The 72089-nt window shown below is 37.9% G+C and overlaps 1 protein-coding gene across 1 annotated transcript; it reads right to left on the reverse strand.

Moving 5' to 3' along the window:
* Positions 1–29467: 29467 nt before the first annotated feature.
* Positions 29468–38791, reverse strand: LOC124245292 (odorant-binding protein-like). The gene is made up of 7 exons (XM_046672550.1): positions 38644–38791; positions 37848–37987; positions 34192–34262; positions 31976–32086; positions 30906–31007; positions 30644–30693; positions 29468–29679 (listed from the first exon to the last, which is right to left on the reverse strand). Exons 1-6 carry the CDS (start codon positions 38785–38787, stop codon positions 30674–30676), a joined length of 588 nt encoding a protein of 195 aa, XP_046528506.1. The 5' UTR covers positions 38788–38791; the 3' UTR covers positions 29468–29679; positions 30644–30673.
* Positions 38792–72089: the final 33298 nt, after the last annotated feature.

Here is a 72089-nt window from a genome sequence, read left to right on the forward strand (position 1 = left end):
GCTAGCATCAGTGCCAATCTTCCTCTATTTTGTATGTGGCATGCCACCACAGCATGGCTTGATGAGTGGTATGTAGGTCCCCACCTAGGATATGAACCTGTGAACCCCGGGCCACTGAAGCAGAGTATGTGAATATAAACACTATGCCACTGGGCCATCCCCTAATTTCTTTTTGGATTGGGCAAATTTGGGCAATGCTGCCATATCATAGCAATATTTCTTGGTGAAAAGAAATAACAAAGTAACAGTTAAGAACCTAGAATCCAGGGCCATGTCCAAGAGACATTCAATTTAACTCACTGGAGTATGACTGAAATATAAGGAATTTGTGTCAGCACAGTCAGTTGGGTAATGTAGCCAGGCTCTAGAAGGTAGGGGTGGGTTGATGCAGGGGTGTTTAGAATGAAGTAGGAGTCAAGCAGCATCCCATCTGTATGACTAGTTTTACCTGAGACACATGAAGATAGGGAAAGAGAGTCATCAGGGGTTCAATAGGACAAAAGGGAATGTTGTATAAAGAAGGAAGGAAGATATGCAAATTGGTATTTAGGGAAGTTCCCCTCTGGGGACAGATTAACAGAAAATAGGGATGCGTTTATTAAATACTTACCCACATTGTACATTTTTCTATCTTCCAAGGGTGCCTCATGAGTTGGACTCAGGAAAGGATGGCCATTTTCACACTAAATGTCATGTTGTTTGGAAATATTTTGAGGTGGCAAACAGCCCAGACAAAGAAAAGATAAACATAAAATGCTAATATAAGAACCCACATTGGCACCTTATCTCAAATTTTCTCACTAGAAATCCTCACTCCTTGGAGCTTTTTCAGTCCATGCTGGCCACTGAGATTCCCTTAAACCCAACCAAGTTGAGAGAAAAAGGAACAAATACAAAAATCTGACCTATTCCCTGACCTTCCTAACTTTTTTGGAAAGCTTTAGGCATACAAAGAGTCATGGACCGGAATAGGTATGACATCCTACAAATGTCAGAGAGGGCAGCTTCCAGAAATAAAGGTCCATTGTCTCTAGCCAATGTTTACGTTTGGTTTTATGTTCTTGTGTTGCTGTTTTTCAGTTGATTTATGTTTGATCTTTGTTTTAATTTCAGTGTCCATTTGTTTTACTAAGTGATGAGCCTTCTATTCCTGTGGTGGTATTTTCTTTTCTTTTTTTTATATTTTATTTTTTAAATTTTTAATTGCAGTAACATTGGATTATAACATTATATAGCTTTTGGATGTACATCGTAATATATTTCAAATTCTGTGTAGATTACATCATGTTCACCATCCATAAACTAATTATAGTCCATCCCCTCACATGTGAGCCTAAGAACCCCTTTTGCCCTCCCCCACCTTCCCCTGTGGTAACCACCAATCCAATCTCCATTGCTATGTCTTTGTTTGTCATTGTTTTTATGTTCTACTTATGAATGAGATCATACGGTATTTGACTTTCTTCCTCTGATTTATTTCACTCAGCATGATACCCTCAAGGACCATCTGTGTTGTCACAAATGGCCAGATTTCATCATTTCTCATGGCTGCGTAGTATTCCATTGTGTAGATATACCACATCTTCTTTATCCATTTGTCCCTTGATGGGCACCTAGGTTGCTTCCAAGTATTGGCTACTGTGTATAATGCTGCAATGAACATAGGAGTGCATGTATCTTTATTCCTTTGCAGTTTAAAGTTCTTTGGATAAATACCCAGCAGTGGGATAGCTGGAGGATATGGTAGATCTATCCTTAATATTCTGAGGATACTCCATACTGCTTTCCACATTGGCTGCACCAGTTTGCACTCCTACCAGCAGTGTACAAGGGTTCCCTTCTCTCCACATCCTCTCCAACATTTGTTGTTTCCTGTCTTGTTAATTATAGCCATTCTGAAGGGAGTGAGGTGATACCTCATTATAGTTTTGATTTGCCTTTCCCTGATAGCTAATGATATTGAGCATCTCTTCATATGCCTGTTGGCCATCTGTATATCTCCTTTGGAGAAATCTCTGTTGAGATCCTTTGTCCACTTTTTAATTGGATTGCTGGTGTTTTTGTTGTGGAGCTGTATGAGTTCTTTGTATATTTTGGATATTAACCCCTTATCTGATATAGGGTTTGCAAATATCTTTTCCCAATTGTTAGGTTGTCTTTTCGTTTTCTTGATGGTTTCCTTTGCTGTGCAGAAGGTTTTTGTTTGATGTAGTCCCATTTGTTCATTTTTTTCTGTTGTTTCCCTTGCCTGGTCAGACAAGGTAGTTGAAAATATGCTGCTAAGACTGATGTCAAAGAGCGTACTACCTATGTTTTTTTCTAGAAGTTTCATGGTTTCGGGTCTTACATTCGTCTTTAATCCATTTTGAGTTGATTTTTGTGCATGGTGTAAAGGAATGGTCTACTTTCATTCTTTTGCACGTGGCTGTCCAGTTTTCCCAACACCATTTATTGAAGAGACTCTCCTTTCTCCATCATATGCTGTTGGCCCCCTTGTCGAATATTAGCTGTCCATAAACGTGTGGGTTTACTTCTGGGCTCTCAATTCTGTTCCACTGATCTGTGTGTCTGTTTTTGTGTCAGTAGCATGCTGTTTTGGTTACTATGGCTTTGTAGTATAATTTGAAATCAGGGAGTGTGATACCTCCAGCTTTGTTCTTTTTTCTCAGGAATCCTTTGGCTATTCGGGGTCTTTTGTTGTTCCATATAAATTTTAGGATTCTTTGTTCTATTTCTGTGAAAAATGTTGTTGGAACTTTGATAGAGATTGTGTTGAATTGGTAGATGGCTTTGGGAAGTGTGGACATTTTAACAATGTTAATTTTTCCAATCCAAGAGCATGGACTATCTTTCCATTTCTTTGTGTCTCCTTTGATTTCTTTTAACAATGTTTTATAGTTTTTTGTGTACAGATTTTTCACGTCTGTGGTTAAATTTATTCCTAGGTATTTTGTTCTTTTTGTTGCCATTGTAAATGGGAGTGTATTCTTAATTTCTCTTTCTGCTACTTTATTGTTAGTGTATAGAAACGCAGCCAATTTTTGTACATTGATTTTGTATCCCACGACTTGACTGTATTCCTTTATTGTTTCTAAAAGTTTTTTAGTGGATTTTTTTAGGGTTTATAGATATAAAATCATGTCATCTGCAAAGAGTGACAGTTTCACTTCTTTTTTTCCAATGTGGATCCCTTTTATTTCTTTTTCTTGCCTGATTGCTCTGGCTAGGACTTCCAATACTATGTTAAATAGGAGTGGTGACAGTGGACATCCTTGTCTGGTTCCTGTTCTTAGAGGGAGAGCTTTCAGTTTTTCCCCACTGAGAATGATATTTGTGTGAGTTTGTCATATATGGCCATTATTATGTTGAGGTATTTTCCTTCTATACACATTTTATTTAGAGTTTTAATCATAACTGGATGCTGTATCTTGTCAAATGCTTTCTCTGCATCTATTGAGATCATCATGTGATTTTTATTCTTCATTTTGTTCATGTGGTTGATAGATTTGCAGATGTTGAGCCATCCCTGCATCCCCGGAATGAAACTCACTTGATCATGATGTATGATCTTTTTAAGGTACTGTTATATTCAATTTGCTAGTATTTTGCTGAGGACTTTTGCATCAATGTTCATCAGTAATATTGGCCTGTAATTTTCTCTTTTTGTGTTGTCCTTGTCTGGTTTCGGTGTCAGGATAATGTTGGCTTCGTAGAATGAGTTAGGAAGCCTCCCCTCCTCTTCAATTTTTTGGAAGAGTTTAAGAAGGATAAGTATTAAGTCTTGTTTGAATGTTTGGTAGAATTCACCAGGGAAGCCACCTGGTCCTGGACTTTTAATTTTGGGAGATTTTTGATTGCTGTTTCGATCTCCTTACTGGTGATGGGTCTATTCAAATTCTCTACTTCTTGGTCCAGTTTTGGAACGTTGTATGTTTCTAATAATTTATCCATTTCTTTTAGATTATCCAATTTGTTGGTGGATAGCTTTTCATCGTATTCTCTTATCTTTTGTATTTCTGAGGTGTCCATTGTAATCTCTCCTCTTTCATTTCTGGTTTTATTTATTTGAACATTCTCTCTTTTTCTTTGTGAGTCTAGCTAAGGGTTTGTCAATTTTGTTTATCTTTTCAAAGAACCAGCTCTTGGTTTCATTAATTTTTTTCTGTTGTTTTTCTAGTCTCTATTTCATTTATTTCTGCTCTAATTTTTATTATTTCCTTCCTTCTGCTGATTTTGGGCTTTGTTTGTTGTTGTTTTTCCAGTACCTTTAGATGCGCTTTTAGATTGTCTATTTGAGATTTTTCTTCTTTGTTGAGGTAGGCCTGAATTGCTATAAACTTCCCTCTTAGAACTGCCTTTGCTGTATCCCAGAGATTTTGGCATGTCGTGTTTTCATTTTCATTTGTCTCCAGGAATTTTTTGATTTCTCCTTTGATTTCTTTATTGACCAAATCGTTGTTCAGTAGCATTTTGTTTAATCTCCACATTTTTGTGGCTTTTCTGGTTTTCTTCCTGTAGTTAATTTCTAGTTTCATACCTTTGTGGTCAGGTAAGACACATGGTATTATTTCAGTCTTCTTAAATTTATTGCGACTTGTTTTGTGGCCTAATATATGATCACTCCTGGAGAATGTTCCATGTGCATTTGAAAAGAATGTGTATTCTGTGGTTTTTGGATGGAATGTTCTAGATATATCTACTAAGTCCATCTGGTCGAATGTGTCATTTAAGGCCAGTGTTTCCTTATTGATCTTTTTGGAAGATCTCTCCCTTGGTGTAAGTGGAGTGTTAAAGTCCCCTACTATTATTGTGTTACTGTCTATTTCTCCTTTTATGTCTGTTAATAATTGCTTTATGTATTTAGGTGCTCCTATGTTGAGTGCATAGATATTTACAAGTGTTATAGTTTCTTGTTGGATTGTTCACTTTATCATTATGTGGTGCCTGTGTTTGTCTCTTGTTATGGTTTTTGTTTTAAAGTCTATCTTGTCTGTTATAAGTATTGCTACCCCTGCTTTGTTTTTCTTTGCCATTTGCATGGAATATCTTTTTCCATCCTTTCACTTTCAGTTTGTGTCTTTAGGTCTGAAGTGTGTCTCTTGTATGCAGCATATACATGGGTCTTGTTTTTTTTTATCCAATTGGCCACCCTATGGCATTTGATTGGAGCATTTAGTCCATTGACGTTTAAAGTAGCTATTGATAAATATGTATTTATTGCCATTTGGTTACCTATTTTTTCTGGCTGTTTTAGTATTTCTTCTCTGTTCCTTTATTTTTCTCTTTCTCTCTTCCCTTGTGGTTTGATGGCTTTCTTTAGTGATATGTTTGATTTCTTTTGTCTTATTTATTTTCTTACTTATTAGAGGTTTCTGATTTGTGATTACCATGAGGATCCTATTTAATATTCTATGTATATAACAGTTCATATCGAGTTGATAGACTCTTTACCTCTTTCTGAAAGCTCTACCTTTTCACTCCCCTCCTCCCACAGTTTATGTTTTTGAAATCATATATAGTCTCTTGTTTAGTGTGTGTATATCCAATACGCTCTTATCATTGAAATAGGTGATTTTAGTACATTTGTCTTTTAACCTTCATATTATCTTCACAGGTAGTTGACCTGCTACCTTTACTAGATTTTTAACTTAAAATTGATTTTATTGCCTGTCTTTTTGGTTTTTTAAAATTTTTTTAAATTTTTTTATTGAGTTAATGATAGGTTACAATCTTGTGTGATTTCAGTTGTACATTAATGTTTGTCATTCGTGTTGTAGGTGCACCACTTCACCCTTTGTGCCCAGCCCCCACCCCACCTTTGCCCTGGTAGCCACTAATCTGTTCTCTTTGTCCACATTTTTAAATTGCTCATATGAGTGGAGTCATTCAGAGATTATCCTTCTCTAACTGGCTTATTTCACTTAACATAATTCCCTCAAGGTCCATCCATGTTGTTGCAAATGGGATGATTTTGTTCTGTTTTGCAGCTGAGTAGTATTCCATTGTATATATATATACCACAACTTCTTTATCCATTCATCTGTTGATGGGCACTTACGTTGCTTCCATGTCTTGGCTATTGTAAATGATGCTGCAATGAACATTGGGGTGCATAGGACTTTTGGAATTGCTGACTTCAAGCTCTTTGGATAGATACCCAGTAGTGGAATGGCTGGATCATATGGTAGTTCTATTTTTAATTTTTTGAGGAATCTCCATACTGTTTTCCATAGTGGCTGCACTAGTTTGCATTCCCACCAGCAGTGTATGAGGGTTCCATTCTCTCCACAACCACTCCAACATTTGTTACTATTAGATTTAGATATTTTTGTCATTCTAATGGGTGTAAGGTGATATCTTAGTGTAGTTTTGATTTGCATTTCCCTGAAGATCAGCGATGATGAGCATCTTTTCATGTGCCTATTGGCCATCCATATATCTTCTTTGGAGAAACGTCTGTTCATGTCTCCAGCCCATTTTTTGATCGGGTTGTTTGATTTTTCGTTGTTGAGTTGTGAGAGTTCTTTATATATTATGGATATTAAGCCTTTGTCAGATATATGATTGCAAATATTTTTTCCCAGTTAGTGGGTTGTTTTTCTGTTTCAGTCCTGTTTTCATTTGCCTTGAAGAAGCTCTTTAGTCTGATGAAGTCCCATTTGTTTATTCTTTCTATTGTCTCCCTTCTCTGAGAAGACATGGTGTCCGAAAAGGTCCTTTTAATACTGATGTCAAAGAGGGTACTGCCTACGTTTTCTTCTAGAAGCCTTATGGTTTCAGGTCTCAACTTTAGGTCTTTGATCCATTTTGAGTTTATTTTGGTGGATGGTGAAAAAGAATGGTCAATTTTCATTCTTTTACATATGGCTTTCCAGTTTTCCCAGCACCATTTGTTGAAAAGACTTTCTTTTCTCCAATGTATGCCCTCAGCTCCTTTGTCAAAGATAAGCTGTCCATAGATGTGTGGTTTTATTTCTGGGCTTTCAATTCTGTTCCATTGATCTGTGCACCTGTTTTTATACCAGTGCCATGCTGTTTGATTACTTTAGCTTTGTAGTAAGTTTTGAAGTCAGGGATTGTAATGCCTCCCGTTTTGTTCTTTTTTCTCAGGATTGCTTGAGCAATTTGGGTTCTTTTGTTGCCCCATATAAATTTTAGGATTCTTTGTTCTAATTCTGTAAAGAATGTCATTGGGATTCTGATTGGAATAACGTTAAATCTGTAAATTGCTTTAGGTAGAAAAGACATTTTAACTATGTTTATTCTTCCAATCCATGTACATGGAATGTCTTTCCATCTCCTTATGTCGTCATCCAATTCTCTCAGAAAGGCCTTGTAATTTTCATTATATAGGTCCTTCACTTCCTTAGTTAAATTTACCCTGAGGTATTTTATTCTTTTTGTTGCTATTGAGAATGCTATTGTGTTCTTGAGTTCTTTTTCTGTTAGTTTGTTGTTAGAATATAGAAATGCTACTGATTTATGCAAATTGATTTTATACCCTGCAACTTTGCTGTAGTTGTTGATTACTTCTAAGAGTTTTCCAATGGATTCTTTGGGATTTTCTATATATAAGATCATGTCGTCTGCACACAGTGCGAGTTTCACTTCTTCCCTCCCTATTTGGATTCCTTTTATTCCTTTTTCTTGTCTGATTGCTCTGGCCAGGACCTCCAGTACTATGTTAAATAAGAGTGGTGATAGAGGGCATCCTTGTCTCGTTCCTGTTTTCAGGGGGATGGCACTCAGTTTTTGCCCATTGAGTATGATGTTGGCTGTGGGCTTGTCATATATGGCCTTTATTATGTTGAGGTATTTCCCTTCTATGCCCATTTTGTTCAGAGTTTTTATCATAAATGGCTGTTGGATCTTGTCAAATGCTTTCTCTGCATCTATTGAGATGATGTGTTTTTTATTCCTCAGTTTGTTGATGTGGTGTATCACGGTGATTGATTTGTGGATGTTGTACCATCCCTGTGTCCCTGGTATGAATCCCACTTGATCATGATGTATGATCCTTTTGATGACTTGCTGAATTCTGGTGGCCAAAATTTTGTTTAGAATTTTTGCATCTATGTTCATCAGTGATATTGGCCTGTAGTTCTCTTTTTTTGTGGCATCCTTGTCTGGCTTTGGTATCAGCGTGATGTTGGCCTCATAGAATGTGTTAGGAAGTGTTCCATCCTCCCTAATTTTTTGGTATAGCTTGAAAAGGATAGGTGTTAAATCCTCTCTGAAAGTTTGGTAGAATTCCCCAGGGAAGCCATCTGGTCCTGGGGTTTTATTCTTTGGGATGTTTTTGATTGCGGTTTCAATCTCTTTCCATGTGATTGGTCTGTTCAAATTGTCTGCTTCTTCTTGAGTGAGCTTTGGGAGATTGTAAGAGTCCAAGAATTTATCCATTTCCTCTAGGTTATCCATTCTGTTAGCATAGAGTTTTTCGTAGTATTCTCTTATAATCCATTGTATTTTTGCAGAGTCTGTTGTTATTTCTCCTCGTTCATTTCTGATTTTGCTTATTTGAGCTTTCTCCCTTTTTTCCTTTGTAAGTCTGGCTCAGGGTTTGTCAATTTTATTTATCTTCTCAAAGAACCAGCTCTTTGTCTCATTGATCCTTTCTACCGCCTTTTTCATTTCAATAGTATTTATTTCTGCTCTGATTTTTATTATTTCTCTCCTTCTGCTGACTTTGGGCTTTATTTTTTCTTCTTTCTCTAGTTCTGTTTGGTGTAGTTTAAGATTGCTTATTTGGGATTTTTCTTGTTTGTTAAGATGTGCCTGTATTGTGACGAATTTTCCTCTTAATACAGCTTTTGCTGTATCCCATATGAGTTGGTATGGTGTGTTATCATTTTCATTAGTTTCCAGGTATTTTTTGATTTCTTCTTTAATTTCCTCAATGATCCATTGCTTGTTCAGTAGTGTATTGTTTAATCTCCACATCTTTGTGCCTTTCTCAGCTTCTTTCTTGTAATTAATTTCTAGCCTTATAGCATTATGATCAGAGCAGATGTTTGTTATTATTTCAATTTTTTTAAATTTGTAGAGGCTTGCCTTGTTTCCCAACCTATGGTCTATCCTTGAGAATGTTCCGTGTGCACTTGAGAAAAATGTGTATTCTGCTTTTTTTAGGGTGAAGTTATCTATATATGTCTATTAAGTCCAATTGTTTTAGTTTTTCATTTAGCTCCACTAATTCTTTGTTGATTTTTCTGTCTGGATGAACTGTCCATTGATGTGAGTGGGGTGTTGAGGTCCCCTACTATTATTGTGTTGTTTTTAACATCTTCCTTTAGGTCTGTTAATAGTTGCTTTATGAACCTTGGTGCTCCTATGCTGGGTGCATAGATATTTATAAGCGTTATTTCTTCTTGATGAAGTGTCCGTTTGATCATTATATATTGTCCCTGTGTGTCTCTCTTTACCTGTCTTATTTTGAAATCCACTTTGTCTGATGTAAGAATTGAAACACCTGCTTTTTTTCCTTGCTATTAGCTTGAAGTATGGTCCTCCACCCCTTCGCTCTAAGCCTGTGCTTGTCCTTGGGGCTGAGGTGTGTTTCCTGGAGGCAACAAATTGTTGGATCTTGTTCTTTAATCCATGTTGCCACTCTGTGTCTTTTTATTGGAGAGTTCAGTCCGTTTACATTGAGAGTGATTATTGATGCATGTGGACTTAAAGCTGTCAATCTGTTGCTCATTATCTGGCTTTCCTGCTTTTCTCTTCCTGTGTGCTTTATCCTACCCATTTGATACTGCAATTTCTTATGCTGGTTTCTTAGATTTTTCCTTATTTATGTTTTGTGGCTCTGTTCTGTTTCTTAGTTTAGTGGCTACCCTGAAGTTTGTATTTCGAATCTCGTGTATAATATAGTCTATTCTCTGGTGGTCTCTTACTTACTTGGCCTAGACTAGTTTAGTCCCTTTGCTCTTCCCCTCCTAAATTATTATTTTCACTTCTTGTTCCAACTTGTGTTATGAGTTTGTAGTTAGAGTGATAAGATCGTCTTTGCTTTGGTAGTTTCCTTCCCTTTATCCTAATGCTATAGTTGAATATTTGCTATCCTATTCTGGTTCTATTTATCTGTCTCCCTACCTGTGATTTGTGACCCCTTTCTCCCTTTTTTTCTTTTTTCAGGTATGAGAGCCTTCTTGAGGATTTCTTGTAGTGGAGGACTTTTGGTTACAAATTCCCTTAACTTTTGTTTGTCTGGAAAAGATTTAATTTCTCCCTCATATCTGAAGGATATTCTTTCTGGATAGAGTATTCTTGGCTGATGATTTTTATCTTTTAAAGCTTTGAATATGTCACTCCATTCTCTCCTAGCTTGTAAGGTTTCTGCAGAGAAATCCGCTGAAAGTCTGATAGGGGCTCCCTTGTAGGTAATTCTCTTATTTCGTGCAGCCCTGAGTATTCTTTCTTTGTCTTTCATTTTTGCCATTTGTACTACTATATGCCTTGCAGTAGGTCTTTTTACATTGACAAATCTAGGAGATCTGAATTCTTCCTCTACACACATTTCTCCCTCAATCCCTAGATTTGGGAAGTTCTCTTCTATAATTTCATTAAGCACACTTTCTGCTCCATTTTCCTTTTCCATGTTCTCGGGAATTCCTATGATCCTTAAATTCTTTCTCATCATTGAATCTGCTATCTCTCTAATACTTTCCTCATTCCTTTTAATCCTTAGTTCTCTTTCTTCCTCTGTCTGGAGCAATTCAGCCTGCCTATCTTCGGTTATGCTAATTTTCTCTTCTATGGAGTCTACCCAGGCATTCAGGGAATCCGTATTCTGTTTTATCTGGTCCATTGTGTTTTTTATCGCTAGTAATTCTGTTTGATTCTTCTTTATAATTTCAATCTCTTTTGTGAAGTAACTACAGAACTCAGCTTGTTTCTCTATCTTTCTCTCTACCTCATTGAGTTTTTTGATTATAGCTGCTCTGAACTCATTTTCCTTTAGTTTACCTATTCCCAAGTCCTCAGGACTTAATTCCATGTTTTTATTGTTTTCCTTCTGGTCTGGGGCTTTTATAAATTGCTGGATGGTAGAGGAGCAGTTTTTTCGCATGGTGGTAGAATTGGGTTGCAGTTACAGCCTGTCACCACTAGGTGGGGCTCGAGAGCCAGGTGTTCTGAGCTCTCCGCCTTTGGGCAAGATGTCAGTGCCCAGTGCGCTTTGCCGGGGTGGGGGCGGGGGCAGTTTCTCTCGCACACTGATCTGGATTTGATCAGTTCTCTTCTCTGGTCTCCCGCCCTGCGTTTATGGGGTCCCCATGCACGGAAGCTTTCCCGCGTAAGCGGGTTTCCACTGTACTGGTGGCAGGAGTCCTAGACGATGCCCTGGTCTCGCGGCCCCTCCCCCACTCCTTCCCGGACCCGCACATCGATCCTGGTTTCTAGGGGATGGAGCGATGTTCTCTCTTACCCCATTCCAGCTCCTCCGAGGCGGGCGGTAGGGGCTCCGTCTTCTGTCTTTTGATACTGCAGATCTCTGAGTCCTGGCATTAGCTTCATTAGCTGAAATTCAGGTTTTTTGGTTTTTTTTTTTTCAGTCCTTTGTTGTACTTTGGAGGGGAGAGAGTCCCAGGTCAGCTCACCCCGCCATTTTGCCTTTTTGTTTTTTTTGATAATTTTTTTTATCTCTATTTGTGGTCATCGTTTTCCCACTTAATTAAGTCCCTTCAGCATTTCTTGTAGAACTGGTTTCTTGGTGATAAACTCCTTTAATTTTTGCTTGTCTGGGAAGTTCTTTGTCTCTCCTTCCATTCTGAATGACAACCTTGATGGATAGAGTATTCTTGGCTGTAGGTTTTTTCCTTTTAGCACTTTAAATATGTCATGCCATTCTCTTCTCACCTGTAGGGTCTTGGCTGAGAAGTCCGCTGATAGCCTTATGGGCTTCCCTTTGTATGTCACTTGTGGCTTTTCTCTTGCTGCTTTTAGGCTTCTGTCTTTATCTTTAATTTTGAACATTTTAATTATAATATGTGTTGGTATGGGCCCCTTTGGGCTTATCTTGTTTGGAGCTCTCTGTGCTTCCTGTACTTGCATGTCTGTTTCCTTCCTCAGGTTAGGAAAATTTTAGGCTGTCATTTCTTCAAATAAATTTTCTGCCCCTTTGTCTCTCTCTTCTCCTTCTGGGACACCTATAATCCAAATGTTAGCATGCTTGATGTTGTCCCAGAGTTCCCTTAGACTGTTCTCATTCTGTCTAATTGTTTTTTTCTTTTTTCTGTTCAGCTTCGGTGATTTCCTCTAGTCTTTCATCTAGCTCACTGATCCGTTCTTCTGCATCCTCTATTCTGCTATTGAGTCCCTCTAGTGAATTTTTCATTTCCAGTATTGTATTCTTCATTTCTGATTTTTTTTTATATCTTCCAGCTCTTTGCTGATGTGCTCACTGTGTTCATCCATTCTTCTCCCCATATCTGTGAGCATCCTTATGATATTTTATTTGAACTCTTTGTCGAGTAGGTCACTTGTTTCTGTTTCATTTAGTCCTTTTTCTGGGGTTTTGTACTTTTCCCCTGTTTGGAAAGTATTCCTTTGTCTCCTCATTATGCCTCTTTGTCTGTGCTTATTTCTATGTATTAGGTGAGTCAGCTATGTCTCCTGATCCTGGAGAAGTGGCCTTATACATGAGATGCCTTATGAGGCCCAGCACTGTGCTTCCCTCTCGTCACCAGTCCACATGATCCAGGAGTGTCCCGTTTGTGGGCTTCTTGTGTCTTTCTGCTGTAGCAGGGTTGCTGTAACTGCAGATACCCAGGGAGTCTAGTCTTTCCTTCCCTGGCCAGCTGCTTGTAAATCTGGTTTGGGGAGCCTCAGCACCATTGGCTACAAAGACTATCAACACACTCCTGTTGCAGTTTTCCTCTTAATTGGGTAGGTATCCAGTGTAGCTGGTTGCTAGGCTCAGGGGCTTACAGTTGCTATAGGCCTCAGGCCTACAAGGCTGTTGTCAGTTCTCTTAGGAGTGCACCTGACTGGGGCTGTACCTAGGCTCAGGAGCACTCAATTGTTTCAAGCTTTGAAAGGTGGTGCTGGTCCTTTTTATGGCTGTTTGTGAAGCACAGGTCTTCTGCCACTGATAAGCCTCACCCCCACAGGAGCACACACACCATCAACACAGTCCTGGTCCATGCACAATTCCCAACCCCCTGGAGTGTACCCTGACGCCACACTGCAGAGTCCCCCACCTCTCCACCAATGCCCCCCACAGTTGACCTAGTCCTCACACAGGCCCTGCCCCACAGAGGTAGACATACTTGCCTGCCTGTAGAGGATCAAGGCACCCAGTCAATTCAGGATGAAAAGTAGCCTCAGGGCTTGCTGTTAGGTGGGACTGGTCCCTAGGGTGGGCTGCCTGCCCTGGCTGAACTGGATTAACTTTGTGCTCTAGTGGGTGTGGCAGACCCCTGGGCTAACAGGCCAGAGGACGAACCTCAGTGGTGTCCTCTGGGGTCTGTGTCAGCACGCCTGGACCAGGTCAGAACAATGGTTCCCACCAATGTCTCAGTCTCCAGAGAGGTCCCTCCTCTCACCAAGATGCCCCCAGAGCCCCCCAGGTGAGTCTTGTTTCACCAAAGGACTGTCAGCCTTCTCTCTGGTGATTTTAGGTTGCTGCAAAGAGTGAGTTTGTGCTTGGGCCGTTTAAGACCCAGGTCTTTTGGGCTTTCGGCCGATAGCTTTTCTGGGTGTATCCTTGCTGCAGTTAATAGCCAGCAAAGCCAGATAGTAAGACCCTTGTCTCAGTTGGGCTGAGTCTGAAGGATGCTTATAGCAGTATTGCCCCTGCTGAGGACCTCACTCCTCCAGGGAGGGCTACGTACCTTAGGGTGGCTCCTGCCTGGCCAGCTGAAAAGCTCCACTGCTTCTAAAAGTGGCTTTTTTCCTCTCCAGCAGGAATTTCTGCCTCTTCTGCCTTCGGCAGGACTGTCCCTTGTTGTGGGGGTTCTTTTTATCCAGTTTTCAGTTTTCTATCAAGGATATTTTTTCCAAAAATAGTTGTAACCCTGTTGTGTTAGTGGGAGGAGATGAGTTCAGAGTGCTTACGCTGCCATCTTGATGAGATCTCCCTGTGGTGATATTTTAGTCAGTCCGTCTCAGAACATAGTCCTCTATCAAGATACTGATCAGTTAAATAAGTATTGCTTTTTCCACCCTCCTCTTGAGTTTTACCTCATGCCATGTTAGAAGCACAAGTCAATGACAGCACAGTGACTCCAGTACTGGTCCTTGTCAAGTTGTACGTACTCAATGACAGAACCAAACTCAGTTCTCTGAAGAATGACTTGGTTTTTCTTGTTCTCTTACAGTAATATGCTAGCAAATATTGTAGAATGTAATAAACCATAAACATATCAAGTATCCGTTATAAAGAAAATGTGTTCTGTAAGATTCCTACTATCCAGGGTTTGTCTTGTGTTCAGTGAATATTGATTTAGTGCATGTGATGTGCTCACAACAGCCTAACCTCCAAATTCAGGAGGAAAGCAGACTGACTCAGTTCATGACCCAGTGAGGTTAACTTCCAAAGAAAGGAGACAGAATACAAACATGCTACTCAGAAGTTGCCAAATATATCACTTGTTTGTAATTCTCGCATGAAAAATAACCCATGGTAAGAACATGGAGTGTACCGGGCAGGGATTCTGATTTCAGAAAGGGGCACTGTTTCCATAGGGAAGGGTTCTGAGCAAAGCTCTGACAGTAGTTGGAAGAGTAGTTTGCATATGTATCTCCAGGAGGAACATGGTGAGAAGTGAGAACAGAAAATACAACGGTGTTTTGAAGGGACAAGATGGTTGTATTTATTAAAATTCTAAATGTGTGTTCACTTTGTTAAGAGGTTTCCTGAAATGTCTCATCAAACTTTAAAATAATAAATACATGTAAAAATCATTCACTAGTTTGTTTTTTATAATGTTGAAATATTTAAAAGTAAATTTGACAGTCTGGTAGCTATGATTCAAAATGGAAAATGTAACAAATTAAAATACGAAATTAGATCTCTATGAATTAAAGTACGAATAATCTCTAAAAAGATTACTATGTGAGAGGGGCGGGCCCGGTGGCGCAGTGGTTAAGTTCAGACGTTCCACTTCGGTGGCCCAGGGTTCGCCAGTTCAGATCCCGGGTGTGGACATTGCACCGCTTGGCAAAAGCCATGCCGTCGTAGGCGTCCCATGTATAAAGTAGAGGAAGATGGGCACAGATGTTAGCTCAGGGCCAGCCTTTCTCAGCAAAAAAAGGAGGATTGGCAGCAATTAGCTCAGAGCAAATCTTCCACAAAAAAAAAAAAAGAATTACTATATGAGAAAGACAAAAATTGATTCTCTTTATATTTTATTTCTGATGTTAGGTAAGTGTAAAACAAAGATTGTAGTCTAATATAGTAGTAGTTTTGTGTGTTAATGAAAATGCATGCTTCTGTAGAATTTATACTGAGCTGTTGAGGATACCTAATGCTGGTCAGGGGCATAAAGGAGCAAGTTGTGATAGAAAATATTTTCATGTGAACTCATATGATCATGTCTGTACAGATGTCTTTGTTGGATGTGGGGATTTAGGTATGCCGACCTCATAAAATGAGTAGGACATTCTTCCCTTATCATCTCTTTCTGAAAAGTTTGTCTCAGTCTTGTGCTCTTTCTTTGCATGTTCGAAAGAATTCACGAGTGAAATCTTCTGGACCTGCAACTACTTTATGGAAAATTCTATGAGGGCAGATTCAATTTCTTTAACAGACTGAGGACTATGGAAACTTTTTGTTTCAGCTTACATCAATTTTGGTACAATATCTTTCAAGGAATGTGTCCATTTCATCCAAAGTGTTAAATTTGTTGGCGTAAGTTTACTTGTAATTTTCTCTTTCAGAGATCTTCATTTCAGTAGGATTTGTAGTCATTACTTCTTTTTCCTTAATAATATTGGTCACAAACACACACACACACATAGATATATTTCACAATTTTAACTGTTTATGCCAGGTCTTGCCTTTCAACATTTTTTAACATATTCAGGTTAGATTTGCATCTCTCACTTTTATTCCATGGCCTAAGTGTACATCCAACCACCCAATCCAGCATTTCCAGACACACTCTGATGACCAGAGTCAGAACTCTGAATGCATACAATCTTTTATACCAGAGGGAGAATTCAAACCCGGCCCTTGACATCTCCATTACTTCCAGCCAAAGCCATAATAATCTTCATTATTGATGCCAGTGACCTTAGTACACTCTAGCCCATGTGGAGGCCATGTCTGATTCAGTACCTAAAGCGTTATTTGTCCTGTTAAATATTGCTTAGCTCTCCTTTTATTTTCCCCGTGTATGGACCCTGGCTCTGAACTGTGGCCCAAACTTTGGAATAAATTCTGTATCCGGTGTGCTAGGTGTCTTAGTTGATAAATACCTTGTGTATTATGGATCACTGATCCATGTGCTCTGCCTGCTACAGAGGGAATGGCCTTTCCTTAGAAATCCTAGTGTCTTCTGCTTTGTGAAGCACAATGGAGTGGCATACCGTCTTTAGATGTTGAGTAGTGTGTTTTCAGCTGCAGCTCTCTGACTGAAGTCTCCATGGTGTTGTTTCTCTAAACCCTACACTGACCTTCTAACCCTGTGAGTTGACGCTGTTTCACATGCTGTCCCATTTGATTACTACTGATCTCATTGTAAAGAAATACCAGCTTTTCCACTCAACTCCACAGGTAATGTTGGTGTGATACTGATTCACCTTCATTTATGATACATGGCATTTTAGACTATCACTGTGTAAATCTCAGTGAAGTGCACACATCATCCTTTCCCTGTGATGATAGGATGCTTCTTAAGGACTTTTTCTTGATGAGACTACCTCATCTCGTGACAATGAAAATACCCATAACCCTCTCTTCTTCCCTATGCAGGTTTATGCCTTTTGTCCCTCTCAGCTTGAGGCCTCTAGGACTTCAGTATTTAATGCTAATCGGAATTGTCTCTTATGGGACATCAATACTATTTAAGGCACATCTTCCTAGATAGCTGTATTTAAAGTGAATATTTGTGTATCATTAAAATTAAGTGACTTTCTACACAGACACACGTGTAGGGTACATATTAAGTCGATTTATTTAACATTCAGAAATCCCATAACACCATACAAGACAGGAATGGTGACTGGAAGAGATGAAATGGGAAGGAGAGTATTTCTATGACGAGAGAAAGATGATGTTGGGCAGGACCAAGTAAAGTTTTCTTCCAATTGTTGGTCTTGATTCCATAGAGAAGTTGATGCGCTGATCCTCAATGGCAGGTTCTCTAGGGGAGTGAATCAGGATAAAAAGTTAAGTTGACTGTATGACAGCCTGACAGGGGTGAGGCTCAAGAAGTGTGGCGTCAAGGTTAGAAGGAGCTTTCAGTTAACCCAGTGGGCAAGTTCCAGGTGGAACTTAATGTTTTCCATCTCTAGGGTATGAGAGGATCCATTTGGAATTTTTCCAAGGAGGTACACATGGTGGGACTGTTTGTGGTTAGGATGCATTCCAGGAGTGTCATGATTCGGGCTGCATCCCATGGGGAAGGCCTATAAGAATGGTTTGTAGGATCTGAGTTACACTCCTCCCCCCTAATTCCAAAGCGTCTGTGTCTTCAAGACAGTGTATTCACCCAGGAAGCTAATGTTTTGGGTGCTTTTTTCCTCATTTCTTCTCAAAAGAAGACAAACAAAACAACCAAGCATACTTTGGCCTAGATCAATGTCACTTTCTGAGGCTATGACATTTTAGGAAGTTGAAGAACATACTTTAATGAAATCATCTTATGAAGGTAAAAGAAATCGGAAGCATGTTTCAGAGAATCTGATTGGAAGGCCCTCAATGTGACTCTCATGATTATGTAAAATTAAACATTGTATTTACAGGATTGGTGACTTCTCTTTAAGTCCAATTCTCATGAAGTAGTGACATCTAGGAAGAATCATTAACTTAGGACTGAGTGGAAAATTAATTATTTTTCCAATTGTCCCCACCAGCTTCTGGCAATTCCTGCTTCTTTCTAAATGTGTCTCATTTGCGTGGTTCTTGCATGATAATTTTTTGTCACCAAAACTGCTTCAGCATTAATCAGCTGAACCAATTTGCAGTTTAATAGGGCTCAAGAGAAGCAGAATAACCTAATATAACAGAATAAAAGTTCTCTAGTGCCATAATTTAAGTAATTTGGACAAAAATAGTTACTTAGAAAATCTTTCTTTTAGCAGCACTAATAACAGGTCACTTTTACTTTTAGAATATTTCAGACGTGTTCAACTCCTTGTTTTCATTCACTTGTAGGACAGTTGTGTGAGGGTGAAACAAAAAGAAACAGGAGAAAAAGAGCCACAGATCAATACCATTTGTCTGTATCCTAAAGTTTTCTTTTTCTTAAATAATAGATTATATAAAAGATAATTTATTGACGAGGAAATTTTAAATTAATCAATTTGTTTCCTGATAGTATATTTATATTCCAGGTGAACGATATATTCAGGAAAGAAATATAGTCACATTACCAATGTTGATGATATTTACAATGTTTTCTTCTGGAATCTCCTTTTCTTTAGTAGCCTCCTTGAATTTCTCAGTATCTTCCTGCTGAATATCTTCTCCTTTGCCGAAAATCACCATACATAAAGCAGAAATTTGCCCAAAGAACTAAGAATTTCTGGATCCTTGATTGAGAATAGCGAAGGTACAAATCAGTTCTTCATGTGGAATAATTTCACAGAGTCTCACGTAGTTACCATTTGCCGTGTCACAGTGTCAGCTGCCTGACTTAGGTCCCTGAAAGGAATTAGTCCCAGTCTGACTCTGCGACATCAGCCGAACTCCGAAGCCTCATCAGGAGCGCCATGAACTTTGGGCCCAGGCCCTCTGGACTAGCTCATCTCCTGCCTTTCTGCCACCTTCTTGGAAGCTATACTTGACATCCACGCCTTGTGCAGGACCCAGATAAAGTGGAAGCTTGATTCTCTTCTTCCACAGAAACATCAGCCCTGCCACAGGTAGTAATGAGTGTCAACTTTTCATTTAGTAAACCACACCTCTTCTGATACTTTTTACTTACAGAAATCTATTATCCCCAAGGCTAGAGCACACCTTCTGTGCCCCTTTGTGATTGTTCCGGGGTTGAAATTGTCAGCTTTCATGAGGAAAATGCGTTGGAGGAACTAAACGTCATCGATGGAAGGACTAAAACTTGATCAAGGTTTCTTTGAAAAGCTTCAGGTCCAAGTCTTAGAATGTATTTGAAAAATGGTCATAAAATTAAGGAATTGGGGTCAACTTGAATAAAGCCATGGCTTGAAATTAGTTGGCCTCTTAAGAAATTATTTCTCATAAAACTTAATTGTTATAATTTTAACAGATTGAAATTATTTTTAAAGGCCTGATGATCTGATAGTTCCCACACCTACCAGCTCTTCTTCTCACCTTTCTTTGTAGATTACATTCCAGGGTCCTAACTCAGTGAATACACAGACCTATACCTTGTACCCTTCATAGTTGATAATGACAGTACATACTGATTTTCAGAATGAAAATACTGACAATAGAAATGTTATGTGACAATGACAATGGAAATATGGTCATGATGTAGCACATACCAAACAATGCAATTATTTCGGTGACCAGACATTCTTCATCCTCATGGAGAGTATATCCTATCATAGCATTTTTTCACAAATGAAGAATTTGGACATCATTTTTACATGCATTTCTGAGAGAAAGAGAGATGTATATTGCCTCAGCTTAATTAATTTATTGTTGATTAGATTTATTATGGCTTACTTAGCACATTGGTAACAATAATTACTATGTTGATCTTTCCCTCAACCCAACAGTACCGTGAATGTTGAAATTGATTTTGTTGGCAAGAAAAGTAGGAAAGTTGGGGCAGGCCTCATTGCGTAGTGGTTAAATTTGTGCACTCACCTTCGGTGGTCTGGGGTTCACAGGTTTGGATCCTGGGTGCCGACCTAGCACCACTCATCAAACCATGCTGTGGCAACGTCCCACATAAAATAGAGGAAGACTGGCACAGATGTTAGCTCAAGACCAATCTTCCTCCACACACAAAGAAAAGTAGGGAAGAATTTTCCTTATTGCCACCTTCTTGTACAATTAAACATTTCTCACCTTCTAGTCTACTGAAATGTTTTCTAAAAGATGTATGCCAGTGAAGCCAACATTTCGTTAAACAACATGAGCCTGTTGTTATATGGCATGTTATCAAATTCAAGTTGAAAAATTCTTTGTATTTCACTTATCCAAGCAGTGAGTTAAATTCTCTTTAGGGTTGAGATCAATTTACCATCGAAATCATTGTGTAACCGTGTACTGAGTATCTACCCTGTAGCAGGCAACCTTCTAAACATTTCATGTAAATTGTGGAATTCCCTCTGCCTCTAAATCTAGATGTTTTCCTTAAATTTATGGCTGCCTCGAACATAACACAACCTCATTTAGAATTAAGTCAGTTGTATTTGTGAGAATATGCAGGCAGTGACAAGCTAATCAACCTCCCACCTGGAGTTTGCACATCCACCTCTCTACATGAGCACATCCACTCGGCCATGTCCATAGGGAAAAGAATAAGTGCTGATCTACTTTGCATTGTCAATAAATTCTATAACATCCATTCTCACTTCTAGCCATAACATAGCACCTTATCTGAATCACTCATCAGGATTTGATTTAAAACTGTGCCCATTTGTGTTTCCGCTGAAACATCATTAGTCTACCATGCCAAAGACTAAGTAGCAGTTGAAGCACCTTCAAACTGCCATAGCCCCAAACAAGTATAGAAATTCCACCCAAGCCCACTAAGTCCTTGAGTCTCGGGTTACATGGGGACAATTTAAATCTGATGTTATGCATCTCTTCAGATTCTTAAAACAAGATATGTGATAACAATATTTTGACAAAGGGGGGTTTTGCGGAAAATCTTGCTAGTTAGGTTTATAAAGGTAATGCAGCTTATGGAGGCAATGAAAGTAAATGTGTCTTCTGTGCGTCATGTTGCTATTGAGGCCCCTGCTCGTATTGTGCTTGTTGTGGTTACACATTATTTTCTACAAAGCGGAAGCTGGGTAGATTGCAATTCCTCGTTCCCAAGAGGCCTGTACAATAAGCCCGCCTCACTTTGTTTTCTCTGTCCTTAAGTTGCTGTGTCAAATCCATGTAAAAAGGATGATAAGAATGGAGAAAATTATAGGAAAGATGGTAGCAAACATTGATGATTCAGACAAAGGAACAAATAATATAGGGATAAGTAAAATGAAATCATAATTGTTAAAGTATCTACTGGTAATATAAAAGGAGAGTTGCAGATAAACGTGTAAGACAAAACGTCAGACATATATTTTACTTATTTATCTGTTCTTTGCTCAGCCACTGTGCTATTTCTTATGTTAGGCAAAGGGTGGAACCACAGATTTCTGTACATTTAGATATTAATCAAATATTTAAATATTAGACTGTTTAAAGTTTGGGATATTTCTGGGGGTTACTGAAAAGAACTTAGAGATATAAATCTTACCAACATCTCCATTGGTTTTAACACTAGCTCTGGTTATGAAGACGCGTGCTCGGTGTTTATATCCCTGTGACTTGTTTGGGTTTTAACCATACCTTGAAGGGATTAAGATATTTAAAGATTATTTTTAAAAATGTATTCTCTTAAAGCAAAATGACATTGATATTTAAACTCAAGAAAGACCAGTTAGACGTTAGCTCCTAAGATTGTTTTAAATTATTTGAAATGTGTTCATGTACCTGAGAACCTTTCGAAATAAAAGTTCTCAGCACTTGCTCTCTGTCAGTCATTGAATAGCACTCAGATTTGGAAAGAGTCCTCAACATCCTAGGATCGAACGCTTTGCACCTGACAACATAAGTTGCTTTGAAAGTTTAGGGACGTGTGCCTGGGCACACTGCTAATCGTTAGTAGAACTAGAATTCTGATACGTGGAGTTCTGAAAGATGTTGAGGCCAAGGTTTCAACCCTATTGTATTTTTTTCAGTAACACACATACTTACAATCAGTAATATAAACATTTCCTTCTGTTTTTGTTGCCACCATAGTTATTTTTGTACATTGTCCATTGACCATTAAAAAGAAAACATCTTTAAGTTGATTGATAAAAATAAAATGAATTTGATATACAATTTGGACTTTCTTTGTTTCACCCTCATGCAAAACTGTATCTGGTATTGTTTTAGTGCCTGTAAACTCTGTGAATTTCAAAAGAGAAAGAGAAGAAACATTTTGTCCACGATCAAAGAACTCTCAGATGGCCACTGTGTCTTTTTCTACACATGGAGTCAGAGCGGCAGTTCGAAAGACAAGCTGCAGATACCAGACAGGTAGTGTTTAAAGCCATGTAAACATGGAGGAATCTAAAATTTTAGAAGAAATGGAGGAAAAATACAAGCCCCTGTTTGAAACCTGTTCTCGAAACTGAAGAGTATAGCTATCAAGACAGGCCTTAGTGCTTCTCACGGCCCTGGCAAAGATCTGTTCGATAACATAATAGGCCGAAAAGCACAACAAAGAGGAGATAGAAATTACGGGTTTAATTTAAACAAAACAGAAACTTCTTATGTGAAAACACCTTAAAGAAGATTAAACACAAAGTCACATGTATGTATACAAACACACTGCACACACACAAATGAAAACACACAAAAACATATGCTGTGCATATATGATATGTGGACATTGCATACACAAAATATATATATTAATTACATATACATGCCACATATGTAACAAAAGCCCTTCTGTGTCTTTGTGTGTATGTACATGACAAAGAACATGTATTTGGAATATGTGAAGAGTGCATTTAACACATTTTATAAGGTGAAATAACCCAAATAAAATTGAATAAATTATTGAATACTGTTAAATATGCATAAATACTATAATGCAACAATTCCATTCCTACCCAAGAGAAATGAAAATGTATGCCAACATAAAGATAGTACAGAGCTATTCACATCAGAGTTATTCAAAATAACCACACCGTGAAAACAACTTTGCCTAACAACTGGAAAATGTACAATTTTCATATATCCAAATTGGCAAAGGAAAAAGTGACTACTTGTATATGCAGCCACGTGGATACATTTTTAAAGCATTACACTGAGTGAGAGAACCGGTGGAAAAAGATGCATAGCGTATAATTCCATTGCATGAAGTTCTAGACCAGGTGAGAAAAAGCAGATCACTAGTTGACTATGTCAGATGGGAGACATTCACTGAGGAAGGAAAGAAAGGGGACTTTCTGCTGTGATGGAAAAGTTCTATATCTTGACTATGGCAGTGGTGAACAGGTGTGCACACATGTCAAAACTCATGGCACTACGCCTTTCAAAATGGTGCATATAACTCCATCTAAACACATTTAATAAAGTTGGTTTCAAAAAGAGTGGCCACGTGCAAAGTCAGCTAAACAGAGGACGCAAAAACGGTACATATGACAAACAAAAAGAGAATCCAGTATTCTTAAAAAGTGACTGAAAACTGACAGGAGTATCTATCGCGATATGATATGTGTGTGTGTGTGTATATTTTGGTTACATATATGCAATCATTTATATATTATATATGGTATATAATCAGTTATATATGTTTATAAACAAGTCTCTCCAAGCATAATCCTCTTAGTTTGATTCTTAATGTCCTCATTGTTCGGAATGTGTCTGTGTTTGCAGGAGCGTGTGTACGTGAAGGGAGAAAGAGAGAGAGATTCTCAAATCCCTCTTATGTCTTTAGACATGAGGTCTTCAGAAATAGACTTCCTTCAGTTTCTTATAACAAATGATTTTTTTTTGTATCTGTGCTTAATTGTTTTTCCATAGGAAAAATTGTACCCCGTTTCACTTCAATTCCAATTGCTTCCCAGTTCCTGATTTTCTCTCTTTACTTTCGGCCTTTTTCTCACAACTTTCTTCCAGCCAGTAACTCTGCTCAGGTATTTCTAAGTATGTAAATGTTTCCTTCAAATCTTCTGTTTCCTCCTGGAGTTGCTTCTTTGCAAATTTTCTGTTTATACTGCTGGACCCTTTTGAAGTTTAACCTATCCTTACTTCTCGATATGGTTATATCTGGATTCGAAGGACTGCAAGAAGCAAAAATTAACATTTTACTTTCCACCTACAATATAAATACATATTTTAATCTTATGGGCAATAGATCTCTTAGCACGAAATGGTGCTTTGAGATACCTGACATTTCATTGCTTCAGCAATTTCTCCTGCTTCGTGTCTTTATCCTAGGATTCTTCAGCATAAGCTGAAATGTTAGTGTGGAAATAATCGCTCTTTCTGGGCAATATTGTCAACATATGCGATTATAGGTGTTACTAATTAAGCAGTAAAATTCAACTGTTTGTGTGTGTGTGTCTCTGTGTTTCTGTGAGAGAGAGAGACATTGATCTATAATTCCTAAAATATTCTCACTTGAATTTTCATGAATCTAAATGATCAATTTGAAACTTAAGAATTAAATTTGAGAATCAAAACCTTGTTTCTTCTGTATTTCATGAGTTCATAGGGGAAGCATAATCATAAAGAATTAGACTTTGACTGCATCTGCACACTTCAGTGGATATCCATTTCTGAAGCTTGCCCTGTTTTCAGAGTTCTCTGGGGTACTCATTTCCCATGCAGATTTCTAGGCTTGAAGCAGAAAGTTCAGTTTGACCCGATCTGGGGAAGGCTGTCTAACACTGTTTACAAGGTCTTGGTTTCTAACCAGGGGTCATTGTGGCACCCACAAGAGACACTTGGACATGTCTGGTGACATTTTTGGCTGTCGCTATGGGAGAGGGGTGGTATGCCTTCCATCTAGTGGGTAGAGAATAATTATCCTGCTAAACATCCTACAATGCACTGGACAGCCCCTAATAATGGGGAATTGTTCATCCCCAAGTGTCATAGAGGCCAAAGTTGAGAAATCTGGGTTAACATATAGTAACCTGTCCCGCTCACACTGGATAAATCCCCAGCTCCTGTAATGGCCTGCACATCCCTCCATGATCTGCTTCTTTTCCTCACCCATTTGCAGCTACTCCTCCTCTCTGTCCCTCTGGTCCGGCCACACTGGACTGCTTATGACTCAGATGCTTGCCCATCCCGACAATGTGCAAAGCTCCCTTCCCCTTCCAACTTCATACTCACTTTTTTTCTCATATCCAGTCGCTATGCATTAAAGAGTAAATTCCACAGTGTCATAGTCTTTGAAGCTTAGGCTTTGGCTGCATCCTAGTGCCTCGAGCTGGTGAATGAATGTGTCAGTGTATGTCTCAGGGTTTTTTTTTTTTTAATTCGATTGGGCAAATATGGGCAATGCTGCCGTATAACAGGGACATTTCTTTGTGAAAAAAATAACAAAGTAGCAGTTAAGAACCCAGAATCTGGGGCCATGCCCAAGAGACATTCAATTTAACTCACTGGAGTATAGCTGAAATAGAAGGAATTCTTGTCAGCACAGTCAGTTGGGCGATGCAGCCAGGCTCTAGAAGGCAGGCGTAGGCTGACCTAGGGGTGTTTAGAACGAAGTAGGAGTTAAGCAGCATCCCATCTGTATGACTAGTTTGACCTGAGACACATGAAGAAAGAGAAAGAGAGTCATGAGGGGTTCAATACGACAAAAGGGAATGCTGTATAAAGAAGAAAGGAAGATATGCAACTTGGTATTTAGGGAAGTGCCTCCGGAAATAGATTAACAGAAAATCGAGATGCCTCTATCAAATACTTACATTTCACTATATCTTCTAAGGATGCCTCATGGGTCTGACTAAGGAAAGCATCACCATTTTCCCACTAAATATCATGTTGTTTGGAAATAGTTTGAGGTGGCAAACAGCCCAGCCAAAGCACAGATGAACATGAAATGTGAATATAAGAAGCCACATCATCACCTCATCTCGAATTTTCTTCCTAGAAAGCCTCACTCCTTGGAGCTTTCCTTCAGCCATGCTGGCCATTGAGATTCCCTCAAAGCCAACCATGTGGACAGAAAAAGAAACGTATACAAAAATCTGACCTATTCCATGAACTTCCTAGCTTTTTTTGAAACTTCTGGAAACTTAGAGTTATGCAAACAGATATGGACAGACTAGGTATGACATCCTACAAATGTCAGAGAGGGCAGCTTCCAGAAAGAAAGGTCCCACTGTCTCTTGCCAGTGTTTACCTTTGGTTTCATGTTTGTGTGTTAGTGTTTTTCAGGTGGTTCAGTTGGTTCAGTTTGTTCTCTTTTTAATTTCAGAGTCTCCATTTGTTTTACTTAATGTTGGGCCCTCTGTTCCTGTGGTGATATTTTAGTCAGTCAGCTTTGAGACATAGTCCATTATCAAAACATTTCATGTCAATTAAATAGAAATTGCTTTTTTACACCCTCCTCTTGAGTTTTGACTTGTGCCATGTTTGAAGCCAAAGCCCATGTCAGCAACAGGGATTCACATACTGGCCCTTCTCAAGTTGGATGCACTCAGTGACAGAACAGGACGCAGTTCTCTGAAGAATGACTTGATTTGTCTTGTTCTCTTACAGTAACATACTAGAAGATATCATAGAGTCCAATAAACCATCCACTTACTCAAGTATGCCTTATAAAGAAAGTGTGGGGGCTGGCCCAGTGGCACAGTGGTGAAGTTCACACATTCTGCTTCTCGGCGGCCCAGGGTTTGCTGGCTTGGATCCCGGGTGCGAGCGTGGCACCACTTGGCAAAAGCCATGCTGTGGTAGGCGGCCCACGTATAAAGTAGAGGAGGATGGGCATGGATGTTGGCTCAGGGCCAGTCTTCCTCAGCAAAAACAGAAGGATTGGCAGTGGTTAACTCAGGGCTAATCTTCCTCAAAAACAAGCAAACAAACAAACAAAAAAGAAAGTGTGTTCTGTAAGATTCCTACTATCCAGGGTTTGCCCAGTGTTCAGTGAATATTGATTTAGTGCGTATGATGTGCCCACAACAGCCTAACCTCAAAATTCAGCTGGGAACAGACAGACTCAGTTCATGATCCAGTGAGGTTATCTTCCGGAGAAAGAAGACAGAATACAAACAGACATCAAAATATAGTGATATTCACCCACCTGAAATTTATAAAATGTTATAAACCAATGTTGCTTCAATAAAAAAAATACACACAAGCTACCCGGTATTTGCCAACTACATCACCTGTTTCTAATTCTCGGATAAAACAAAAAGAAATGAACAATGTAAGAACGTGGAGTGTGCTGGCGTAGGAGGGGTCTCCTATTTCAGAAGTCGACACCGTTTCCATAGGGAAGGGTTGTGAGATAAGCTCTGACGATTGTTGGAAGGGTAAGTTAAATATATATCTCCAGGAAGAACAAGGTAGGAAGTGAGAACAGAAAATACAAAGATATTTTGAGGGATCAGTTTTCTTCTACCTATCAAAATTCTAACCAAGCATTCACTTTCATAAGGCATTTCCATTTATAGAAATTTTAAAATAATAGATAAATATAAAAATCATTCACTGGTCTGTGTTTTATACTGTTAGAATATTTAAAAATAAATTTAACGGTCTGGTAGTTATGACACATTCAACATGGAAAATGTAAGAAAGTAAAATAAAAAAATTAGATCTCCATGAATCAACATATGAATAATCGCTGAAATGATTGCTATGTGAGAAAGACAGAGACATGGTTCTCTTTGTATTTTGTTTCTGATCTTATGTCTGTGTGAAACAAAAACTGCAGTCTGATATATTACTAGGTTTGTGTGTTAATGAAATTGCATGCATATGTATAGGTAGAATTTATATCAACCTTTTGGGAGAACCTAATGCTGGTCAGAGGGAGAAAGGAGCAAGTTGGGATGGAAAGTACTTCCATATGAACTCATATGATCATGTCTGTACAGACATCTGTGTCAGATGTGGGGATTTAGGCTATGCTGACCTCATAAAAGGGGTAGGACAGTCTTCCCTCATCTTGTCTTTCTGAAAACTTTGTCTAAGTTTCATGCTCTTTCTTTGCATGCTTGAAAAGATTTGCTAGTGAAATCTTCTGGACCTGCAACTTCTTTATGGAAAGTTCTATGATGGCAGATTCAATTGCTTTAATAATTACAGGACTATGGAAATGTTCTATTTCATCTGTGTCAGCTTTGGCGCCACATCTTTCAAGAAATGTGTCCATTTCATCCAAAGTGTCAAATTTGTTGGAATATCTTTGTCAACTATTCTCCTGATTTCAGTAGGATTTGTGGTGATAACCCCTTTTTTCTTACTTATATTACTCATGCATACACACTCACACACACATATATAATATTTCACAATTTTTAAACTGTTTATGCCACGTGTTGCCTTTGAACATCCCTTCAGATATTCAGGTTAGATTTACCTCACTCACTTTCTATTTTATGGCCTAAGTGTATATCGAACCACCCAATTCAGCATTTCCAGACACACTCTGATGACCAGAGTTAGAACTCTGAATGCATACAATCTTTTATGCCAGAGGGGGAATTCAAACCCTGCCCTTGACATCTCCAAAACTTCCACCTAAATCCATAATAATCTTCATTATGGATGCCATTGAGTTTTGCAAACTGTAGCCCATGTGGAGGCCATGTCTGTTTCAGTAACTAAAACATTATTTGTCCTGTTAAATATTGCTTAGCTCTACTTTTATCTTCCTAGTGTGTGGAGCATGTCTCTGAACTTTGGCCCACACTTTGTAATAAGTCCTGTATCCAGTGAGCTGGATGTCTTAGATGATAAACTCCTTGTGTGTCCTGGATAGTCGATCCATGTGCTCTGCCTGCTACAGTGAGAATGGCCATTCCTTGGAAATCCTCTGTCTTCTGCTTTGTGAAGCACAGTTAGGTGGCATACCTTCTTTAGATGTTGAGTAATGTGTTTTCAGCTGCAGCTCTCTAACTGAAGTCTCCGTGGTGTTGTTTCTCTAAGCCCTACACTGACCTTCCGACCCTATGAGTTGACCATGTCTTGGCTGCTGCCCCATCTTAGCTTACTACTGATACTATCATACAGAAATACCAGATTTTCCACTCAACTTCACAGGTGATGGTGGTGTGATACTGATTCCCCCTCAATTATGATACATGGCATTTTAGGCTATCTTTGTATAAATCTCAGTGCGGAGGACCCAGGTTCCTTCCCTGTTGTGAATAAGATGCTTCCTAGGGACTTGTTTCTTGACCAGAATGCCTCATCCCACAACAGTAAAAATATCCATAACCCTCGTCCCCTCCCAGTGTGGGAATATACCGTCTGTCTCTCTCACCTTGACAGCTCTTGGACTTCTCTATTTAATCCTAAATAGAATTGTCTCTTGGGGACATCAGTTCTATTAAAGGTGCATCTTCCTGGATAGCTTTATTTAAGTGAATTTTTTTTTTTTAAATTAGGTGACTTTCTGCCCAGACACACATGTGCTGTGTACATAGTAAATCACTTTATTTAAACACTCAGAAATTCAGTAACACCACATAGAACACCACATAGTGACTGGGAGAGATGAAATGGGGAAGATAGTATGTTTATGAAGAGAGAAAATTGATGTTAGACAGGAACAGGAAATATTTTCTTCAGATTGTTGATCTTGATTCCATAGAGATGATACGCCTGGTCCTCAGTGACAGGTTCTGTAGGTGAGTAAAACAGGATAAAAGGATGACTTAACCGTGTGACAGCCTGACGGGGTGAGTGTCAGGAAGCAGGGTGTCAAGGACTAGAGGAGCTTTTACTTAACGCAGTGGACAACTTCTTTGTGGAACCTAGTGTTCTCCATCTCTGGGCTGTGAGAGGATCCATATGGGATTTGTCCAAGGAGGCACACATGGTAGGACTTTTTGTGGTTAGGACACATTCCGGGAGTGTCATGATTCACGATACATTTCATGGGGAAGGCCCGTCTGAAAATGATTTACAGGATCTGTGATTCAGTTACACTCCTTTCCTTTAATTCCAAAGGGTCTGTGGCTTCCATTCATTATATTCACCCTGGCATCTAATGTTTTTGTTTGCTTTCAGCCTAGATCAGTGTTATTGTTTGAGGCTATGTCATTTTAGGAGGTTTAAAGATGACATTCTAAGGAAACCATCTTCAGAAGGGGAATATAAGTTGAACCCATGTTTCACGGAGTGTGGTTGGAAGGCCTCCCATGTGGCTGTCATGGTTATGGAAAATTCAAGATTGTGATTGCAGGTATGGTGAGTTCTCTTTAAGTCCATTTCTCTGGGAGCAGTGACATACACTGGCAACCATGAACTCAGGAGTGAGTGGAAAACTAATTATTTTTCCAGTTGTCCCTACCAACTTCTGGCAATTCCTCCTTCTCTCTAAATGTGTATCATTTGCGTGGTTCTTCTTTGATGACGGTTTGACACCAAAACTGCTTCAACATTAGCCAACTCAACCAATTCTCACTTTAATAGGGCTCTAGAGGAGCAAAACAACCTAATATAGCAGAAAAAATGTTCTCCAGTGACATAATTTAAGTAATTTGGACAAAAATACTAACTTAGAAAATATGGCCCATATAAAGTCACAATGTGTGCTTGTTAAATTATTTGATATCGGCACTAATAGCAGGTACTTTTACTTACAACATTTTGGAGGTCTTCAAGTCCCTGTTTTCATTCACTTGGACAGTCGTCTGAGGATGGGGAAAAAAAAGAAACAGGAGAAAAAGAGCCACTGATCAATATCATTGTTCAGTATTTCTAAGGTTTTCCTTCTCATAAATAACAGATTTTATAAAAGATACTTTATAGAAGAGGAAATTTAAAATGAATCAATTTATTTCCCAATAGTGTAGTTACATTGCAGGTAAATGATATATTCAGGAAAAAAATATAGTCACATTACCAATATTGATGATATTCACAATGTTTTCATCTGGAATCTCTTTTTCTCTAACTGCCTCCTTGAACTTCTCAATATCTTCCTGCTGAATATCTTCTCCTTTGCCTGAAAATCACCATACATAAAGCACAGATTTTCCCAAGGAACTAAGAATTTCTGGATCCATGATTGAGAAAAGCGAAGGTACAAATCAGTGCTTCGTGTGGAATAATTTCACAGAGTCTCACGTAGTTACCATTTGCCGTGTCACAGTGTCTGCTGCCTGACTTAGGTCCCTGAAAGGAATTAGTCCCAGTCTGACTCTGCAGCATCAGCCGAACTCCGAAGCCTCATCAGGAGCGCCATGAACTTTGGGCCCAGGCCCTCTGGACTAGCTCATCTCCTGCCTCTCTGCCACCTTCTTGGAACCTATACCCAACATTCGTGCCCTGTGCTGGACCCAAATAAAGTGGAAACTTGATTCTCGCCTTCCAGAGAAACGTCAGCCCTGCCACACGTAGCAATGGGTGACAACTTTTCCTCTTAGGAACCCACACTTCTACCCTTACTTTTTCCAAGTTGAACGCTACTCTCCCCATGGCTAAAACACACCCTCAGTGGCCCTCTGTGGTTATTCTGGGGGTGAGATTCTCAAGTTTCATGAGAACAATGCTTTGGAACGATGAAACATGATCAAGATTTATTTGAAAAGCTTCAGGTCCAAGGCTTAAAAAGTATTTGAAAAACTGTCATAAAGTGAAGGAATTGAGGTCAACTTGAATATAGTCATGGCTTAGAATCAGTTGACCTGTTAAGAAATTTTTTTTCAAAAATGCAATTGTTATAACTTTAACAAATGGAAATTATTTTCAAAGTCCTGAGGAGCTTCTATCTCCCACCCCTCCCAGCTCTTCTTTTCACCTTTCTTTCTAGGTTACATTGTAGGTACTTAATTCAGTGAACACACAGCCCTAGACCTTGTACCCTTAATAATGAATGATGTCAATACATGCTGATTTTCAGAATAGAAATACTGACAATGTAAATGTTATATGACAATGACAATGGAAATATGGCCAGGATGTAACACATACCAAAGAATGCAACTATGTCAGTGACCAGGCCTTCTTCATCCTCATTGAGAAAATGAGTTATGATAGTATTTTGTGACAAATGAAGAATGTGGATTTCAGTTTTGCCTGCATCTGTGAGAGAGAAGATATATGTATATAGCCTCACGTTAATTAGTTTACTGTTGATTAGATTTATCCTGGATTACTTGGCATATTGGTAACAATGATTACTATGTTGATCTCACTCCAACAGTATAGTGAATGTTAAAATTGATATTGACAGCAGGAAAAGTAGGGAAGAAATTTCTTTATTGCCCCCTTCCTATGCAATGAAATCTTCCTTATTTTCTAGTAGACTAAAATATTTTCTAAAACATGTTCCAACGAAGCCAGCATTTCTGTAAACAACCTGAGCCTGTTGTTATATGGCATATTATGAACTTCAACTTTAAAAGTTCTTTTTATTTCTCTTATCCAAACAATTAATTTGTTTCTCTTTAGCACTGAAATCAGTTTGCCATTGAAAACATTGTGCAACTGTGTACTGAGTACCTCCCTGGTACCAGGCAACCTTCTAAACATTTCATGTAAATTGTTGAATTTCATTTGCCCCTCAATCTAGATGTGTTACTTCACAAATTTATAGCTGCCACTAACATGTTCAACTTAATATTAAGGCAATTGTACTTGTGTGAATATGCAGGCTGTGCCAACTAGACAATTCAGATCCCACCTGGACGTTGTATTTCCATCTCTCTGGCTAAGGCCCATCCACTCTGCCATGTTTATAGGGAAAAGAATAAGTGCTGATGTACTTTGCACTATCAATAAACCCTCTAACATCCATTCTCCCTTCAAGCCATAACATAGCACCACATTTGAATCACTTGTCAGGGTTTGATTTAAAACTACGCCAATTTGTGTTTCCCACTGCTATTGTCAGTCTACCATGCCAAAGACTAAGTAGCAGTTGTACAACTTCCAAGTTTCATAGGTAAATCTTGCATAAGCCCCCTGTAAGTCTTTGAGTCTTGGGTTAGATGGGGACAATTTAAATCTCATTTTATGCATGTCTTCAGATTTTTAAAACCAAATATGTTATAGCGATGGTTTTATAAAGGAGGCTTCTGCAGAAAATCTCGCTAAATAGGTTTATAAAGGTAATGCAGGTTATGGAGGCAATGAAAGTAAATATATCTTCTGAGTGTCATGTTGCTATTAAGGCCACTGCTGCTATTGTGTTTGTTATGATTATACATTATTTTCGACAAAATAGAACCTGAGTAGTTTGCAATTCCTCGCTTCCAAGAGGCCTCTACAATAACGGCAGCTCACTTCTTTTCTCTTCCTCCTTAACTTGCCATCTCAAATCCATGTAAAAAGGACTACAAGAATGGAGACAATTATAGGGAAATGGTAGAAAACATTGATGATTCAGACAAAGAAGCAAATAATATAGGGATAAGCAAAATGAAATCCTAATTCAAAATGTCTATTGGTAATATAAAAGGTGAAATACTGATGAATGTGTAGGACAAAATGTCACACATATATTTTACTTATTTGTGTGTTCCTTGCAGAGCCAGTGTGCTATTTCTTTTGTTAGGCAAGGGTTGGAATCACAGATTTATGTACATTTTAATTTTAATTGATTAATTAAACATTAGAACTTTTAAAATCGGGATATTGTTTGAGGTCCTTGAAAAGATTACAGAAATATAAATCTTAATGAATATCTCCTTTGCTTTTAACACAAACCCTGGTTATGAAGAAATGTGCTTAGTGTTTAAATTACTGTGACTTGTTTGGGTTTTAGGTAAGTCAAACCATACATTAAGTGGGATTAAGGTGCTTTAAGATTAATTTTAAAAATGTATTCTGTTAAAGCAAAATGACATTGATATTTAACTCAAGAAAGACCCATTGCACATTAGTTCCTAAGATCATTTTAAATTGTCGCGAAACGTTTTCATCTATCTGAAAACCTTATGAAATAAAAGTTCTCAGAACATACTCTCAGTTCATCATTGAATAACATGCAAAATTGGAAAGAGTCCTCAACATCCTATGATTGAACCCTTTGCACATGACAAAATAAGGTGCTTGGAAAATTTAGGGACTTGTGCCTGGTCACACTACTAGTTATTAGTAGAACTAGAATTCTGATATATGGAGTTCTGAAAAGATGTCAGATTTCAACCCTAATATACTTTTGTCGGTACAATACTCATACTTACAATCACAAATGTAAGCATTTTCTGCTGTTTTTGTTGCCACAGTAGATAATTTTCTGCATTGTCCATTAACCCTTAAAAAGAAAACATCTTTAAGTTGATTGATAAAAATAATAAGAATTAGATGTATAATTCAGACTTTGTTTCACCCTCATATGACCCTGTGTCTGGTATCATTTTGCTGCCTATAAACACTGAGCCTTTCAAAAGAGAAGAACTATGTTGTCCATGATCAAATAACTCTCCGGTGGCCAGAATGTCTTTTTCGACACATGGAGTCAGAGCGGCAGTTCCAAAGACAAGCTGCAGATACCAAACAGGTTGTGTTTAAAGCCAAGAAAACATGGAGAAATATAAAATTTTAGAGAAGAATGAGGAAGAATACAAGTCTTTGTTTTAAATGTTTTCTCAAAACTGAGGGGTATAGCTATCAAGATAGGCCTTAGTGCTTCTCACAGCCCTGGGAAAGATCTCTTAGATAATATAATAAAGAAAAAAAGTACGATAAACACAAGAAAAACATTACTGGTTTAATTTAATCAAAACAGAAGCTACTTATGTGAAAACAGCTTAATGAAAATTAAAGTCACATATATATATACAAAAGCCCTACACACACATAAAAGCAAACTCACACATACACATGATATGTGCATATATGATGATAAATTATGTACACAAAGATATACAATAATTCCACATATATGTCACATATATAACAAAAGTGTGTGTCTCTCTGTGTATGAACATTACAAAGAACATGTATTTGACATATATGAAGAATGCATACAACACAAATAATATAAGGGGAAGCAATCCAACTAAAATTGAATAAATTATTGTACATTATTAAATATGCACAAGTACGATTATGCAGCAATTCCACTCCTACCCAAGAGAAGTGAGAATGTATGCCAATACAAAGATAGTACAGAGCTATTCACATCCAAGTTATTCTGAATAATCACACTGTGAAAACAACATTGCCAAACAACTGGAAAATGTACGGATTTCTCCTATCCAAATTGGCAATGAAATAAGTGACCACATGTTTGTGCAGCCATGTAGATAAATTATTAAAGCATTACGCTGAGTGAGAGAAGCGGTGGAGAAAGATGCATAGTATATAATTCCATCGCACAAAGTTCTAGAACAGGTAAGAAAAAGCAGATGAGTTGTTGTCTGTGTCAGAGGCAAGACATTTAATGGGGAGGAAAAGAAAGGGAACTTTCTGCTGTGATGGAAAAGTTTTATATCTTGGCTGTGGCAGTGGTGAACCAGGTGTACACACATGTCAAAACTCATCGAACAACACCTTTCAAGAAGGTACCTGTAACTCCATGTAAATACACTTCAATAAAGTTGATTTCAAAATCAATGGCCACATGTAAAGTCAATTAAACAGAGGACACAAAAATTGTTAATATGACAAACAAAAAGATAATCCAGTATTGTTAAAAAACTTACTGAAAACTGACAGATATATTGGGACAGGATATATGTGTGTGTATATATTTTGATTATATGTATGCAATCACTTATATATAATATATAGTCAATTATATATGTTTATAAGCCAGTCTCTCCAAGCATAATCCTCTTATTTTTTTTCTTAATGGTTTTATTCCTCAAAATATGTGTCTGTGTTTGCGTGAGGGTGTGAAAGTGATGGGAGAGAGAAAGAGATTCTTTTGTCGTTGTTTTTAAAGATTGGCCCTGAGCTAACATCTGTTGCCAATCTTCCTCTTTTTCCTTCTTCCCAAAGCCCCCCAGTACATAGTTGTATATTCTAGTTGTAGGTCCTGCTAGCTGTGCTTTTTGGGACACCGCCTCAGCATGGCCTGATGAATGATGCTAAGTCCACGCCCAGGATCCAAACTGTCGGAACCCTGAGCCACTGAAGTATAGCGCGTGAACTTAAGCACTGGGTCGCCAGGCCAGCCCCAAGAGAGATTCTTGAATCCCCCTTACAAATTTAGAAGTTAAGTTTGAGAAATAGACTTCATTCAATTTCTTATAGCAAATTATTCTTGAATCTGCCCTAAATTATTTTCATTGGGAAAAATTGTACTTCCTTTCACTTCAAGTCTAATTTCTTCCCAATTCCTAACTTTGTCACTTTACTTTCGGCCCTTTTATCACAAATTTCTTCCAGCCAGTAAGTTTGTGAGGTATTTATAAGTATGGAAATGTTTCCTTCAAATCTTCTTTTTCCTCCTAGAGTTACTTCTTTCCAAATTTCCTTTTCTTTATACTGCCAAAATTTTTTGAAATATTAAGCGATCCTTACTTCTCTATGCAATTATATCTGGATTTGAATCATTACAAAAAGGAAAAATTAACATTTTACTTTCCGCCTACAATATAAATACATATTTTAATCTTATGGGCTACAGATCTCTTAGCCCAAAATTATGCTTTTGCATGCCCTACATTTCATGGCTTCAATGATTTCTCCTGCTTCATGTCATTATCCTAGGATTCTTCTACTTAAACTTAAATTTTAGTGCGGAAACCATTGTTCTTTCTGGGCAGTATCGTCAGCATATGTGATTACAGGTGTTACTAATTTAGCAATAATTTCAAATGTGTGTGTGTCTGTGTCTTTGTGTGTCTGTGAGAGAGACATTGATCTATAATTCCGTATATATTCCCATTTGGCTTAAAGGCATATTCATGGATCTATATGGTCGCTTTGAAACTTCACAATTAAATTTGAGACTCAAAACCTTGTTTCTTCCACATTTCAAGAGTTCATGGGAGAAGCATAATCAGAAAGAAGTAGACTTTGACTGCATACTTCAGTAGAGACTCATTTCTAGTGTGGAGAGTTAAAACTAATACTTTAACATATAACATTCCTCAGAACTCACTCTAATTTTCTTTCTAAATCTCAGCTTGTACAATTACCTCCATGTATTTTTACATAGTTGCATGGCCCTATTCATTATTTCCTTAACACCTGAGTAAATGATTATTTACAATGGCCAACACATGGAAACTACCTGAGTGTCTATCTGCAGATGAAAGATAAAGAACATGTTTTATGTATTTACATATATATAATATATATATAACATATATAATATATATAATTGAATATTAATCAACTATAAAAAAGAATGAAAGTCTGCCATTTGCAACAACGTGGATGGATCTAGAGGATATTATGCTAAGTGAAGTAAGACATTTGAGTTCTTAATAAAATGCCTGCAATATGGTGAGCATTTGGTATATAACCTTTGAAGCAATGAAGGCTTTAATGAATTTAGTAATGATTAAAAATTACTGTGAGCACAGATCCCCCAAATATGAACCACCTTTTACAAATTATACTTAAAAGATTCAGGCTAGTAGTAGGAACTGTAGAGTTTGAGGAATCTATGTCCTCTTGGCTGCTTTTGTCCCTCTTTTCTTTAATCGAATTATTCTAGTGGAGCTTCTGTGACTCTGTGCCTTCCAAGCAAATCTTCCAGGGCATCCTCTAGAGGATAGTGCTGGAACTGACATGACAACTACAAAGCCCCTTCTAAACAAACAACTCAGAGACTCGCGTTCTTGAACATAATCCAGATATTTCAACACAAATGTGGAAGTTGGACAGACCCTCTCTCAGGGTCGAACATTTATATGTGTTTTCATTCTGTGTTTTTACTTACTTGACAAAAAACGTGAAGTGGATTGTGTCACCTGCACTGTTAAAATCAAGTGTACGCATAAAAGCTCTGAATGGTCCATTCTCACTGATCTTCTCTATGTTACTGGCTGCGCCGTAAATGGTGTTCCATTCTCCTGAAAACTAAAAGCAAAGTTCCCTTCAGAAATTTTAGTCATGCTCTTTTTACTTTTTCTGACGTCATCCATCATGTGTTTTCTTTCCCTTTTACATCAGCACTAAACTGTCTATCTTTATTAAACAAAGCAAGGTTTATAAAATAATGTGAAAACCCAAGTCAAGGGTAAAAGAAGAAATGGAAATATTTCTGAAATAGCTTGAGTTCTGTTATCAAAACAAAACTCTAGTTCAACAGTTCTCTGGCTGGTTCTCCACCTTAGATAAGGACAATAGAACTGCATAAGGAGCTAATTAATAGACAATATAGACAATACCGAGACAATATAAGACAAGTACAGTAGAAATATGTAAGGAGCCAATTAATAGACAATATAGACAAGGCAGAGACAATGTTAGACAAATACAGTAGAAATATGTAAGGAGCCAGTTAATAGACAATATAGACAATGAAGAATTAATGTTAGACAAGTGCAGTAGAAATGTGTAAGGAGCAATTAATAGAGTGATTCTGGGATGGAGGTAAATTGCTAGGCTTAGGTGCACATAAATTTGGATACACATATAACAACCCCAAAAGGGACACACACACACAAACACACACACACACACACACACATACACCTCCAAGCCCTCTTCTCAGACCAGCCAACCCTTGTTACCTGTGAGTAATCAGTCTCAGACTGAGGGTCCTGGTCAGCACAAACCACACCAAGTACAAGAGTCAGCAGCAGAATCTTCATCTTGTTGGCGCTTGTCGTCCTTCCTCTGGAGAAGCTGAGTGTGCGCTGGTTGTTAGAGAGCATACAATTTGTGGCACTTTTTATAGTATTGATCTGTTGACATGACACATAATGAACCAGCGGTTGTGAATCATAAGACCTTGGTTATGTAAAACCCTTCTTATAATATCCTGGTTGGCAGTGATGAGCTTTCATGGCATTCTGTTATTTTCATGATGAGATTAGCTTTAAGAGAAGCATAAATTTATCTGTGTGTTTGACCTTTACCTTAAGTGAGAGATCACAATGCACATGAAGTATTTGAAGGACCGCAATATGTATCCTCTTAGATCCTGAGTTCCAAAATGGAATAAGTATTCTAAGACCTGTATCCCCAACTCCTGCATTATTTCCTTAACATGGAGGAGGTATGTTTAAACTTATTTTCTAAAAGTAAGATGTTTCTGTCTGGTTTAACAATATAAAATTGTGGCATCTAGGCTATGAATCACTTATCAAAACATTCCTCAGAAGTGTCTATATTTAAGATTAATGAAATATTTTCAACAAGAGCAAATTCTTGTCTGTTTACCCTACTTAAGAATCTCTCCCAAATCCATGTCTACAATTTCATTTTGCTGAGAGTGCCCAACTTAATCTCCGTAAAATTTATGAGGTTTCTGCCTCGTGTATGGCTCCTGATATTGATATCTGTGTTCTTTCAAGCCATCCTCCTGAACTGGCCACGCGATGGGCAGCCTAGCTTAGAGATAAACCACAGGAAACCAATATCTAAATAACACTCAATCAATTATTTGCCATGTATGTATTTTCTTTGCTAAGTGTCTCTGCAATCCATTTGTTCAATACTGATTAGGCTGTTTGATTTCTTATTATTTAGTTTGGAGATTTCTTTATATATTCTGGGTACAAGACCTATTTCACATAGAAGATTTGCAAGTATTTTCTCCCAAGTATTTTCTCCCAGTGCCTGGCTTCTCTTTTCATTCCCTTAATACTGTACCTCAAAGACCCAACTATCTTCCTGTTGCTAAAGATCAGGTTGTATGTTGATTGTTTGCACTCAAGTATCTTGCTTTGGGGTCTTATCTAAGAAATAATGGCTTAGCCCAAGGTCACAGACTCTCTCCTATTTCTTCTTCTGGAATTTGTAGCTTTAGATTTTACATATAGTCTATGATTCAATTTGAGTTTACTATATGGGGCAAAGTATGGGTTGAAGTTCTTTATATTATTCTTTTTTGCATATGGATATCCAATATTTCCAGCAAGTTTTGTTGGAAAGGCTATTTGTTTCCCCTGAATTTCTTTTGAATATTTATTGAAAATCCATTGTCTCTATATTCTTGTCACTTCCCCTGTAACAGGTTTTGTTTGGTTTGGTTTTATATTCCCCATTCTCTTTCACAAATTTTGGGCAATATTCAACAAAATACAGTTGGGACATGAAGTTCATATGACTTACTTTAGGAATAAAATAGAATAAGAATTAGGATCCAAAGACCAACCATTTATGGCAATCTTGCAGAATAACTGCTAATTTATTTTCCTTTGGGTGACAGTTCAGCCAAACTTCTTCATGTTTTTGGTTTCCTAAGAGACCCCAGGCAAGTTGCCTATTCCTCTGAGGAGAAAATCATATCAGCATAAAACATTGATCACCTCCTTCTTCCCCGAAGCAGGCTCGTTCATCCACATTATTAAGAGCACCTGCCATGTAAATGCCCCATAACCTCATTGGAAGAAAAGCATATGAAAAATTCATTTTCATTGTTCTGTTTTCCTAACAGCTTCATGAGAAGCTGGTCTTCAATATATTATTTATCCTTTGACTCAATTGATTCTCCAAGGAAGGAGAAAAGAGTGATAGTGCTTCCCCAATTTTCAGCAGTTTGAAAATAAAAAGTAAATTTCCTCCTCTCTCTGTACAGTTGGCTATTTTCAAAGACATTGAATCAGCCAAAGAACCTCTTCTTTTTTTACACATATTTCCATATCTGTTTATTTATTTCCCCAGTAATTTATCAGATAGATATATTTTGATTATACTATGAAAATGAAAAGACAATGGGGCTCTCATGATTTCTAAGTCAGATGAGTGAAAACACCCAGCGTACTGACACAGGGCAACTACCTGTTCCCGGGACACCTCAGAGCCTCAGAACCATTCTCTTTGTTGGCTGTCTGACTTTGAGCAGAGCTTGGCTGAACGGAGACTTCCGCCTATGTCTTCAGTTGGCCACTGGCCTTCCTACTCAGAACGGATCAACACTGTTTGTTCCATGTTCTTGTCTTTCTTAATGTCTGTTTTCTTTTGTCTTGGTTCCAAGATTTTTTTATGTTTGTTTTACTTATTCCTCTGTATATTGTGCTATTTAATCTCTGATTGCAAAAGCTATGAAATGGAAAGTTTTCATGTCTCACAATGTCCTCAAAAATTTTCCCCATCACCTCACTGATTTTGAGAATTTCGAGCAGGTGTATAATCCCCGCTAACATAGTGTTCCATTCATTTTCCCCTCTCCATCTCTTCTTATGTACCTCTAACATTTCCAGGTTTTCAGTTGGAGCCCTAGCAACAGGTGTTTCCTGGAAATGTATCCTAAGATCATTCCTTCTTAAGAAGATCATGTCAGCTTCCAAGCAAGTGGAAATTTCCTCCCAAAATGTGTTTCCTGGAAGTGTATGCCAAGATCATTCTTTGGAAGACCATTTTCAATGCTAGTCAATAAGAAATTAAAGAGTCATTATTCTAAGAGATTATAACAACAACTTGGTCTTTAGATCCTGTCAATCCCTTTATTTTATTCCTAAAGGAAGTCAAATGACCTTCAAGTCTCAACACTTTTTCATTAACGTTGGTCAAAATGTGGGTAAGACAATGATAAATAAACGCAGAGCCCTCTGACACAGACATTAACAGCTGTTACCCAACAAACAATGCTTAAGGCATCCGATGTAGATCTTCCTGGTCTTTCCTTCTCAGAGTTGTCCAGGGTTCTGTATCTCTGTAGAATCTCTCTCCACTTTACAACTTTTCTTTGGTTTTCCTGCTTTCTCTGTCATCTTTGTTGTCAACTTGCTGGATTCCACCACTCCTGTGTATATAGTACAGGGAAGTTTTGATCCTGGCCACCAGAAGTACCCTGTTCCCTCAGTGATTCCTGACCAAGGATCCAATGACTTAGAATCTAAGAGATAGTTAACCTCAAGACTACTTTTTGAGATCTAATCTGGTTGAAATTCTCTAACACACTGTCTGTCAAATAGGAACAGGCTAAGTGATCTCAGAGGGTTTTGTTGTAAATGCTGTTCTGTTTCAACATGTCTAGAGTTGTGCCTGGAATTCTGCTTTTCTAACAAGCACCTGAGAGATGTCATGGCTTCTGGTCTTAAAACTACACTTTTCAGTAGCAAGGTCTAGAGCAGTCTTTCCAAAGTTTGTCCTGTTTTCAGAGTCCTCTGGGGTACTCATTTCCCATGCAGGTTTCTAGACTTTAAGCAGAAAGTTCAGTTAGACCTGATCTGGGGAAGGCTTTCTAACACTGTTTATGGTGTCTTGGTTCATAATCAGCAGTCACTGTGACACCCAAAAGAGACCCTTGGACATATCTGGTGACATTTCTGGCTGTCACTATGGAAGAGAGGGGTGGTATACATTCCATCTAGTGGGTACAGATTAAATATGCTGCTAAACATCCTTTAAGGCACTAGATAGCCCCTATTAATAAATTATTCATGCCTGGTGCCAATCAGGCCAAGGTTCAGAAATCCTGGTTAACATGTATTAACCTGTTCCCCTCACACTCAATAAATCCCCAGTCCCTATATTAACCTTCAAATCCACCCATGATCTGCTTCTTTTCCTGACTCATCTGCAGCTACTCCACCTCTCATTCCCTCTGGACCAGCCAAACTGGATTCCTTCTGACTCAGATGCTTGCCCATCCCTACAGTGTGCACATCCCCCAAACCTCCATAACTCCGTTCAACTTCCAAATTAATACTCACTTTTTCTTCTAATACCCAGTCAGCATGCACTAAAGAGTAAATTCCACAGTGTCATAGTCTTGGAACTTTTGGTTTTCGCTGCATCCCCACTGCCTAGAACTCGTCAATGTATGAGTCAATGTGTTTCTTAGATGATTTCTTTTTTGATTGGGCGAATTTGGGCAATACTGCTAAATAACCAGGACATTTTTTGGTGAAAAGAAATAACAAAGTAGTTATTAACAACCTAGTCTCCAGGGCCGTGTTCAAGAGTCATTCCAATAAACTCACAAGAGTATGGCTGAAATAGGAGGGATTCTTGTCAACACAGTCAGTTGGGCAATGTAGCCAGGCTCTAGAAGGCAGGCGTGGGCTGACCCAGGGTGTTGTTTATAAGGAAGTGGGAGTGAAGCAGCATCCCCACTCTATGACGAGTTATTCCTGAGACACATGCAGAAGGGAAAGACAGTCACGAGGGGTTCAATACGACAAAAGGGAATGTTTTAAAGAAGAAAAAAGTTATGCAAATTGGTATTTAGTGAAGTCTTCCCCTGGAAACAGTTTAACAGAAAATAAGGATGCTTCTATTAAATAATTGCCCTTGTTGTTTATTTCAGCCTATCTTCCAATGGCGCCTCAGGAATCTGACTGAGGAAGGGATTGCCATTCTCCCATGACATGTCCTTGTTGTTTGGAAACACTCTGAGGTGGCAAAAAGCCCAAAGAACAGATAAACATGAAATGTTAATAGCAGAGCCAACATAGGCATCTTATCTCAGATTTTCTCCCTAGAAATTCTCACCCCTTGGAGCTTCCTGTCAGCCCACGCTTCCCTTTGAGAATCCCTTAAACACATCCATGTGGAGAGAAAAAGAAACATATTTTAAAAACCTGGACTGTGGAGGTTTTTAAACTTCTGGAAACAAATAGGCATACAAATAGATATGGAGAGGAGTAGCTGTGATATTCCACAAATGTCAGAGAGGGAAGCTTCCAGAAAGAGAGGTCCCGTTTGTCTCTCAGTGTTTACCTTTGGTCTCATATCCGGGTGTTGGTGTTTTTCAGTTGGTTTCTGTTTGTTTTAATTTCAGAGTGTCCATTTGTTTTACTAAATCATGGGCCCTCTATTCCTGTGGTGATATTTTAGTCAGTCAGCCTCAGGACATAATCCTTTATCAAAACATATATTATCAAGTAAATAAGAATTGCTTTTTTCCACGCTTCTCTTGCGTTTTGACTCCTGCTGTGTTTGAAGCAAGAGCCCATGTCAGCAAGAGTGATTCGCATACTGGCCCTTCTCAAGTTGTATGCGCTCGATGACAGAACAAGACTCAGTTCTCTGCAAAATGACTTGATTTTTCTTGTTCTCTTGCAGTAATATACTAGAAAATATATTACAGTTCAATATACCATAAACTTATCCAAGTATGTATTATAAAGAAAGTGTTTTCTGTAAGAGTCCTACTATCCGGGGTTTGGCCTGTGTTCAGTGAATATTGATTTAGTGCATATGACGTGCCCACAACAACCTAACCTCAAAATTCAGCAGGGAACAGACAGACTCAGTTCATGATCCAGTGAGGTTATCTGCCAGAGAAAGGAGATAGAATACAAACAAACTACCGAGTAGTTGGCAAATATATCACCTGTTTCTAATTTTGAGATGAAAAATATAACATGGTATGAACATGTAGGGTACTGGGAGGGGATTCCGATTCCGGAAGGGGTCAGTGTTTCCATAGGGAAGGGTTCTGAGCCAAGGTCTTACAATAGTTGGAAGAATAACGTAAATATGTATCTCAAGGATGAACATGGTAGGAAGTGAGAATGGAAACAGCAAAGATGTTTTGAAAGGTCAATTTGGTTCTATCTATCAAAATTCTAACCATGCATTCACTTTGATGAGGCATTTCCGTTTATGGACATTTTAAAATAATTAATATGTATAAAAATTATTCACTGGTATGTTTTTTATAATGTTGAAATATTTAAAAATTTAGCGTTCTGATAGTTACAGCACATTCAAAATGGAAAATGTAAGAAATTGAATTACTAAATTAGATTTCTATGAATTAAGGTACAAATAAATTCTAAAAAGATTACTATGTCAGAAAGACAGAAATAGGATTCTCTTTATATTTTATTTGTGATGTTAGGTAAGTATAAAACAAAGACTGCCATCAAATACATTAGTAGTTTTGTGTGTTACTGAAAATGCATGCTTCTGTGTAATGTAGAGTTTATACTGAGCTGTTTGGGATACCTAATGCTGGTCAGGGGCATAAAGGAGCAAGTTGCGATGGAAAATAGTTTCATGTGAACTCATATGTTCATGTGTGTACAGAGGTCTTTGTCACATTTGAGGATTTAGGCTATGCTGACCTCATAAAATGAGTAGGACGTTCTTCCCTCATCATCTCTTTCTGAAAAGTTTGTCTAAGTCTTGTGCTCTTTCTTTGAGTGTTTGAAAGAATTCACTAGCGAAAACTTCAGGACCTGCAACTAGTTTATGGAAAGTTCTATGATGGTAGATTCAATTTCTTTAATAGATAAAGCACTATCCAAATCTTTTGTTTCATCTTACAGCAATTTTGATACAATAACTTTCAAGAAATGTGTCCATTTCATCCAAAGTGTTAAATTTGTTGGCGTAATTTTCTCCTACACATCTGTTTATTTCAGTAGGAATTGTGGTCGTTACTTCTTTTTCCTCACTAATATTGGTCACATACATATGCATACACACACGCACACACACATACATATATATGTATTTCACAATTTTTTAACTGTTTATGCCAGGTCTCGTCTTTCAACATTTTCTAAGATATTCAGGTTAGATTCACCTCCCTCACCTTCTATTCTGTGGCCTAAGTGTATCTCCTCCAACCCAATCCAGCATCTTCAGACACCCTCTGATGACCACAGTCAGAACTCTGAATGCATACAATCTTCTATGCCAGAGGGAGAATTCAAACCCTGCCCTTGACATCTCCATTACTTCCAGCCAAAGCCATAATAATCTTCATTATTGATGCCATTGACCTTTACGAACTATAGCCCATTTGGAGGCCATGTCTGTTTCAGTAACTAAAACATTATTTGTTCTGTTAAATATAACTTAGCTCTACTTTTATTTTCCCAGTGTGTGGACCATGTGTCTGAACTTTGGCCCCACTTTGGAAGAAGTTCTGCATCCAGTGTTCTAGATGTCTTAGATGATAAACATATTGTGTATCGTGGATAGCCAATCGATGTTCTCTGCCTGCAACAGTGGGTATGACCATTCCTTGGAAATCCTGTGTCTTCTGCTTTTTGAAGCACAATGGAGTGGCATATCTTCTTTAGATGTTGAGTACTGTGTTTGCAGCTGCAGTTCTCTAACTGAAGTCTCAGTGGTGTTTTTTCTCTCAGCACTACACTGACCTCATAACCCTATGGATTGATGCTGTCTCAGATGCTGCCCCATCTGTGATTACTACTGCTCCTATCCTGAGGAAATATCAGATTTTGACTCAAGTTCACAGGTGACGGTGGTGTGATAATACTGATTCCCCCTCAATTATGATACATGCATTTTAGGCTATCTCTATACAAATCCTACTGAGGTACACACATGTTCCTTTTCCTGTCATGATAACCTGCTTGTTAGGGACTTTTTTCTTGACCAGACTGCCTCATCTCAGTACAGTAAAAATATCCATAACCCTCTCTTCCTCTGTGTGCTGGTTTAGACCCTTTCTCCCTCTCACCTTTACACCACTAAGGCTTCTCTCTTCAATCCAAATCAGAATTGTCTCTATTGGACATCAGTTCTATTAAATGCACATCTTCATGGATAGCTGTATTTAAAACGAATATTTGTTGTTCTTGTTGTTGTTGTCATTTTTTAAATTAAGTAGCTTTCTGTACAGACACACAAGTGTGGGGTACACACTAAGTCAATTTATTTAAACACTCAGAAATCCGGTAACACCATACATGATATGAATGGTGACTGGGAGAGATGAAATGGGAAGGAGAGCATGTTTATGAAGAGAGAAAGGTGATGTTAGACAGGAACAAGAAATATTTCCTTCAGATTGTTGATCTTGATTCCACAGAGGAGATGATATGCTTGTCCTCAATAACAGGGTCTATAGGTGAGGGGAACAGGATAAAAGGTTGAGTTGACTGCATGACCACTTGACAGGGGTGAGTCTCAGGAAGTAGGGTGTCAAGGTTTAGAGGAGCTTTCAGTTAACCCAGTGGGCAAGTTCCATGTGGAACTTAATTTTCTCGATTTCTATTGTAGGAGGGGATCCATTTGCAATTTTTCCAAGGATGTACACATGGTGAAACTTTTCATGGTTAGGACACATTTCAGGAGTTTCATGATTCAGGCTGCATCTCACGGGGAAGGCCCATCTAAAATGCCTTACAGGATCTGTGAGTGAGTGACACTCCTTTCCTGTAATTCCAAAGAGTCTGTGACTTTAAGACATTATATTCACCCTAGAAGCTAACGTTTTGTTTGCTTTTCTTCTGCATTTCTTCTCAACAGAAAGAAAAGTCATGCTTTATCCTAGAGCAATGTCATTTTCTAAGGCTATCTCATTTGAGTTAGTTAAAGACCACTCTTTAACGAAACCATCTTCTGATGGATAGTACAATTGAACGCATGTTTCAGAAAATGTCATTGGAAGGCCTTCAATGAGGCTGTCATGATTATGTAAAATTCAGCATTGTAACTGCAGGAATGGTGAGTTCCCTTTAAGCCCAGTGCTCCCAGAGTAGTGACCTACATGGACAGCTGCTAACTTGGGACTGAGGGGAAAGCTAATTCTTCCTGTTGTCCCCACCAACTTCTGGCAATTCCTGCTTCTCTCTAGATGTAGATCATTTGCATGGTTCTTGCATGATCATGTTTTGTCACCAAAACTGCTTGGACATCAATTACTCAACCAATTAGCAATTTAATAGAGCTCAGAAGAAGCAAAATAACCTAATCTAACAAAAGAAGTTTTCTCGTGACATGATTTAAATTATTGGGACAAAAAGAGTTAGTTAAAAACATGGCCCGTATGAAGTCACAATGTGTGCTTATTGAATTACTTGATGTATTAGCACTTATAACAGGTCATTTTCACTTACAATATTTAAGAGGTGTTGAAGTCCCTGTTATCATTCACTTGTAGGACAGGCATATAGGGATGAAAAAAACCAAAAGAAACTGGAGAAAAAGAGCCAACGATCAGTATCATTTGTCAATATTTTCAAGGATTTTTTTCCTTAGAAAAAAGATTTTATAAAAGATAATTTAAGGAAGAGGAAATTTAAAATGAATCCATTTGATTCCAGATAGTATATTTACATACCGGGTGAATGATATGTTAAGGAAAAATATAGTCACATTACCAATTTTGAGGATATTTACAATATTTCCCTCTGGAAACCTTTTCTCTCTAGTCACCTTCTTGAACTTGCTAATGTCTTCCTGAGGAATATCTTTTCCATTGCCTAAAAGGCATCATGCATAAAGCAGAAATTTGTCAGTTAGAACCTCTAAGGATTTCTGGATCCATGAATGAGAAAAATGCATGTGCAAATCAGTTCTTCATGTGGAAAAATTCAACAGTCTCAAGTAGTTAACATTTGCCACGTCACAGTGTCAGCTGCCTGACGTAGGTCCATAAGAGGACTGGATCCCAGCCCAACTCTGCAACGTCAGCAGAGCTCCACAGACACATCAGGAGCTCCGTGAATTTGGGGCCCAGTGCATCCAGGATAGCTCATCTCCTGCCTCTCTGCCAGCTTCTTGGAACCTATACCCGACATTCATGCCTTTGGCTGGACCCAAATAAACTGGAGACTTTGTTCTCACTTTCCAGAGAAATATCAGCCCTGCTGCACGTAGCAATGGGAGACAACTTTTTCCCTTAGGAAACCACAGTTGAACCCTTAATTTTTCCAAATAGAAACCTATTATCTGCAAGGCTAAAATACACCCTCACTGGCCCTCTGTGGTTACTCTGGGGTTGAAATTCTCAACTTTCATGAGGACAATGTTTTGGAGGGACTAAACATGATCAGTGGAAGGACTAAACATGATCAAGTTGCATCCTAGAAGCTTCATGTTCAAGGCTTAGAATATATTTGAAAAACTGCCATAAAATGAAGGAATTGAAGTCAACTTGAATATAGCCATGGCTTGAAATTAGGTAACCTGTTAAGAAATTATTTCTAGGACCACTCAATTATTATGGGAATTCTTTTTAAATAGCTGATGATCTGATAACTCTCACCCCTACCACCTCTTCTTTCCTCCTTTCTCTATGGATTATGTTCCAGGATCCTTAACTCAAAGAACACACAGACCTAGACTTTGTATCCTTAGTAATGAATGATGTCACTATATGCTGATTTTCTGAATAAATGTAACAATGGAAATGTTATATGACAATGGCGATGGAAATATGGTCAGGATGTAACACCTACCAAGCAATGTTGTTATTTGAGTGACCTTGCCATTCTTATCCACATTGACAATGGATCCAATCAAAGCATTGTTTGACACATGAAGAATTTGGAATTCATTTTTACCTGCATCTGTGACAGAGAGAGAAGACACATACGTATGCAGCCTCAGCTTAATTAATTTATTGTTGACTAGCTTTATCATGGCCTACTTAGCATATCAGTAGCAATAGACACTAAATTGATCTCTGTCTCACTACAGAAGTATGGTGAATGTTAAAATTGATTTTTACAGCAGGAAAGTAGGGAAGAATTTTCCTTATTGCCATCATTTTGTACAACTAAACGCTTCACATCTTTTAGTCTTAGTGAAATGTTTCCTAAAACGTGTTCTAATGAAGCAAATATTTCTTTTAATAGCATTATCCTGTTGTTATAAGGCATATTTTCAAATACAAGTTTAAAAATTCGTTGTGTTCCTCTTATCCAAGTAATGAATTAATTTCTTTTTAGGACTGAGATCAATTTACAGTTCAAAACATTGTGTTACCGTGGACTGAGTCCCTACCTGTACCAGGGAACCTTCCAAACATTTCATATTAATTATTGCCCCTCAATCTAGGTGTATTAATTAACAAATTTATAGCTGCCACAAGCATAACACAACATAATTTGGAATTAAATCAATCGTACTTGCGAGGTTACACAGGCGGCGACAATCTAAACACTTAATTCAGATCCCACCTGGAGGTTGTACCTCCATCTCTCTGGCTAAGCCCATCTAGTCCGACATGTCTCTAGGGAAAAGAGTAAGTGCCGATCTACTTTGCTGCTGGGAGCCGTCAGCCTATAAGTTAACCCTCTGCCTTGTGACACGGTCCAGGAGAGAGATGAGGGGACGCACGGCGACCCTCAAGGGAATCTACCAGGCTGCCCCTGCACCAAGTCTCCCTGGTACTTTCGACTTTCCTGCTTCTGCTCACTCGGTTCTGCACCTGGGGTTATTTCAGGGGAAGTCAGCCCGGCCCTGGGAATGAGAATGATACAATGCAATATTCTAGGGAAAGTTCTGGGGGAAAAAATCTTCTAGGGAAAGAACGTTCTGACCCGTCCTTTGGTCGGGTGAAGCGATGGGAGTGGAGGGGGAACAAAGAAATCTGTGGCCCCCACAGATCTCTCTAGGAGGACGGTGGTTGCCACGGCCCATTGAGTTAGGAGGCCACTGGGGGTGGCCTCCTTGAAGTAAAGAATTGCAGAAGCTTGACTCCCTTCAGGCCTACACACAATCCAGATACAATTGCTCTTAGGACTATTGTCTACCTTACAAAAACCCGCTTTCGTGAGCCAAAAATATGTACTGGGACTATTTCATGAAATCATCCTTGCATATCTTGAGCCCTATATAAATCATACATACACAAAATAAAGTTGGACTTGGACACCATACTCCTTGTCTCACTGCCTCCTCCTTCACCAACTCCGTCCATCCCTCAGGAGAGCTGGATCCGGCTGGGGCGGGACCCCGGCACTTTGCATTGTCAATAAACTCTCTAACATCCATTGTCTCTTCTACCCATAACATAGCACCTTATTTGAATCACTCATCAGGATTTCATTTAAAACTGTGCCCATTTTTTTTTCCCACTGAAATATCATTAGTCTAACATGCCAAAGACTAACTAGCAGATGAAGCACCTTCGAAGTCCCATAGCCTCAAACAAGTATAGAAATTCCACCCAAGGCCACTAAGTCCTTGAGTCTTGGGTTACATGGGGACAATTTATATCTGATGTAATGCATCTCTTCACATTATTAGTACCAAATATATTATAACAATATTTTCACAAAGGAGGGTTTTTCAGAAAATCTCGCTAAATAGGTTTATAAGGTAATGTAGGTTGTGGAGGCAATGAAAGTAAATATATCTTCTGAGCATCATGTTGCTATTAAAGCCATGGCTGGTATTGTAAATGTTGTGGTTACACATTATTTTCTGCAAGCAGAAGCTGGGTAGATTTCAATTCCTCATTCCCAAGAGGCCTGTACAATAAGGCCGGCTCACTTTGTTTCTCTCCCTCCTTAAGTTGCCATGTCAAAATCCATGTAAAAAGGACTACAAGAATGGAGGAAATTATAAGAAAGATGGTAGCAAACACTGATGATTCAGGCAAAGGAAAAAAATAATATAGGGATAAGCAATATGAAAACAAATTTTAAAAAACCTACTGGTAATATAAAAGGAGAGTTACTGAGGAATGTGTAGGACAAAATGTCAAGCATATGTTTTACTTATTTGTGTATTCATGGCGTAGCCATTGTGCTATTTCTTAGATTAGGCAAGGGTTAGAACCACAGATTTAGTACATTTAAATTTTTATCAAATATTTGGGCATTAGGCCAGTTAAAATTCGGAAGTTTGTTTGGGGTCATTACAAGAACTTAGAGATATAAATCTTAACCAGCACCTCCATTGCTTCTCACCCTAGCTCTAGTTATGAAGAAACGTGCTGGCTGTTTAAATTGCTGTGGCTTGTTTGGGTTTTAAAGAATCAAACGATACCTTGAATGGACAAAGATATTTTAAGATTATTTTTAAAAATGTTTTGTTAGAGCAAAATGACGTTGATATCTATACTCAAGAAAGACCTATTAGACATCAGTTCCTAAGATCATTTAAAATTATCTTGAAACATTTTCACATACCTGAGAACCTTATGAGACAGAAGTTCTCAGCACTTGTGCTCAGTTAGTCATTGAATAACATGTAAAATTGGAAGGAGTCATCAATCTCCTACGATTTAACACTTCCACGTGACAAAATAAAGTGCTTGGAAAACGTAGGGACTTTTGTCTGGTCACACTTTAATTATTAGTACAAGTCGAATTCTGATATTTGGAGTTCTGAAAAGAATTTGAGGCCAAGGTTTCAACCCTAACATACTTTTATCGGTAGAACAGTTGTACTTACAATCAGTAATGTAAACATTTCCTGGTGTTTTGTTGCCACAGAGATTTTTCTAGGCATTGTCCATTGACCCTTAAAAGGAAAACATCTTTAAGTTGACTGGTAAAAATAATAAAAAATTGGTGCATAATTAGGACTTTCTTTTTTTCACCCTCATACGACCCTCTGCCTGGTATCTTTTGAGTGCCTATAAACAGTGTGACTTTCAAAAGAGAAGAAATATGTTATCCATGGTCAGAGAACTCTAGGTAGTCAGAATGTCTTTGTCGACACATGGAGTCAGAGCAGCAGTTCCAAGACAAGCTGCAGATACCAAACAAGTAATGGTTACAGCCAAAAAAGCAGGGAGAAATGCAAAATTTTACATAAGAAGGAAGAAAAATACAAACCCTTGCTTTAAATGTTTTCTCGAAACTGAGGGGTATAGCTATCAAGACAGGAGTTAGTTCTTCTCACAGCCCTGGCAAAGATCTCTTAGATTATATAGTAGACACAAAAGTACAACAAATATAAGAAAAAAGTGATGGGTTGAATGTAATCAAAACAAATCTTATTATGTGAAAACACTTTAAAGAAAATTGAACACCAAGTCACATGTGTGTATACAAACACATTGCACACACACACACAAAGGCAAGCACACAAATGCACATGAAGTGCGTACATGATATATGGAAATTACTTACAGACAATATATATTATAATTAAATATATGTCACATATATAACAGAAGTCTTTGTGCCTCTCCTTGTATGTACGTGACAATGAACATGTATTTTGAATATATGAAGAATTCATACAACATAGATATTATCAGGGAAACAATACAATTAAAATTGAATAAATGATTGAATATTTTTAAATATGCATAAATACTGCAATGGAGCAATTCCACTCCTACCCAAGGAAAATGAAACTATATGTCGAAACAAAGATAGTACACAGCTGTTTGGATCAAACTTATTGAAAGTAACCACAACTTGGAAGCAACATTGTCTAACAACTGGAAAATGTATGGTTTCACATGTCCAAAAAAGGACTTTCACTTGGCCATGAAAAAAGTGACTACTTGTATATGAAGCCACATGGACAACTTTTTAAAGCATTATGCTGAGAGAAACAGTGGAAAAAATGCATAGCATATAATTCCATTGTGTGAAGATGTAGAACAGGCGAGAAAAAGCAGATGAGTTGCTGTCTCTGTCAGACGGGAGACATTTACTGGGAGGGAAAGAAAGGGGACTTTCTGCTGTGGTGGAAAAGTTCTATACCTTGACTGTGGCGGGAGTGACACCAGTGCACACATGTCAAAACGCATGGAACTGCACCTTTCAAAAGGGTGCACACAATTCCGTGTAAAGGCACTTCAAGAAAGTCGATTTCAAAAAGAGAGGCCACAGGTAAAGTCAATTAAACAGAGGACACAAAAATTGTAAATATGACAAACAAAAAGATAATCTGGTATTCTTAAAAAAATTACTGAAAACTGACAAGTATATCTATTGGGATAGGCTATGTGTGTGTGTGTATAATTTTATTATATGCAAACAGTCAGTTATATATTATATATTATATATAATCAATTATATCTATTTTATCAAGCATAACCCTCTTATTATTTTTTTCTTGATATTTTATTTCTTCAAAATATGTGTCTGTGTTTGCATGAGTGTGTGTAAGTGATGGGAGAGATTCTTGAATCCCACTTATATCTTTAGAAAGTAGGTCTTCAGAAATAGATTTCCTTCAATATCTCATAAAGAATAATTTCTTGTTATCTGTGCGTTATTTCATTTTTTTTAAGATTTTGGTGTTTCTTTTCCTTTTTCTCCCAAAGCCCCTCCGTACATAGTTGTGTATGTTTTAGTTGTGGGTCCTTCTAGTTGTGGCATGTGGGATGCCTCCTCAGCATGGCTTGATGAGTGGTGCCATGTCCACGCCCAGGATTCAAACCAGCAAAGCCCTGGGACACGGAAGCAGAGTGCGTGAACTTAACCACTTGGCAACGGGGCCGGCCCCTGTGCTTTATTTTTTCAATAGGAAAAATTGTACCCCCTTTCATTTCATATGCAATTTATTCACACTCGTAGCAGATTAATAACTTTCTCTCTTTACTTTTGGCTCTTTTCTTGCAACTTCCTTCCAGCCAGTAACTTTGCTCAGGTATTTATAAGTATGGACACGTTTCCTTCAAAACTTCTGTTTCCTACTCTGTTTTTTACATATTTCATCTTTCTTTATACTGCCAAACTTTTTGAAATCTTAAGCTACCCTTACTTTTCAAAGCGATTATATTTGGATTTGAAAGTGTATAAAAAGTAACAATTAACATTTTAATTTCTACCTACAATATAAATACGTATTTTAATCTTATGGGCAACAGATCTCTTATCACCATTTGTTGCTTTTGGATACCCTATTTAACATTGGTTTAAATAATTTCTCCTCCTTCTTATCTTTACCCTAGGATTCTTCCACTTAGACTTCAATGTTAGTATGGAAATAATTGTTCTTTCTGGACAATATCATCAACATATGTGATTATAGGTATTACTAATTTAGCAGCAATTTCATATGTGTGTGTGTTTGTCCATGAGCAAGAGAAAGATATTGATCTATAATTCCTAAAATATTCTAATTTGGCTCAAGGCCATTTCTATGGATCTATGTGGTCAAGTTGAAACTTCAGAATTCAATTTGAGAAAGAAAACCTTGTTTTTTCCTCATTTCATGAGTTCATAGGAGAAGCATAATCAGAAATAAGTAGACTTTAACTGCTTCTGCATACTTCAATACATACCCATTTCTGGTGGGGAAAGTTAAAACTAATAGTTTGACATATAAGATTCCTCAGAACTCCCTCTAATTTTCCTTCTAAATCTCAACTTGTACAATTACCTCTGTATATTTTTTACATACTCACATGGCCCTGTTCATTATTTGCTGAACATATTTTTAAAAAAATACTGGATGCCTCCGATGATGCCAATATTTCTCCCTTTACCTACTTCTTTCTCTGAGAAGCTCATTCCACCTTCATAAGGATCCTATAGATGTCACATCCCTTGTGTTACGGTTTAGAGTCCTGCACTGCCATCCTTTTTTCATTTTTTGATGTCCTCTTTCCACCTCATCTGTACCATTATTAGAGAATTTCACATACATTATTGTTACTAGTTTAAAATCAGTATCCCTGACTCTATTTTAACTAATGAAGGCAAAAAAACCAGAAGGAGTTTCTTCATCCTTTATAAATTAATGAGTTTTATACACATTTTAAAATACATGTATTTATGTAAAATATACCTAATTATAAGAATACATAAAAACAAAAAGAGCCTCAGTAAACACATTAGAATAGTTACCCTTATTGGGAAGAATGATGTTTCTGGAGTTTATAAAGAAAGTAGTATGAACATTGCATAAAATAAAAATGAATTTGTAATGGAGCAAGCCACATTTGAGATAATAGTTTAATAATAATATCTGAAAAAATAAATGCCATAAATTACCTAAAGCGTAAAATTCCTAGAAGAAAACATAGGTAATAAGCTCTTTGACATGAGTCTGAGCAATATATTTTTGGACATGTCTCTTCAGGCAAGGGCAAGGAAAACGAAAATCAACAAATGAGACTACATCGCACTAAAAAGCTTTTGCACAAAGGAAAACATCAGGAGAATGAAAAGACAGCCTCTTGAATAGGAGAAGATATTTGCAAATGATATATACAATAAGGGGTTAATACCCAAAGTACATAAAGAACTTATACAACTCAATACCAAAAATCAAACAGTCCAATTAAAAACTGGGCAGGGGGCCTGAATAGACATTATTCCAAACAAGACACCCAGATGGCCAACAGACACATGTAAAGATGCCCATCACCACTAACCATCAGGGAAATGTAAATGAAAACCACAAGGAAATAATAGAAATCAATATCAAAAAAGCAAACAATCCAATTAAAAAATGGGCAGAGGACTTGAATCAACACTTGTGCAAAGAAGACAAACAGATGGCCAAAAGACACATGAAAAGATGCACAAATTCACTCATAATCAGGGAAATGACAATCAAAATCACATTCAGACACCTGTCAGGATGGCTGTTATCAAAAAGAAAACAAATAACGAGTGTTGGTGAGAATGTCGAGAAAAGGGAACCCTGGTGCACTCTTGATGGGAATGTAAATTGCTACAACCACTAAGGAAAACAGTATGGAGCTTTCTTCAAAACTTAACGAAAGAACTACCATACGTTCCAGCAATTCCACTTCTGGGTATTTATCTGAAGAAAATGAAAACACTAATTTCAAAAAGATATGTGCACTCGTGTGATCATAGCAGCCTTGTTAACCATAATCAACATATGGAAACAACCTAAGTGTCCACCTGTAGATTAATGGATAAAGAATCTGTGGTGTATATATGCAATGGAATAATAATCAATCATAAAAAAAAGAATGAAATGCTGCCATTTGTAACATGGATGGATCTAGAGGGTGTTATGCTAAGTGAAATAAGTCATTTGAGTTCTTAATAAAATGACTGCAATATGGTGTGCATCCCATAAATAATCCTTGAAGCAATGAAGGCTTTAATTTAAAAATGATTAAAAATTACTATGAGTAAGTTACCCCGGGTAGAGATTCATTTTGTGTTATCCACCTGCTCACACTCTTCTGGGACACAGTTCCCCTAAATGTGAACCACCTTTTACAAATTCTATGTAGAAGATTCAGGCTAGTACTAGAAACTGTACAGTCTGAGGGATCTATGTCCTCTTGGCTGCTTTTGTCCCCTTTTTTGAATAAAATGACTCCAGTGGGGCTTCTGTGACTCTTTGCCCTCCCAGCAAATGCTCTAGGACATTCTCTAGAGGATTGTACAGGAACTGACGTGACCACTCCAAAAACCCTTCTAAGTATGCAACTCAGAGTCATGCTCTTGAACATAACCCAGATATTTTATTGCAAACGTGAATGACAAACAGACCCTCTGTCAGGGTCAAGCATTTATATTTGTTCTGTGTTAGTTTTACTTACCTGACAAAAAACGCGAACTTGATTTTGCGGAACTCAATTCTGCGGAGAAAGGCCCTGAATGGCTCATTATCACTCACCTTCTCTCTGTTACTGAATGCCATATAAAAGGCTTTCCATTTTCCTGAAACCTAAAAACAAAGTTCCCATCAGAAATTTTAGTTGTTCTTTTTTGAATTTTCGCTGACATCGTCCATCGTGAGTTTTCCTTCCTTTTTGCATCAGCACAAAACTCTCTTTCTTGAACAAAGCAGGATGTATAAAACAATGTGAAAACCCAAGTCAATGGGAAAACACAACAGGGAGAGATTTCTGAAATAGCTTAAGCTCTTTTATCAAATGCAGAACTCAAGCTCAAGAGTTCTCTGACTAGTTCTTCTCTTATAAAAGTACAGCAGAAATGCATAAGGATCCAACTAATAGACAATATAGACAATATAGAGACAATATAAGACATTACAGTAGAAATGTGGAAGGAGCCAATTAATAGAGTGATTCTGAGTTGGAGGTAGATCGCTAGGCTTAGGAGCACATAAATTTGGATACACATATAAAAACCCCAAAAGGGACACACACACACACACACACACACACACACACACACCACCACCACCACCACCACCACCACCACCACCACCACCAAGAGCTCCTCCCAGATCAGCCCCTCCCTGGTACCAGTGATGGCTCCTTCTTAGACTGAGGTCCCTGGTCAGCACAAACCTGACCAAGTACAACAGTCAGCAGCAGAATCTTCATCTCGTTGGTGCTTGTCAACCTTCTGGAGAAACTGAGAGTGTGCCGGTTGTTAGAGAGAATCAGAATTTGTGCAACTTTTTATGGTATTGATCTGTGACCATAACACATAAAGAACCAATGTTTATTAATCTTAAGACCTTGTTTACATGTAACTCATAATATCTTGGTTGGCAGTGGTGAAATTTATGGCATTCTATTATTTTAATACTGGGATTAGCTTTAAGAGAAGCATAAATTGAGCTGGCCATTTGACCTTTAGAATAAGTGAGGGATCACAATACATATGAGGTGTTTCAAGGACAGCAATATTTACCCTCTTATATCCTGAGTCCCAAATGGGCTAAGCAGTCCAAGGCATGTATCTCCAACTCCCATGTTCTTTCTTCAAAATTGTGGAGGTCTATTTAAACTTATTTTCCAAAACTAAAGATGTTACTGTCTAATTTAACAGTATTAAAATATGACATCTAGTTATCAAAACGTTCCTCAGAGGAGTCTATAGTTAAAACTATTGAAATATTTTCAACAAGAGCAAACTCCTGTCTATCACTGTACTTAAGAATCCCTCCCACCAAATCTGTGTCTACAAATTCATTTTGCCATGAGTGTAAATGTAATCTTACCAAAATTTGTGAGATTTCCACCTTGTGAATGGCTCCTGATATTGATATCTGTGTTCTTTCAAGCCATTCTCCTGAACTGTCTACACAGTAGCCAACCTAGTTTGGAGAAACCACAGGAAACCAATTCTAAAAAACACTCAGTCAGACAATTTGCTCTCAGGTGACAGCAGCCCTAACTATGATGATCATGTTAATAATGAAATATAATGGGTGGAAAATGATTAAGAAAATAAAAATCCAGAAATTGACTGAACCTCTGTATCTGAATTTAGCTTTCTAACTCTGTAGCCGACCTGAAAGGTGATCTTTTGTTAAAATCTCATTGCAGTATAAATGACATACAACAAAACTTCTGATGTTTCAAGTGTACAATTGATCAGCTTCAACAGGTGAACACAGCTCTGAAACGACTACAGTCAGTATGAGGAACATGTCCCTCAGCTTCAAAAGTGTCCTTGCGCTCCTTGGTGACCCCTCCTCCTGTCCTTTCTCAACCATCCCTTTCCTGTGCTAAGAAAGCTCTCTTCAGTTTTATGACACAATATATTAGTTGATATTCTCTAGAATTTTACAAAAATTAAATCTTAGTGTCTATGTGTGTGTGTATGTGTGTATTTTCTGGCTTCTTTCCCTTGGTATAATCATTTTGATATTTATTTATACTGTGGCTTGTACAGTACATTCCCATTTACCACTGAGTCGTGTCATATAGATATATTACAGTTTTGCTCACTTAAATATTGATGGATACACATCATGAACAAGTCTTTGTAAAGACTGTGCTGTCCTCTCTCTTGAGTAGATACTTTTGAGTGGAATTGCTATCTCAAAGCACCCATACAATTTTAGGTCAACAGTGGAGGAGAATTCCGGTTGCTTCAGATCTTCCCCAATACTTCGTGTCGTCAGTCATTTTCATTTTAGACCTTGTAATAGTTGTGTCATTGTATCTGGTTGCAGTTTTAATTTGCATTTCTTAAATGAATAAAGATGTTCCACATCTTTTTAAGTGCTTATTTTCCACGTGTACATTTTCTTTGGTAAGTGTCTCTCCAAGTCATTTGTTCAATGTTGATTGGGCTGTTTGTTTTCTTTTATTATTCAGTTTTGAGATTTCTTTAAATATTCTGGATACAAGTTCTATTTCAGACAGAAGATTTGTAAATATTTTCTCCAAGTCTGTGGCTTCGCTTTCCATTTCCTTAATAGTGTCCCTCAAATACTCAAATATCTTTATTTTGCTAAAGGTCAAGTTATTAATTTATTGTTTGCACTCAAAGATCATGCTTTGGAGTCTTATCTAAGAAATGATGGCATAACCCAAACCCACAGAATTTTCTCCTATTTCTTCTTCTAAGTTTGTGTAGCTTTGTATTTTATGTATAGTTGCTGAATCACCTTTTTTTATTGAGTTAACGTTGGTTTATAACATTATGTAAATTTCAGATTTGCATCAATATATTTCGAGTTCTGTGTAGACTACATCATGTTGACCACCCAAAGACTAATTACCATCCATCAACACACATGTGCCCTGTCACCCCATTTGCCCTCTTTCCTCCCTCCTTCCCCTCTGGTATCCACCAATAATCTCTGTATCTATGTGTTTATTTGTTGTTGCTTTTATCTTCTAAATATGAGTGAGATCATATGGTATTTGACTTCCTCCATTTGACTTATTTCACTTAGCGTAATACCCTTAAGGTCCATCCATGTTGTCACAAATGACAAGATGTCATCTTTTTTTATGGCTAAGGAGTCTTCCATTCTGTATATATATATATCACATCTTCTTTATCCATTTGTCCCTTGATGTGCACTTAGGATGTTTCTAAGTCTTGGCTATTGTGAATAATGCTTCTCTGAACATATGGGTGCATATATCAGTACACATTCGTGTTTTCATGTTCTTTGGATAAGTACCCAGCGGTGGAATGGCTGTATCGTATGGTAGTTCTATTATTAATTTTTGGAGGAATCTCCATACTGTTTTCCATAATGGCTGCACCCTTTTACATTCCCACCAGCAGTGTATCAGATTTCCCTTCTCGCCAATCCTCTCCAACACATGTTATTTCTTGTCTTTGTTAATTATAGCCATTCTGATCAGTGTGCACTAATATCTCATTGTAATTTTGATTTTCATTTCCCTGATAATAAGTCATGTGGAAGCTCTTTTCATGTGTCTGTTGGCCATCTGTATATCTTCTTTGGAAAAATGTCTGTTCAGATCTTTTGCCCATTTTTTAATTGAGATGTGTGAGGGGCCACTCCGTGGCCGAGTGGTTAAGTTTGCGCGCTCTGCTTCAGTGCCCCAGGGTTTCACTTGCTCGAATCCCAGGCCGGGACATGGCACCACTCATTGGGCCATGCTGAGGCAGCATCCCACATAACACAACCAGAAGCACTCACAACTGGAATATATAACTATGTACTGGGGTCCTTTGGGGAGAAGAAAAAAAGATATATGAGTTCTTTATATATTTTGGATATTAATTCCTTATCTGATATGTGGTTTGCAAATACCTTCTCCCAATTCTCAGGATGTCTTTTGATTTTGTTGATGGTTTCCTTTGCTGTGCAGAAGCTTTTTAGTTTGATGTAGTCCCATTCGTTTATCTTTTATTTTGTTTCCCTTGCCCAGTGAGACTTGGTATTTGAAAAGATGCTGCTAAGGCTGATGTCAAAGAGTGTACTGCCTATGTTTTCTTCTAGAATTTTCATGGTTTCACATCTTACATTCAAGACTTTCATCCATTTTGGGTTAATTTTTGTGTATGGTGTAAGATAATGGTCTACTTTCATTCCTTTGCATGTGACTGTGCAATTTTCCCAACACCATTTATCGAAGAGACTTTCCTTTCTCCATTGTATGTTCTTGGCTCCCTTGTCGGAAATTAGCTGTCCATAGATGTGTGGGTTTATTTCTGGGCTCTCCATTCTGTTCCATTGATCTCTGTGTCTGTTTTTCTGCCAGTACCATGCTGTTTTGATTACTGTAGATTTGAAGTATATTTTGAAGTCAGGAAGTGTAATTCCACTACCTTTGGTCATTTATCTCAAGATTCCTTTGGCTATTCAGGGTCTTCTGCGATTCTATATACATTTTATGATTCTTTCTTCTAATTCTGTGGAAAATATTGTTGGAACTTTGAAGCGTTGCATTGAATGTATAGACTGCTTTAGGTAAAATGGATGTTTTGACTATGTCAATCCTTCCAATCCAAGAGCAGCTTATATCTTTCTATTTCTTTGTGTCTTCTTCAATTTCTTTCCATAATGTTTTATACTTTTCAGTGTACAGGTCTTTCACCACTTTGGTTCAATGTATTCCTAGTTATTTTATGCTTTTTATTGTGCTTGTAAATGAGTTTGTATTCTTAATTTCTCTTTCTGCTACTTCATTGTTTGTGCATAGAAACACAACATGTTGATTTTTTTATCTTCCAACTTTACTATTCATTTATTTATTCATTTATTCATTTCTATTGATTTTCTGGACGATTCTTTAGGATCTTCTACATATAAAATCATGTCATCTGCAAATAGTGACAGTTTTACTTCTTCCTTTCCAATCTGGATTCCCTTTATATCTTTTTCTTGCCTGACTGCTCTGGCTAGGACTTCTAATACTATGTTAAATAAGAGTAGCAAAAGTGGGCATCCATCTCTGTTTCCTATTCTTAAAGGGATAGCTTTCACTTTTTCACCATTGAGTATGCTATTAACTATGGCTTTGTCAAATATGGCCTTTTATATGTTTAGGTATTTTCATTCTATACCCATTATATTCAGAGATTTCTGCAGATGTTGAACCATCCCTGCATCCCTGGAATAAATCACACATAATCATAGTATATGATTTTTTTAGTGTATTGTTTTATTGTATTTGCTAGTATTTTGTTGAGGATTTTTGCATTGATATTCATCAGTGATATTGGCCTATAATTTTCTTTTTTTGTGTTGTCCTTTTCTGGTTTTGGTATCAGGATAATGTTGGCTTCGTAGAATGAGTTAGGGAGCCTCCCCTCCTCTTCAAATTTTTGAAAGAGTTTGAGAAGGATAGTTATTAAGTCTTCTTTGAATGTTTGGGAGACATCACCAGGGAAGCCTTCTAGTCCTGGACTTTTGTTTTTGGGAGGTGTTTGATTATTGTTTTGATCTCCTTACTGGTGATTGGTCCATTTAAATTCTCTATTTCTTCTAGATTCCGTTTCAGAAGGTTGTATAATTCTAAGAATTTATCCATTTCTTCTAGATTATCCATTTTTTTGGTGTATAACTTTTGGTAGTATTCTCTGATAATCCTTTGTATTTCTGTGATGTCCACTATAATTTCCCCCTTTTTTTGATGAGTCTAGATAAAAGTTTGTTAATTGCACTTTGATTAAAAGAACCATCTCTTAGTTTCATTGATTTTTCTCTATTATATTTTTAGTCCCTATTTCACTTATTTCTGCTCAGATTTTTATTCTTTCCTTCCTTCTACTGATTTGGGGCTTTGTCTCATCTTTTTGTAGTTCCTCTATGTGCACTGTTAGATGGTTTATTTGAGATTTTTCTTGTTTGTTGAGGTAGGCTGTATTGCTCTAAACTTCCCTCTTACTAGCACTTTTGCCGTATCCCATAAATTTTGGCATGCCATGTTTTCATTTTCATTTTTCCCCAGCTAGGTTTTGATTTCTCCTTTGATTTTTTTCATTGACCCGATAGTCGTTCAGTGGCACTTTGTTTGGTCTCCACATATTTATGGCTTTTGTAGCTTTTTCCTTGTAGTTGATTTCTAGTTTCATACTGTTGTGGTTTACAAAAGATGCTTGGTATTATTTCAGTCTTCTTAAATTTATTGAAACTTGTTTTTCAGTCTAATATGTGATCTATTCTGGAGAATGTCCCATGTGCATTCGAAAGGGATGTTTATTCCATGATTTTGGGGTGGAATGTTCTGTATGTAGCTACTAAGTCCATCTGATCTAATTTGTCATTTCAGGCCAGTGTTGCCTTATAGATCTTCTGTTTGGATGATCTACCCATCAATGTAAGTGTAGTGTTAAAGTCCCCTACTATTATTGTGTTGCTGTCTATTTCTCCTTTTATATCTGTTAATAATTGTTTTATATGTTTATGTGCTCCTATCTTGTGTGCATAGATATTTGCAAATATGTCCTCTTGTTGGATTGTTCCCTTTATCATTATGTCAGGCTCTCCTTTGTCCCTTGTTACAGTTTTTCCTTTAGAGTCTATCTTGTCTGCTATAAGTACTGCTACCCCAGCTTTCTTCTCATTGCCATTTGTACGGAGTATCTTTTTTTTCCATGTTTTCGCTGTCCATTTGTGAGTATCTAGGTCTGAAAATGTCTCTCGAATGCAGTGTATATATGGGTCTTGTTTTTTATCCATTAGCCGCCCTATGTTTTTATTTTTTTGAAGAAGATCAGCCCTGAGCTAACATCCGCCACCAATCTTCCCCTGTTTGCTGAGGAAGATTGGCCCTGAGCTAACATGCGTGCCCGTCTTCCTCTAGTATGTATGTAGGATGCCTGCCACAGCGTGGCTTCATAAGTGGGCCTAGGTCCACGCCCAGGTTCCAAACCGGCAAACCTTGGCCACTGAAGCAGAGTGAACAATCTTAATGCTACACTACTAGGGGGGCCTCAGCCAAACTATGTCTTTTGATTTAAGCATTTAGTCCATTAAAATTTAAAGTAGCTATTGATAAATATGCACTTGTTCCCATTTTGTTAATTTTTTCTTAGTGTTTTCGTAGTTATTTTCTGGTCCTTTCTTCTTCCTTGCTCTCTTCCCTTGTGATTTGATGGCTGTCTTTTTGTATTATATTTGGGTTCGTTTCTCCTAAATTTGTGTTATTATTGAAGGTTTTTGGTTTGTGATTACCATGAGGTTCATGTAGAAGAACCTATGTAAGTAGCAATCTATACTATGTTGATAGTCTCAAGTTTGACCTCAAACTAAAAGCCCTACTCTTTTACTCCCCTTACCTACATTTTGTTTTTGATGTCATATTTAACCTCTTTTGTGGGTGTATATATCCCTTAACCTCTTACATGGAAATAGATAATTTTAGTACTTTTGTCTTTTGACCTTCATATTAGCTTCAAAGGACGTTGCTTTCCTATCTTTACAGTGTATTTGCCTTTAGCAGTGATTTTTTCTTTCTTTGATAATTTTCTTTTCTTACTTGTGGTCATTTCTTTTCCACTTAACTAAGTCTCTTTAACATTTCTTGTAAGGGTGCTTTCTTGGTGACAAACTCCTTTAATTTTTTTTTTCTTGAAGATGGACTCTGGGCTAACATCTGTTGCCAATCTTTTTTTCTTCTTCTCCTCGAAGCCCCCCAGTACATAGTTGTATATCCTAGTTGTACGTTATTCTAGTTCTGCTACATGGGACGCCACTTCAGCATGGCTTGATGAGTGGTGCTAGGTCCTTTCCCAGGATCCAGACTGGTGAAACCCTGGGCCATCAAAGCAGAGCCCGCGAACTTAACCACTGAGCCATGGGGCCGGCCCCTCCTTTAATTTTTGCTTGTCTGGAAAACTCTTTATCTCTCCTACCATTCTTAATGATAACCTTGCCCTGTAGAGCATTCTTGGCTGTAGATTTCTTCCTTTCAGTACTTTGAATATATCATGCCTCTCCCTTCTAGCCTGTAAGGTTCCTGCTGAGAAGTCAGCTGATAGCCTGCTGGGGTTTCCTTTGTATGTCACTTGTTGCCTTCCTCTTGCAGCTTTTAGGATTCTCTTTGTCTTTAATTCTGAACATTTTAATTATAATGTGTCCTGGTGTGGGCCTCTTTGGCTTCATTTTGTGTGGTGCTCTCTGTTCTCCCTGTCCTTAGATGTTGTTTCCTTCCTCAGGTTAGGAGAGTTTTCAGCTATTATTTCTTCAAAAAGGTTCTCTGCCCCTTTATCTGTCTCTTCTCCTTCGGAGACGCCTATAATATAGACGTTAGTGTGCTTGATGTTGTCCCAGAGGTCCCTTAGACTGTCCTCGTTCTTTGTAATTCTCTTTTTTTTGTTCTGTTCAGCTTGGGTGATTTCCCCTACTCTTTGTCCAGCTCACTGATCCATTCTTCTGTGCCATCTACTCTTCTGCTGGTTTCTCTGTTGAGTTTTTCATTTCCATTATTGTACTCTTCAGTTCTGATTGATTCATTTTTATATTTTCCAATTCTTTCTTGAAGCTCTCATTGTATTCATCTATTCTTCTCCCAAGATCAGTGAGCTTCCTTATGACTATTTGTTTGTAGTCTTTACCAGGTAGATTGTTTCTGTGTTTCATTTAGTTCTTTTTCTGAGGATTTGTCCTGTTCCCTTACTTGGAACATATTCCTTTGACACTTCATTTTGCCTCTTTCTCTGTGCTTTTATTGATGTATTTGGTAGATCAACTATGTCTCCCAACCTTGAAGATGTGGCTTTATGTAAGAGATGCCTTCTCAAGCCCAGAAATGTGCTTCCTTGTTGTCACCAGTTCCAAATGTTCCAGGAGTGACCCCTGTGTGGGCTATGGGTGCCCTTTTGTTGTGGTGGTGTTGCTCTTGCTGTGATGCATGGGGAGGCTAGCAGGGCCCCCTGGCCAGCTGGTTGTAAGGTTCAGCTGCATGCAGCTGCTACCATCCCTTTAGTCACCTTGTTGGGCAAGGTGAGCCCCAGCATAGCTGACTGCAGGGTCTAATAGCACAAACCTGCTTCTGGTTGCTGTTTACTGAGTCAGGCTCTCAGCGTGGCTGGTTGCTAGGCTCAGGGGCTCACAGTTGCTGTTGGCTTGTGGCCTGTGAGGCTGTTGTCAGCTCTCTCAGGAGTACAGCTGGGGTACTGGTTCCCCATGTAGATTTCTAGGCATTAACCAGTTTTAGTTGGACCAGATCTGGGGAAGGCTTTCTACAACTGTTTATAAGGTATTGGTTCTTAACCAGGGGTCATTGTGCCATCCAAAGAGACACTTGCACATATCTGGTGACATTTTTTGTTGTCACCGTGGGGGGTAGGCGTGTTGACACATTCCACTGTGTTGGTAGAGATTATGTATGGAACTAAACATCCTACAATGCACAGGACAGCCCCTTATAATAGAGAGTTATTCATCCCCAGTGTCAACAAGGCTGAGGTTAAGAAATCCTGATTGACATGTATTAACCTGTTCCCCTCACAGTGAATAAAGCCCCAGTCCCTATAATACCCTGCAAATCCCTCCATGATCTGCATCTTTTCCTCACCCATCTGCAGCTACTCCGCCTCAGTGTGCAAATCTCCCTTCCCCTTCCAACTTCATACTCACTTTTTTTCTCATATCCATTCACCAGGCATTAAAGAGTAAATTCCACAGTGTCATAGTCTTGGAACTTTTGGTTTTGGCTGCATCCTAGTGCCTCGAACTGGTTAATTAATGAGTCAGTGTGTCTCAGGGGATTTTTTTTGATTGGGCAGATTTGGGCAATGCTACTGTATAACAAGAACATTTCTTGGTGAAAAGAAATACCAAAGTAGCAGTTAAGAACCTAGAATCCATGGCCATATCCAAGAGACAGTCAATTTAACTCACTATAGTATGGCAGAAATAGAAGAGGTTCTTGTCTACACAGTCAGTTGGGCAATGTAGCCAGGCTCTGGAAGCAGGGGTGGGCTGTCCCAGGTGTGTTTAGAAGGAAGTATGAGTCAAACAGCATCCCAACTGTATGACCAGTTGTACCTGAGAAACTGTGTTTTGTAAGATTCCTACTATCCAGAATTTGGCCTGTGTTCACTGAATGTTGATTCAGTGCATGTGATGTGGCCACTACAGACTAATCTCAAAATGCAGCAGAGAACAGATTCAGTTCATGATACAATGAGGTAAGTTCCAGAGACAGGAGACAGATTACAAACAAGCTACCTAGTAGTTGCCAAATATATCACCTGTTTCTAACTCTGGGATTGAAGAAACAAACAATGTAAGGACATGGAGTGTACTGGTGGAAAGGGAGCTCCTATTTTGGAAGGAGACACTTTTATAGGGAAGGATTTTGAGCAAAGTTCTGACAATAGTTGGAAAATAAGGTAATTGTACATCTGTGGGAAGAACATGGTGAGAAGTGAGAACAGAAAATACAAAGGTATTTTGAAAAGACAATTTTGTTCGATCTGTCAAAATTCAAACCGTGAATTCACTTTGACTAAGCATTTCCATTTATAGAAATTTTTAAATATTGATACATGTAAAAATTAATTACTGGTTTGTTGTTTATATTTCTGAAATATTTAAATAAAAATTTAATAGTCTCGTAGCTATGACACACTCAAAATGAAAAATGTAAGAAATTAGAATAATAAATTTGATCTGTTTGATCAAGGTGTGAATAATCTGTAGAAAGAATACTATGTGAGAGAAACAGAAATATGATGCTCTTAATATTTTATTTCTGATGTTATGTCTGTGTAAAACAAACACTATAGTCTAATTTATTACTAGGTTTGTGTGTTAATGAAATTGCCTGCATAGGTATAATGTAGAATTTATACCAAGCTGTTGGGAGTACCTAATGCTTGTCAGGGGCATAAAGGAGCCAGTTGAGATGGAAAGTGTTTTCATACGAACTCGTATATGATCATGTCTGTACAGACATCTGTGTCAGATGTGGGGATTTAGGCTATGCTGACCTCATAAAAGGAGTGGGACAGTCTTCCCTCATCTTGTCTTTCTGAAAACTTTGTCTAAGTTTCATGCTCTTTCTTTGCATGCTTGCAAGGATTTGCTAGTGAAATCATCTGGACCTGAAACTTCTTTATGGAAAGTTCTGTGATGGCAGATTCAATTTCTTTAATAATTACAGGACCATGGAAATGTTCTGTTTCGTCTTGAGTCAGTTTTGGTACCACATCTTTCAAGAAATGTGTCCATTTCATCCAAAGTGATAAATTTGTTGGCATACCTTGTTTATAGTTTTCTCATACTATTCTCTTTACTTCAATAGGATTTATCGTGATAACCACTTTTTCCTTACTTGTACTGATCACACACACACACATATATAATATTTCACAATTTTTGAATTGTTTATGCCAAGCTTTGCCTTTGAACATTCCTTAAGAGATTCACCTCCCTCACTTTCTATTCTATGACCGATGTGTATATCCACCATCGCAATCCAGAATTTCCAGATACATTCTGATGACCAGAGTCAGAATTCTGAATGCATACACTCTTCTATGCCAGAGGGAGAATTCAAACATAGCCCTTGACAACTCCATTACTTCCCACTAAAGCCATAATAATCTTTTTATTGATTCCATTGACATTTGCAAACTATAGCCCATTTGGAGACCATGTCAGTTTCACTAACTAGAACATTATTTATTCTGTTAAATATTGCTTAGCTCCTGCTTTATTTTCCCAGTATATAGACTATATATCTGAACTTTGGTGCAAACATTGGAATAAGTTCTGTATCCAATGTGCTGGATGTCTTAGATGATAAACACCTTGAGTATCATGGATAGCCGATCCGTGTGCTCTGCCTGCTACAATGGCAATGGCCATGCCTTAGAAATCCTGTGTCTTCTGCTTTTTGAAGCACAATGGGGAGTGGCATGCCTTCTCTAGATGTTGAGTACTATGTTTCCAAAAGCAACTCCCTAACTGAACTCTTATTCATATTGTTTCTCTAAGCACTATACTGACCTTATAACCCTATGGGTTGCCCATATGTCTAACCCTGCCCCATCTTTGGTTACTATTGATCCACTCATAAGGAAATATCAGTTTTTACACTCAACTTCACAGGTGATGGTTCTGATATCCTCTCAATTATGATACATGCATTTCAGCATCCCTCTGTAACAAATCCTACTGACGTGCACTCATTTTCCTTTCGCTGTGATGATAAGATGCTTCCTAGGGACTTTTTTCTTGACCAGACTGCCTTATCCCATGACAGTAAATATATCTATAACTCTCTCTTCCTCCCCGTGCTGGTTTAGACCCTTTCTCCCTCTTACCTTGACACCTGTATGGCTCTTCCGTTGAATCCTAATCAGAATTGTCTCTGATGGGACATCATCCATATTAAAGGCACACCTTCCTGGATAGTTGTATTTAAAGCAAATATTCGCGTGTTTTTAAAATTAAACAACTTTCTGCAGAGACACACATATATTGTGTACACACCAAATCAATTTACTTAAATCCTCAGAAATTCAATAACACCATACAGACCATGAATGGTGACTGGGAGAGATGAAATGGGAAGGAGGGTATGTTTATGAAGAGAGAAATGTGATATTAGACATGAACAAGAAAGGTTTTCTCCAGATTGTTGGTCTTGATTCCGTAGAGAAGATGATGTGTCTGGTCCCCAGTGACAGGGTCTGTAAGTGAGTAAAACAGGATTAAACTTTGAGTTGACTCTATGACAGCCTGACGGGGATAAACCTCAGGAAGTAGAGTATCAAGAATTAGAGGAGCTTTCTGTTAACCTAGTGGACAAGTTCCATGTGGAACTTAATGTTCTACATCTCTGTGGTATGAGAGGATCCATCGGGAATTTTTCCAAGGATGTACACATGGTGAGAACTTCCATGGATAGGACACATTCCAGGAGTTTCATGATTCAGGCTGCATCTCATGGGAAGGACCATCTAAAATGACTTATGAGATCTGTGATTGAGTGACACTCCTCTCCTCTAATTCCAAAGGGTCTGTGGCTTGAAGACATTATATGCACCCTGGAATCTAACATTTTGTTTCCTTTTCTTCTTCATTTCTTCTCAACAGAAAAAAAGAGGCATGCTTTATCATAGATCAATGTCATTTTCTGAGGCTATGTCATTTTACTTAGTTAAAGGTCACACTTTAAGGAAACCATCTTCTGAAGGGTAATATAATCCAATGCTTGTTTTAGAGAGTGTGGTTGGAAGGCCTCCAATGTGGCTATCATGATTATGGAAAATTCAACATTGTAATTGCAGAAATGCTGAGTTCTCTTTAAGCCTAGTCTCATGCAGTAGTGTCACATATGGACAACTACTCAGGACTGAGTGGACATCTAAATAATTTACCAATTGTCCCCACCTACTTCTGGCAATTCCTGCTTCTCTCTAAATGTGTACCATTTGCATGGTTCTTGCATTATAATTCTCTATCACCAAAATTGCTTAGGCATTAATCAGCTCAACCAATTTGCAATTTAGTAGGGATCAGGAGAAGCAAAATAACCTAATGTAACAGAAAAAAATGTTCTGTAGTGACATAATTTAAGCTATTGGGGCAAAAAGAGTTAGTTAAAAATATGATCCATATGAAGTCACAATGTGTGCTTATTGGGTTACTTAATATAGCAGCACTAATAACAGGTCATTTTTACTTACAACATTTAGCAGGTGTTCAACTCCCTGTTATCATTCACTTGTAGGACAGTTGTCTGAGGGCCAAAAAAAATGAGGTACAGGAGAAAAAGAGCCACTGATCAATACATTTGTCAATATTTCTAAGTATTTTTTTTCTTAACTAACAGATTTTATAAAGGATAATTTATGGAGGAAGAAATTTAAAATGGATCAATTTGTTTCCTGATAGTATATTTACATAACAGGTGAATGATATACTCAGGAAAAAAAATATAGTCACGTTACTAATATTGATGATATTCACAATATTTTCTTCTGGAATCTCCTTTTCTCTAGTCACCTCCTTGAACTTCTCAATGTCTTCCTCATGAATATCATTTCCTTTCCCTGAAAATCACCATACATAAAGCAGAAATCTGCCAGTTGGAACCCCTAAGAATTTCTGAATCCAGGAATGAGGAAAATGAATGTGCAAATCAGTTCTCTGTGTGGAAAAATTTGATAGAGTCTCAAATAGGCAACATTTACCATGTCACAGTGTCAGCTGCCTGTCTTGGGTTCATAAGAGGAATGAATCTCAGTCCAAATTGAGGTCAACTTGAATATAGCCATGGCTTAAAATTAGGTGACCTGTTAAGAAATTGTTTCTAGTAAAACTCAATTGTTATTGGAATTACTTTTAAAGGCCTGGTGATCAGTTACCTCCCACCCCTACCAGCTCTTCTTTTCACCCTTCTTTCTTTGTAGGTTATGTTCCAGGGTCCTTAACTCAGTGAACACAGAGACCTAGCCCTTGTGTCCTTAGTAATGAATAGTGTCAATACATACTGATTTTCTGAATAAAAATACTGGCAATGGAAATGTTCTATGACAATGGAAATATTGTCAGGATGTAACACATAGCAAGCAGTGCTCTGATTTCAGTGGCCATGCCTTCTTCATCCACGTTGAGATCATATCCTATCAAAGCATTGTTTGACAAATAAGGAATTTGGAAATCATTTCTACCTGCAGCCATGAGAGAGAGAGAAGATATATATGTGTATAGCCTTACCTAGATGAACCTATTGTAGATTAGCTTTATCATGGCTTATGTAGCATGTTGGTAACGATAAACAGTATATTGATCTCTACTCACTCAAACAGTACAGTGGATAGTAAAATTAATTTTTACAGCAAACAAAGTA

This window comes from Equus quagga, chromosome 10 (genome assembly GCF_021613505.1).
Source record: "Equus quagga isolate Etosha38 chromosome 10, UCLA_HA_Equagga_1.0, whole genome shotgun sequence".
Classification (NCBI taxonomy): Eukaryota; Metazoa; Chordata; class Mammalia; order Perissodactyla; family Equidae; genus Equus; species Equus quagga.

Excerpts from the sequence above, each read along its gene's own strand:
- LOC124245292 (XM_046672550.1), bottom strand. The coding sequence starts at position 38,787 with ATGCTCTCTAACAACCAGCGCACACTCAGCTTCTCCAGAGGAAGGACG. Across the intron at positions 37,988-38,643 it reads CTGAGACTGATTACTCACAG|TTTTCAGGAGAATGGAACAC; the intron begins GTAACAAGGGTT and ends CTTTGCTTTTAG. Across the intron at positions 30,694-30,905 it reads TGTGAATATCATCAATATTG|ACGACTGTCCAAGTGAATGA; the intron begins GTAATGTGACTA and ends CCCCATCCTCAG.